At 36.3% G+C, this 72,089-nt stretch overlaps 4 protein-coding genes and 1 long non-coding RNA gene across 8 annotated transcripts; 2 read left to right on the plus strand and 3 right to left on the minus strand.

Annotated features, from left to right (window-relative positions):
* Nucleotides 1-20,649: 20,649 nt before the first annotated feature.
* LOC145156313 (two-component response regulator-like APRR1) lies at nucleotides 20,650-24,793 on the plus strand. Its single transcript, XM_079075764.1, has 6 exons — nucleotides 20,650-21,327; nucleotides 22,531-22,692; nucleotides 22,779-22,912; nucleotides 23,417-23,584; nucleotides 23,661-23,760; nucleotides 23,851-24,793. Exons 1-6 carry the CDS (start codon nucleotides 21,150-21,152, stop codon nucleotides 24,642-24,644), a joined length of 1,536 nt encoding a protein of 511 aa, XP_078931890.1. The 5' UTR covers nucleotides 20,650-21,149; the 3' UTR covers nucleotides 24,645-24,793.
* On the minus strand, nucleotides 24,785-26,982 carry LOC145156420 (vesicle transport v-SNARE 13-like). 3 transcript variants are annotated; one of them, XM_079075823.1, is made up of 7 exons: nucleotides 26,794-26,982; nucleotides 26,498-26,608; nucleotides 26,177-26,281; nucleotides 25,634-25,692; nucleotides 25,357-25,548; nucleotides 25,100-25,270; nucleotides 24,785-25,021 (listed from the first exon to the last, which is right to left on the minus strand). In XM_079075823.1, exons 2-7 carry the CDS (start codon nucleotides 26,589-26,591, stop codon nucleotides 24,869-24,871), a joined length of 774 nt encoding a protein of 257 aa, XP_078931949.1. In that variant the 5' UTR covers nucleotides 26,592-26,608; nucleotides 26,794-26,982; the 3' UTR covers nucleotides 24,785-24,868. The 3 variants fall into 3 exon arrangements, with proteins under 3 accessions (XP_078931949.1, XP_078931986.1, XP_078932026.1); XM_079075860.1 differs by lacking the exon at nucleotides 26,177-26,281; XM_079075900.1 differs by lacking the exons at nucleotides 26,498-26,608; nucleotides 26,794-26,982 and having other exon boundaries at nucleotides 26,191-26,210.
* Nucleotides 26,983-34,421: 7,439 nt separating this feature from the next.
* LOC145156670 (uncharacterized) lies at nucleotides 34,422-35,642 on the minus strand. Its single transcript, XR_013736867.1, has 2 exons — nucleotides 35,020-35,642; nucleotides 34,422-34,855 (listed from the first exon to the last, which is right to left on the minus strand). It is a non-coding gene; the product is annotated as an uncharacterized LOC145156670 (long non-coding RNA).
* A 1,342-nt stretch (nucleotides 35,643-36,984) lies between these two features.
* On the minus strand, nucleotides 36,985-41,041 carry LOC145156740 (uncharacterized). 2 transcript variants are annotated; one of them, XM_079076026.1, is made up of 18 exons: nucleotides 40,697-41,033; nucleotides 40,204-40,308; nucleotides 40,035-40,117; nucleotides 39,843-39,927; nucleotides 39,650-39,736; nucleotides 39,500-39,561; nucleotides 39,228-39,409; nucleotides 39,090-39,150; nucleotides 38,814-38,991; nucleotides 38,636-38,674; nucleotides 38,486-38,547; nucleotides 38,363-38,399; nucleotides 38,189-38,238; nucleotides 38,030-38,099; nucleotides 37,786-37,861; nucleotides 37,510-37,589; nucleotides 37,352-37,420; nucleotides 36,985-37,283 (listed from the first exon to the last, which is right to left on the minus strand). In XM_079076026.1, exons 1-18 carry the CDS (start codon nucleotides 40,772-40,774, stop codon nucleotides 37,233-37,235), a joined length of 1,455 nt encoding a protein of 484 aa, XP_078932152.1. In that variant the 5' UTR covers nucleotides 40,775-41,033; the 3' UTR covers nucleotides 36,985-37,232. The 2 variants fall into 2 exon arrangements, with proteins under 2 accessions (XP_078932152.1, XP_078932199.1); XM_079076073.1 differs by lacking the exon at nucleotides 38,636-38,674 and having other exon boundaries at nucleotides 40,697-41,041.
* Nucleotides 41,042-45,358: 4,317 nt separating this feature from the next.
* On the plus strand, nucleotides 45,359-48,046 carry LOC145112218 (uncharacterized). The gene is made up of 5 exons (XM_079048416.1): nucleotides 45,359-45,384; nucleotides 45,500-46,180; nucleotides 46,258-46,795; nucleotides 47,763-47,773; nucleotides 47,932-48,046. The coding sequence occupies exons 1-5, from the start codon at nucleotides 45,359-45,361 to the stop codon at nucleotides 48,044-48,046; spliced, it is 1,371 nt and encodes a 456-aa protein (XP_078904542.1).
* Nucleotides 48,047-72,089: the final 24,043 nt, after the last annotated feature.

Consider the following 72,089-nt stretch of genomic DNA (forward strand, 5'->3'; position numbering starts at 1 on the left):
TATTTATAAAACCATAGTAACTCAAATCATCTCAGAAAACATAAGTGATAATATCTCAAAACATCATATCAAAACAATGTATCAAAATCACATGTCCAAATATCAGAGTGAATCATCCCAGGCTAAACGATGTGGTGTGTGCAATGCAGTCATCCCGAGCTCTTCCCCTTGCTAGCGGAAGTACCTGAAACCAAAATTGTAAACTGTAAGCACGAAGCTTAGTGAGTCTCCCCAAACTACCACATACCATACACATAACACGCAACTAGGAGATACGGGCCCCGCCCACACTCAATGAGATATGGGCCTCGCCCACACTCAGCTACTATGAGATACGGGCCCCGCCCACACTCAGCTACTATGAGATACGAGCCCCACCCACACTCAGTGACTATGAGATACGGGCCCACACTCAGCTACTATGAGATACGGGCCCCGCCCACACTCCGCTACTATGAAAATACATACAAGTATCACATAGACAACAAGTATAACTAAGCATATAAATCTGTACCATATCAACTACTATGAGATACGGGCCCCGCCCACACTCAGCTACTAATCATATCACATATTGGTGTCGTAGACCCGTTCCTACTGAAGGAAACTCACCTCGATGTCGTGAATAGCTGAAAGTCCCTGCTCTGCAAACGGCTCTACTCATACCCTATACAAAACAACCTCTTAGATAACATTCCATACTCAAAACCCCTTCATGGGTCAACCTTGGTCAAAGTCAAAGTCAACATCCTGGGTTGACTCAACTCGTCGAGTTGGTCCATCAACTCGTCGAGTTCCATGAATCATAATCCATGAAATCGCAATCCCACTTGACGAGTTCTTTCACAACTCGTCGAGTTCCTCCTATCTACAGAATCGGGACTACTCCAGTCAACTCGTCGAGTCATCCTTGAATTCGTCGAGTTTTGCCTTTAACTAAAATGGGACACTTCATCCCAATTCGTCGTGTTCCTCTATGGACTCGACGAGTTCTTCAGTTTGATAAGCCATCTTAATAGATTAAGCCCCTAATCTTCAGATCTAAGCCCTATACTCCACCTATACACTGAAATTGTCCTTTCAAGGGTAAAGTTTCCAACTTTACCCGTTAATACCCTTATTTGATGAATCTAACTAAAACCCTAATTCTTTAGAACCTAGATCTTGGTCCACAAGCCATCCATACTCTAAACTAAAGGATACAAACAGAGATCTAGACCCTAAACACTACATGAACACGTAAAGCTTCCACTTTTTTCTCCATGCATGGCCTTTTGGGGCTTAAAAGGCCAAAATGACATCCTCTAGCTTGCATGGGGCTTCAATGGCCATAAAGTTTTCACCTTTATGCCGTGAAAACCCTCCATGCTTCCAGATCTTATGGTAAACTCTCTTGGGACGTCCTTAACCCAAAGATCAAGCTCCTTGGACCCAAAACCCCATAAATTGATAATAAAGATATCTAAGAAGTTACTAAGCAAGTTTGAGACTTGCTTACCAGAAAATGATGAGAACAAAATGGAGTCTCTGGATCTACTAGCTTCCTCTTGAATCTTGTAGCTTCTTCTTCTTCCACAAGCTTCAAACACACAAAGTTTCACACAAAAATGGCTCATAAGCTCACAATTGCATTAGGATTTCTGGATCTAGGGTTTGGGACTGGGAGGTTGTAAATGAGGCTGGTATAAAGGGATTAAGATGCTTAAATAAGGTGAAAAAACCCGAAATTAGGGTTTCATTTTGGCAGCCCTACTCATCGAATTGAGGCTTCCAACTCGTCGAGTAGACATCAAAACCCGCGTCCAAATCAGATCCCTACTCGACGAGTTTGGAGCCTCCAACTCGTCGAGTTCCTACATAAAAATGAATAAATTAATAAATTAAATGCGTACCAGGAACCAGGCGTTACATAGATATTGTAACGCCACGACTCTCAGGTATTAATTTTCAACTTTACTCTTTCATATTGAAAAGTCTACTCGACGAGTTGGAGGCCCTGACTCGTCGAGTAGGAACGCGTTTGGGGTTTTGCACCCTATTTAAAGGATCCTTTGCCCCCTTAGCCTCACCTTACAGTCCCTTGTGAGTCTAGAAACCCTAAATCGCCGTTTTCTCTCCATACTTGTGTGTTTTAAGCATTTTAAGGTGGATCCTGGTGAGAGGAACTTGAAGATCAAGAAGTTTGAGGCAATGAACGTGTGTGGATCTGAAGTTTACCCCAATTTAGAATCATTTGAAGGTATCAAGTCGTTACCTTGATCTTCTTCTAGCTAGATCCTTCTATATTTGAGTTTTGGGGCCATTTTGGCATTTGGTGCTTCATTTTGAGTGATGAACCAAGATCTGAAGTTGCAACTTCAGACCTAGGCTCATCTTGGCCCTTACAATCATAAAGTCTCAGTCTTTAGCATGCTAGTGTAATTCCCTTGCCTAGAACCTCTTCTTTAGCTTGATTTAAGTCATTAGCACCTTGCATGTACTTGAAGTTTGCAACTTTACAAAAGAAGTATGCCTTAGGAGCTTAGATCTACGTTATGAAGCTTTGGAATGGATTAAAAAGCATTTGAATGGAGAAAGACTGAAGGGACTCGACGAGTTGCATGGTCAACTCGACAAGTCCGGTGAAGATTGTCGTGCAAGGACTTTTGCTTGGACTCGACGAGTCAGTAGGGTGACTCGACGAGTCAGCTAGGGTTTTCCTGACTTTTGGACATGCATGAACTCAGCGAGTTGCGGGGAAACTCGACAAGTCAACCAGGGATTGCATGACTTCTCGAGTTCAGGAAGGACTCGACGAGTCGGTGAACTACACTCGACGAGTCGGGTCAACATGGACTGTTGACCTTGACCGTTGACCTTGACTTTGACCAATGATTGACTAGTTGACTTCTGGGGTATTTGGTAATTTGGATATTTATGGAAATGGTCTTATGGTAAATATAGGTAGTGGAGTTCATGTCGGTGATTAGAGAGTTTGAGCTTATCACTTCGGTGCGACAGTTGTGAGGTGAGTTATCCTCACTATACTAAGGGGTCTAAGGCACCAAGGCCGGCCCATTGGATTTGATATCCTAGTAGTTGATTACGTGTTGAGTATGAGATGATTATGCATGCTAGTTTGCTATGCCAGTTAGGTAGATCTGTAGGACTACCTATGTTATTGTTTGATTTTCCGTATGTGCAATTAGCTGTATATGTAGACATGTTGTGAGAGCAGGGTTGAGGTTGCACTGTCTCATGTAGTGACCAACAACCCTAGAGTATGCCAGATATGAGCTGAGGGCCGGGAAGGCATACCAGACTCATACTAAGGACTCATTAGCATACCAGATACGAAATGAGGACCAAGTGGTATGCAAGACTCGTACTGAGGGCAAGTCAGTTATGTTTCAGTTGTAGGATTGAAAGGGGCAAGCCACATGTGAGTTGTGGGCCCGAAAGGCAAGCCATACTCACACTGTGGGCGGAGGGGTTAATCCAGTCTGTAGAGATGTGGACCCATTACATGTTGTTATTATGTGTATTGTTTGTTATGTATCGGTATATTGGGGGAACTCACTAAGCTTCGGACTTACAGTTTCAGTTTTGGTTTCAGGTACCTCAGATGATCGAATGGCAAAGGCGTGATCGTACAGCTCCTCACATTTTATGACTATGTTTCTGGGATACTTTGATATGGAACTATTTTGAAAACAAATTTGTAATAACTGTTGGTTTCTAAATGTTTTAAAAAGTTTAAATTTGGCTTTATTTTTATGGGTGTTACAAGTTGGTATCAGAGCCTTGGCTTGAGTGAATTGGAGGAACACTCGTGTGAATCCAGTCTCAAACTAAGGAAAATATTTTCAAAACGATTTTTTTTAAAAAATGGTTTTCAAAATAAGAAAAAGAGGATGCAGAGGGTACGATCAACCGGAGCCAGAAAGTAGACCCCAAAATACCATGCAGTTATTTGATTATGTGATATGATAGAACAACATGCTAGTACTAGGCTAGGGATCTTCAGGAATTGCATGATTGAATTGCCTGATTGTATGATGCCTGATAGCCTAGGGTTTTCCTTATATGAAATTGACATCATTACTGTAGTTGCTTAGTGTATGTATCACGTGTTGGATAAGGTGTCTAAGTCCATAACTATATTTGGTATGTACTTGACCCGGCTTAGCATGGTCCATTTTGGTTGCATGACATCTCAACAATTGGATAGACAAAAATGAGAATAAGGACACTTATGATTTGTTAATATATTCTAATATATCAATATGAAATCGTATTATTTAATTAGTATTGATCAAGAATTAATTTGGAATTAATTTTGTGATCAAAAGAGACTAATTAAATATATGAGGATTGATTATGTAAATCTTTCATTCTTATATAGTGGGCTTATGGTTCATGATTCACTAGATTGGGCTAGGACCCATTGGGTGCTCCATGGATACTCCATGGAGGTTAAAACCCATGGATCATGGGGGAAATGAAAAGCCATGCACATTAGGGTTTACATGGTGTAACCCTACATGTGACACACTATAAAAGGAACCTCATATGGAGCAAAATCGACCACTAAGACAAGAACAAGAGGGCTAGCCGATTTTTGAGTGAAAAGTGTTCTACTCTCAAGTTATTCCAAGAGTTGTGGTGTTGTGTGAAACATTTGAGGCATCACATTTTGGGGTGCTAGGCTCACAAGGTCTTAAGGAATCCAAGCTACAAGAAAGGTATGTCATTCTACTAGTTTTTATATTACAAGAACCCCATGCCATGCTAGTTAGGATGAGAACCTTGGAAAATTCTTATTTGCATGTATATTAGAGAAAACATAGATCCAAGGTTTCTAGGGTTGCATGTACACCATAGGGGTGTTAGAATGCTCAAAACCCATCATCACAGTCATACATAATTAAGATCTTATAGCCTGAGAATGTCTGGTTTGGCCTTATTTCCTCTTATTGTTTAATGAAGGGATTAGGGTAGGATCAGGTATTCGAAAGTCTATAGGGTCCAACGTTATGTATGACTAGCATGCACTAGTGCTGTAGGGTTGGTGAAAGTTTCATGGATGGGTGGGTTGTGTGAGGTCAGTAGACCAGTCATGAGAGAGTTGGCTTTCCTCTAGGAGTGAGGATTGAGCGATCACCATGCTTATGTATATTGTTAAGGTGTTGTGATGATACTTGAGACAAATATGGATAGGTGTGGAAGGTAGTATGGGCCCGTACTACTGAAAGCACGGGACCCATACGCGTAGCAAGGAAGTTACAATCCCTAGGGTTTAGTTGGGAGTTGATTCCCTGTTATTTATGCGGATTATCTGATATCTTCCTAGTGTATTTTCAGTATGGTGGTTATGAGGCGTTTTGTGACCGGGTCCGGATCGGGATCAGGGCAGGGTGATCAGGGTGCTCAGACGGAGCCCGAGGTTATCGGCCAGGGTGGGCCAGCGTTGACAGATGATCGTGTCAGGGAGATCGTCCGCGAGGAGGTGGTCGGGATTGTTCGGGGTCAGAATCCGGAGATGTTTGGGTCTATTAAGACCGCTATGATGGAGTATTTTGACGACAGATATGCAGCCCTAGCTGAGACAGCTGTCACAGCAGCTACAACGGCTGTAACAACGGCAGGGGGAGAAGCTGGCAGGGCTTTTCAGTACCGAGACTTCGATAACACGAAGCCCCCGACATTTGATGGTACTCAGGATCCGATAAGAGCCATGAGGTGGCTGTCTGACGTGGAGGTCGGTTTCTTCACGTGCTCATGTCCTACTGACCAGAAGGTCATATGTGCCCTGAACCTGCTGAGGTCCGGGGCAAAGGACTGGTGGATACTGATGACTGGGTCTTATTCAGATTATTAGAGAGCTGTTATTACTTGGGAGCAGTTCAGGGATATGTTCTGAGCTCGCTACATCCCACGGGTGGAGCGGGAGCGGCTGGCACAGGAGTTATTAGACTTGAGACAGGATGGCGAGGCAGTGACGGAGATTACCCGCATGTTTACTGAGATGGCGATGTTCTGCCTGGAGTTTTCTTCTGAGCAGGCTTAGATGACACGTTATCTGAGCATGCTCAAGACGGATATACGACAGTTTGTGGCGACCCAACACTGTGATACGCTTCTGGATCTACAGGAGGCCACCAGGCGGCGTGAGATGGAGACTGAGTTACAGTTACGAGAGCAGAGGCGGGCCCCGACGCAGTCACAGCCTGCGCCGAAGCAGTCCAAGACCGATGATACTAGGACCGGAGGTCAGCGTGGCCGCACTTGTGGAAAGTGCGGAAAGGGTCATTCTGGAGTTTGTCAATCAGGTAGCGGGTGCTACAAGTGTGGCAAGGATGGGCATTACGCGAAGGATTGTCGCCAGCCCTCCCCAGTTCTGAGTGTGAGGTTATGTTACCACTGTGAGCAGATTGGCCATGTGAAGGCCAACTGCCCGTTGCTCACCGCCAAGCCGGCGCAGGCCTCCGCACCTGCTACACTGAGGATCACTGACGGGGGTCAGGGTCGACCAGCGCCCCCGAGGGCCCAGGGACACGCCTTCCAGCTTACAACCGAGGAGACCAGAGCAGCATCGGATGTGGTTGCTGGTATGTTTCTATCCCTTATCTTACTGATTATATTTGTTTACTGCTTATATGTTTGTACCTATGATTAGGTACGTTTTTAGTGAACTTCTCACCTGCTTTGGTATTATTTGACTCGGGGGCGAGTCGATCGTTTGTTTCTCAGACTTTCAGTAGGGAGTTCGGGTTGCCAGTAGGAGAGTTAGAGTGTCCGTTGTGAGTCTCCATCGCCAACGAACACGGGGTTTCTGCTTCTTCGGTCTATCGGGGTTGCGTATTGGAGATTTTCGGAGTATCTTTTCCGATAGACCTAATTCCGATTCCCATGGGGGATGCATGTGTGATCGTATGTATGGACTGACTTACTCGCTTTGGAGCTATGATTGATTGCGAGGGTCAGCGAGTGGTGGTTCGAACCCCAAGTGGGGGAGAACTGATTGTCTATGGCGAGGGTACCAGATTGGGATCAAGGTTTTGTTCAGCTACCAGGGCTCGGCAGTACATTCAGCACGGGTGTGCGGGTTATCTAGCGTACGTGGTTGATACGCGGGCCAAAGACCAGGTTTCAGTTTCAGAGGTTCCGGTGGTCAGGGAGTTTGCTGATGTGTTTTCGGAGGAGTTACCCGGAGTGCCTCCGGAGAGGCAGGTCGAGTTTAAGATCGACCTAGTGCCAGGTGCGGCCCCTATTACCAAGGCGCCATACCGGTTGGCACCACTAGAGATGCAGGATCTGTCATCGCAGCTGCAGGAACTGCTGGGGAAGCAGTTCATTCGTCCGAGCTGTTCCCCGTGGGGAGCACCGATACTCTTCGTCACGAAGAAGGATGGTTCACATCGGATGTGCATCGACTACCGGGAGTTGAACAAGTTGACGGTGAAGAACCGTTATCCGCTCCCGAGGATAGATGATTTATTTGATCAGTTGCAGGGTGCATCTTGGTTTTCCAAGATAGACTTGAGGTCTGGGTATCATCAGGTCAGGGTCAGAGAGGAGGACGTGGAGAAGACCGCGTTCCGAACTTGTTATGGACATTACGAGTTCGTGGTGATGCCGTTTGGGCTCACCAACGCACCAACAGTGTTTATGGACCTAATGAATCGGGTCTGCATACCGATGCTCAATCGCTCAGTCATAATATTCATCGACGATATCTTGGTGTATTCCAAGACCCGAGAGCAGCATAAGGAGCATCTGCGGGAGTTATTGGGAGTTCTGAGGTGAGAACGACTTTATGCCAAGTTCTCGAAATGCGAGTTTTGGTTACGAGAGGTCCAGTTCCTGGGACACCTCGTTAACCAAGAGGGGATTTTGGTCGATCCGGCCAAAATCGAGGCAGTTATGCAGTGGGAGGTTCCGAAATCTCCCTCGGACATCAGGAGCTTTTTGGGATTGGCGGGGTACTACCGGAGATTCATACATGATTTCTCCAAGATTGTAGTACCTCTCACTCGTCTGACGAGGAAGGGGGTGGATTTCCGGTGGGGCCCCGAGTAGCAGAGGGCGTTTGAGACCCTCCGACAGCGACTATGCGAGGCTCCAGTCTTGACTCTCCCAGAGGGAATGGAGGATTTTGTGGTGTTCTGTGATGCATCCATCACGGGACTGGGAGCGGTCCTCATGCAGAGAGGACGGGTGATAGCTTATGCATCGCGGCAGTTGAAGCCGCATGAGACGAGATACCCTACTCATGATCTGGTGTTGGGAGCGGTGGTATTCGCTCTCAAGATTTGGAGGCATTACCTCTATGGGGTCCGCTGTACTATCTACACGGACCACAAGAGCCTGAGACACATCATAGATAAGCCGAACCTGAACATGAGACAACGCAGATGGCTAGATGTAGTCAAGGACTACGACTGCGAGATCCTTTACCACCCACGTAAAGCGAATGTGGTAGCGGACGCTCTGAGCCGCAAGTCAGTTGGATCTTCTACACCAATGACTTGCATGAGGATTTTAGTGGATTCTCCACTTGTGGGCTTGATCAGAGAAGCCCATGCTGAGGGTATGCGTCAGGAGAACTGGAAACTTGAGAGGATCAGGGGTGAGAACACCCCGTTTGTGCAGGACAGCCGAGGATTATTGACCCGTAGCGGTCGGGTCTGGGTTCCGATGTCTGGTGGGGTTAGACAGACTATATTGGAGGAGGCTCATAAGTCTCGCTTCTCTATTCACCCGGGGGCCACCAAGATGTATCGGGACTTGCGATTGAGTTACTGGTGGCCATGCATGAAGCGAGAAATCGCTTGGTACGTTGAGAGGTGCTTGACCTACAGGATGGTCAAGGCCGAGCACCAGAGGCCGCATGGAAAGTTGCAGCCTCTGGAGATTCCCATATGGAAATGGGAGCAGATCACGATGGACTTCATCACCAAGCTACCGAGGACGGCGAAGGGGTTCGACGCTATCTGGGTCATCGTGGATCGATTGACCAATAATGCTCATTTTCTGCCCATTCGGGAGAGCTCATCGGCCGAGAAGCTGGCCGATGTGTATATACGCGAGATTGTCGCTCGCCATGGGGTTCCGGTCTCTATCATCTCAGACCGTGATGTTCGGTTTACCTCCCGATTTTGGCAGAAGTTCCACGAGGAACTGGGCACACGGCTGCACTTCAGTACAACCTATCATCCGCAGACGGACGACCAAAGTGAGCAGACGATACAAACTCTTGAGGATATGTTGAGAGCCTGCGTTATTGACTTCGGTTGGAGCTAGGAATCCTACCTACCACTTGCATAGTTCTCATACAACAACAACTTTCACTCCAGCATTGGTGTTCCACTATATGAGTTGTTGTATGGGCGGAGGTGCCGCACCCCAGTCTGTTGGGGTGAGATGGGTCACAGGGTGATGGGTCGGACTGAGGTAGTCCTGAAGACTAGCGATATGATTCAGCAGATTAGACAGGAGCTGCAGACCGCACAGAGTTGGCAGAAGAGCTACGCCGACCGCCAATCTGAGCTGGAGTTTCAGGTCGGTGACATGGTACTTCTGAAGGTCTCACCCTGGAAGGGTGTGATCCGCTTCAAAAAAAGGGGGAAATTGGGTCCCCGATACATTGGGCCGTTTCGGATCATTGCCAGGGTTGGCAAAGTGGCATATAGACTCGAGTTACCAAAGGAGCTTAGTCAGATTCACAGTACCTTCCACGTTTCGCAATTGTGGAAGTGTGTTCTGGACGAGGAGGCGGTGGTGTCATTAGATGATATACATGTCGATGAGCGCCTGAATTATGTAGAGAGGTCGGTAGCCGTTCTGGAAAGGAAAGTGAAGGTTCTACGGAACAAGGAAGTACCTTTGGTAAAGGTACAATGGGAGCACCAGAGAGGATCTGAGTGGACTTGGGAGCTAAAGGCTGAGATGCGGGAGCATTATCCAGAGTTGTTCACCGCAGCAGACTTCGAGGACGAAGTCTAATTCAAGTGGGGGAGAATTGTAACGCCCCGACTCTCAGGTATTAATTTTCAACTTTACTCTTTCATATTGAAAAGTCTACTCGACGAGTTGGAGGCCCTGACTCGTCGAGTAGGAATGCGTTTGGACCGCAAACTTAAGTGACCAACTCGCTGAGTCGGAGGACATGACTCGATGAGTTAGAGCTGGAGGATGAAACCCTAATTTCCGGGGTTTTGCACCCTATTTAAAGGATCCTTTGCCCCTTAGCCTCACCTTACAGTCCCTTGTGAGTCTAGAAACTCTAAATCGCCGTTTTCTCTCCATACTTGTGTGTTTTAAGCATTTGAAGGTGGATCTTGGTGAGAGGAACTTGAAGATCAAGAAGTTTGAGGCAAGGAACGTGCGTGGATCTGAAGTTTACCCCAGTTTAGCATCATTTGAAGGTATCAAGTCGTTACCTTGATCTTCTTCTAGCTAGATCCTTCTATATTTGAGTTTTGGGGCCATTTTGGCATTTGGTGCTTCATTTCGAGTGATGAACCAAGATCGGAAGTTGCAACTTCAGACCTAGGCTCATCTTGGCCCTTACAATCATAAAGTCTCAGTCTTTAGCATGCTAGTGTAATTCCCTTGCCTAGAACCTCTTCTTTAGCTTGATTTAAGTCATTAGCACCTTGCATGTACGTAAAGTTTGCAACTTTACGAAAGAAGTATGCCTTAGGAGCTTAGATCTACGTTATGGAGCTTTGGAATGGCTTAAAAAGCATCTGAATGGAGAAAGACTGAAGGGACTCAACGAGTTGCATGGTCAACTCGACGAGTCCGGTGAAGATTGTCATGCAAGGACTTCTGCTTGGACTCGGCGAGTCAGCTAGGGTTTTCCCGACTTTTGGACATGCATGAACTCGGCGAGTTGTGGGGAAACTCGACGAGTCAACCGGGGATTTCACGACTTCTCGAGTTCAGGAAGGACTCGACCAGTTGGTGAACTGCACTTGACGAGTCGGGTCAACATGGACTGTTGACCTTAACCGTTGACCTTGACTTTGACCAAGGATTGACTAGTTGACTTATGGGGTATTTGGTAATTTGGAAATTTATGGAAATGGTCTTATGGTAAATATAGGTGGTGGAGTTCGTGTCAATGATTCGAGAGTTTGAGCTTATCACTTCAGTGCGATAGTTGTGAGGTGAGTTATCCTCACTATACTAAGGGGTCTAAGGCACCGAGGCCGGCCCATTGGATTTGATATCCTAGTAGTTGATTACGTGTTGAGTATGAGATGATTATGCATGCTAGTTTGCTATGCCAGTTAGGTAGATCTGTAGGACTACCTGTGTTATTGTTTGATTATCCGTATGTGCAATTAGCTGTATATGTAGACATGTTGTGTGAGTAGGGTTGAGGTTGCACTGTCTCATGTAGTGACCATCAACCCTGGAGTATGCCAGATATGAGCTGAGGACCGGGAAGGCATACCAGACTAGGGATGAGCAAAAGGACCGAACCGGCCAGAACCGGCCGGAACCGGACCCGACCCGGGAACCGGCTTCGGCCAAAATCAAGAACCAAACCGGCCCGACGGTTCTACCGGTTCCCGGTTCCTACCGGTTCTTGTCGTGTCTTCAAATGTTGGAACCGGTCCTCGAAAAATAACATCATACGTTCCGGTTTTTGCCAGTTCTACCGGTTTTTTGCCGATTCTACCGGTTCCGGTTATATCGGTTCCGGTTCCCGGTTCCAAAAATCCATAAAAATAACGTCCCGGTCCCGGCCCGACCGGTTCCATCGGGTTCCGGTTCCGGTGCCGGTTCCGGTTCCGGTACCGGTTCCGGCCGGTTCCCCGGTCCATATGCTCATCCCTATACCAGACTCATACTGAGGACTCATTAGCATACCATATACGAGCTGAGGACCAAGTGGTATGCCAGACTTGTACTAAGGGCAAGTCAGTTATGTTTCAGTTGTAGGACTGAAGGGGGCAAGCCAGATGTGAGTTGTGGGCCCGAAAGGAAAGCAAGACTCACCCTGTGGGCGGAGGGGGTAATCCAGTCTGTAGAGCTGTGGACCCATTACATGCTGCTATTATGTGTATTGTTTGTTATGTATCGGTATATTGGGGGAAATCACTAAGCTTCGGGCTTACAGTTTCGGTTTTGGTTTCAGGTAGCGGGAAGGCAAAGGTGTGATCGTACAGCTCCTCACATTTTATGACTATGTTTATGGGATACTCTGATATGGAACTATTTTGAAAATAAATTTGTAATAACTGTTGGTTTCTAAAGGTTTTAAAAAGTTTAAATTTGGCTTGATTTTATGGGTGTTACAGATATTCCACTTTTACTGTATATTGTATTAAGATTGAAGCCATTGTTGATCTTCTAGACAATATTGATGTAATTATTCCTAAAAATAACCTTGTGACGTACATGATCAATAGGTTAACACCCAAATTCGAATACATTGTAAGTCTGATTCATCACATAAATTCTCTTCTCAAGTTTTTAGAGGCACAATTTATGTTTCTACTTGAAGAACAACGGATGTCACAAGTATCTCACCAATTGTCGTACCCCAACCACTCATCCTTACCATATATTTTGGTCACAGAATTAGGCAATTCCAACTGCGAACAAAACCATTATCAAAGTGGAAATGGAGCAGTAGTCAGGAATTTCGTGAAGGCAACAGACGTCGACAACCGCCGAATAAAATCCATGCGCCACCGCCCACCTAGTTTCGTCGACTATTAGCCTTGGGTTACGCGTCCTGTCGCCTTACATCAAGATTGGGACACAAAATTATCTTAGGTCTCCTCCTCCTGGCACGTATCCTTTTTACAACAGCATGAGACCAGTCCCAACAACAAAATCAACCACTTCTACCGACTTATCAACAACTTGTTTTCTACAGCCCAAAGCAACAACAAATGCTAGCAACCTTAGTTGACTGCTCAGGAGCATCTTGCGCCTTCCATTCCTATGTGGACTTGATTTCAAGATGCCCAATCTGATTAGCCTACTACTATAAAATTTGAACCTTTGAGGTATGAATTTTAATGTAAATTATGAGTTTATGGATAGCCACGACGTGGTGGAAGTATCACCACAACATGGCATGGCCCGCATGAGATGTGTATCTCATTTAAGACGTCATGACGTGACACTATAGTTGTCCCGACGTGGTATCTGGACTTGAGCAAAACCCTAAGTTTCTGGGCTAAGCTCTATTTAAAAGAAGTGGTGGCTAGGGTTTCCTTCACCCTCATTCTCCATCACCTCCTAAATACACCTTTAAGCAAACCCTAGCCTCGTTGAAGATTTTGGAGCTCATTTTGCAAGTTTTGGTAATCTTGAAGGAAGAAGAAAGAAGTTTAGTTCATAGATCCAATAAGCAATCCATCTCCACCCTTGTGTGTATCTTTTGGACCATTTGTGAGTTCTCGAGTTCCCTTCTTGGCGATGTCCTATTGTTAGATCTAGGTTATTTGGTATGTTTTGGTCCATATTTGATTTGTGGATGGATGAAAATGATAAATTTTGCAACTTTATGGCTTACCTTAGTCCACTGGTCATTATATCTTCTAGATATAGGATTTAGTATAGTCTTGGTAAGCATGTATGAGCTTTAGGTCCGTTTTCTCATATTTTTGACCTAGTTTGGGGAAGGACATGCATGGGGAATGCATGTCCATAAAGTTTGAATTTTTATGAGCCCTTTGAGTCCCTAGAATCCTTCTAGAAAGTATGGGTTAATGACTTAACTGATTAAGAGCTTGAGCAAATAAGTTGTTTTCAGCTTGTTGCCACGACGTGGCGAGTTGGGTGCCACGACGTGGTGAAACCAGAAATCACGATTGTTTTGTCGAGGAGATCCCACGACATGACCAAAGGATGACCACGATGTGGGGGTCAACTGAAGTTAACTTCGACCGCTGACTTTTGATAAGGTTTGACTTTTAGTCAAATTGCTAATTTTAGAAGGTAGACTAAGGGTTTACCTTGTGTGATTCGGTAGGTGGCGTGTAGTAACCATTTCTTGGTTGTGTGAGTTGCTTAGTTGTTGACTATGACGTGAGGTGAGTTTTCTCACTATACTATGTAGGATGCTAGTTGTGTTTGTGACATTTGCATGAAAGACCAGGGTTTGGCCCCTAACATTTGTATGAAAGAGCAAGGTTTGACCCTTGGCATTTGTATGGAAGACCAAGGTTTGACCCCTAACATTTGCATAAAAGACGAGGGTTTGGCCCCTGACAATTGTATGGAAGACCAGCATCTGGCCACTGGCACTTGTATAAGTAAGGACCATGACTTGGCCCACGACAGGGTTAAGACTATGATTTGGCCCATAGCTCCTTCTTGGGGTTGAAATAGATCCGTTATGTGTGGTATATGGTATTTTGGGGAACTCGGTAAGCTTTGTGGTTACGGTTGTGGTTTAAATATTTCAGGTACTTCTGGTTCCAAGGGGAAGAGTATGACATGATTGCATTGCATTCGCAAGAGATTTTATACTTATGATTTTGTTGCCACTATGATGTTATTGGAAATACTTTTGATACTATCCCTATTTTTTATAGTAATGAATGAATATTTTGGGTTGATTAAAAGACAAAAAATTATTGGTTTATTTAATTAATACTTAATCATAGATAACATGACAAACACGATAAACATATGCAAAATCGTGTCAATTTTGTGTCAAAATTTTAACACAAACACGTTACGACACAACATCGTGTTTTTTATACTCGACACGAACATGTGTAATACTCAGGGCACGCCTCATGAGAGTTCTGCACCAATGACAGCTAACCACTGGTGGAGCACAATCCACCAATGAGACGTATGCACGTCCTGTCGGCCCAACAGGGACCAAAAGGTATTGTCAAGATCTTGTCACCGCCATGACAGGTATAAATAAAACCCTTCTCCTTCAGGAGAAGGGGGACCTCTCACTCACTCTTATGCTAAACCCATACTCTCTCCCAACTACTCATTAACTTGACCGTCGGAGCTTCGTTCTGGGAGCCCATCCCGAACGACGACTGACGACCTTTTTCTATGTGTGCTGTGATTTTCAGGGTTAACTCCATTGGGACAACAAGAGGCGACGTTAAGTCTAGGGAACATATCACAACAACAACAACGTATCAAGGGATCTATGCAGTGTATTACTCCATACTACATATGATTTGGTGTAGATATAAGCAATGATATCAACTATACATGCTGAGTCCATCAATATGTTATCAAAAGATACTCAGAAACTACCAAAAACAATATTGATTGACTTCTTTCGAGCAACAATGGTTGTGTCAACGACGTAATGTTGGAGTTACCTTATATAAATTAGGGAGAATTTCGTATATGCCATTCTTAAACATCAAAATATCATATTTGCCCAATCTAATTTCTAAATATCATATTTACCCTTCATAAGCTTTCAAAATATCAAATTTATCCAAATCCTAATTTTTAACATTTTATAATCATTTTAATTTCTTATTTTTATTAATTGACTATTCTACCCTTCTATAAATCTAATTTAAAATATCATATATATACCTCTTATAAACTTCCCAAATATCATATTTACCCAAATCTAAATTATTTTTTTTCCCTAAAAATTGTTATTATTATGTATATTCGTTAATTCAACGTTGATGAAATTTTGACTCAATCATTTTTATTCACCAGAAATAAAAAAATGGTAACATTTTTCAAACGAGTATAAAAGAAGTCAATGGAAAGCTTTGAGAAAAATACAAAGAAGTATAAAAGAAGAAATTGAAAAGAAGCTAGCATGATAGATCCCAACATCAATTAAAAATCTATGAGATAAATTCGACAGTATTTATCAACTTGATTGGAGCTTGAAGAAACTGCAACATGCCATGAGAAGTACACCAAAATATACAGGGAATGCTTGACCTTGGAAGAGCAGCGCTAGGGCTCAACCGAAGAAAAATCAGAATATGTAGTAAGCACCAGGAATACCAGCATCACATCATGAAAACGACATGAATGAGTGCATCAAAGCTCAATTAATGCAGCTTGACAACTACAATTTGAATGATGATTGAGCTTGAAAAAGATTGTATTAGCAACAATTTGAACGACACAAAAGTCGTTGACAAGCCAACAATAACCAAGTAACCACGAATTCCAGAAAGCATCAAGAAACCACAAGTCTGAACATTCAATACTGCTTTTAGTGAAGAACAATCATTTTGAAGAGCCCCAAAAATAAGAATTTACTTAAGCCCAAGCCAACCACATCTCTCTAAACATTCATCTTCCATATTCCATAGTTTCCACACGGAGTCCAAAAAGCATCACGAACCCATAGCTCGACCTGATTTGTGAAACCTCGTTTGTGATTACGATACGAGAAAGATGATTTTATATGATTTAGGGACAATATTGTCTTTTTAATTTTATTTTTTAATTATAATAATTTTAAAATATTAAAATGATTATAAAATGTTTAATAAATGTTAAAAATAAGGTTTGGACAAATTTAATATTTTAAAAGCTTATAAAGGATAAATATGATATTTAGAAATTATGTTGGGCAAATACGATATTTCGATGTTTAAGAAGGGCGTATACGAAATTCTCCCTATAAATTATAGTAATTTCAAATTATTTTACCATAATTTACTATGCATGACAATATGTTTCTATTATTTATAGATCAAAGTGAAAAACATGTTACTAGGTAAGCTGAGAAGGTTATCGAAAGAAGGATCAACAAATCCTCCAGTTTTTGGGTATACCAGATTGATCCAAGCAGATATGAAGTAACAAAGCAAATGAAAAATGGTATAGTGAACTTGGAATCTCGGTTTTATACATGTGGGAAATGACAATTATCTGGTACACCCTGTTATCATGCTATGACGGTATTCAAGGAACTGACATATCAACATTGCAACGGATGGGTGTCACCGTACTTCACCATGGAAACATATCGAACAATATATATTGAGGTTGTGTTTCATGTGTCAGTTCCAACTGAATATGAACAATTAGATCAAGTCATGGTTGTATTACCACCGTTGGTGGACAAACGACAAGTCGAACGTCCACGAAACCATAAACATATCTGATCCCAACGTGAAGGTCTGATTTAGAAAAAATGCATTCGTTGTCAAAGGATCAGTCACACAAGCATAAATTGTGACGCTAAGTTTTTCCGCAGATTCAACAAAAACTGAATCTTCAACTAGGATAAAGTCAAGTGTCAAAACGTAGGGTAAGTCTTAGAGTATATCTAATGTTAAATTTAGTCAAATAAGTAGTCAAGAGTATGATATTGTTGATCTAAATTACCCGTAGTCACGTTTGTACCAATTTAGAAATTTCAATAAAATTTTGTTGTTCGTTCAGCTAAACTTATTTTTGCTACATCATCATATGGAAATTATTTAAAACATACACAAACACCACAACTCAAATGTCAGGGTAATTTACAGTCTCTATACATGGGAAACTCTCAAACCACCACAAAGCAGCACACTCCTGTGGAGTAGGCTGCAACACCTCGTTAGGGGAAAACTACATAAAACAATATATATACATATATATATATATATATATATATATATATATATATATATATATATATAAAGGTTAATGATATCTTATTCTCTCATACACCCACAATCATCAACTAGTAAACACCTCATCATGGGGTATGTAACTGCCCAAGGGTATCCATGTCACACAATTGCATTTAATAACTATAAATTAAAAGAAGAGAACCATTTGATATAATATAAAAAACTCTTTATACATGTTAAACTCGTCCAAATCAGAGATGAGTGCAAGATATTCATCCTAAACTGCTTTTGAGGGCAACTTTTATAAAATCCATGTTCTAACATATACAATAGGGAGACTCGCATAGCGTATGTATCTGATAATAGATGAAGTGGAAGATATTCATCCTAAACTGCTTTTGAGGGCAACTTTTATAAAATCCATGTTCTAACATATACAATAGGGAGACTCGCATAGCGTATGTATCTGATAATAGATGAAGTGGATTTTTGAACACCTGCATAATGTCAACAACTTTCACCGACTCTGAAAGCAAGACAATCAGAAATACACAATGTCTAAATTGTATCAAAGAAGAAGTAGCCCGGGAATACTCCTCGAACCGTAAGTTGGTAACAAGACAGAAATCTCTCTTGTCAAAGCAAACCCGGTAGTCATGTATCAGAAATAGAAATTTCTAAAGGTCAACCCGAGGATAAGTAGTAGCTTCCTTGCACATAAAGTAGTGAGAAAGTAAAGGGTGACATTCTATATCCATTGACATGTTCACATAAGCACTAAAACAGGATGCCCTAAACGTGGCAGCACGTTCTGGTGTGTGTAAACGGGCCATGATTTACTGACCAAGTTCAGGTTTATAGGTTGTAGTGACAACCGCTTCATATGTTTTGTCATGCTACAAGGAAAGAATTTTAATTACGCATTTGCTGGATGTTCCAGATTGAAATGACAACATTTCGGACTATGGTTGTGTTACGGACAACATTCTGAAACACCATTCCGAAACAGTTCTACGTATTCCGGAAATGCTCTTCGCATTTCAGAGATGTTCTTCGTATTCCGGAGTTGTTCCGGACAATTTCAAAACTATATAATCATACAAACCTAACAATAACTAAAATTCGAAGGAAAACGATGTATAGCTATGTAATCACATCAATTCATAAAAAACGAAAATATCTTATTTTTAACATATATTCATAAATAAAAACATATAACTACAAAAAGATTCGACACATACCTGCACAAAATGAATCTATTTACTGGTAGAAGAAGACATTATTTGAATTTGATGTAGTCCGGAAAAGTGATCGTCCTTGAAATGAAATCTGAAACAGTGTGTTGAACTTGGGGTCCGACATGTTATTTATAGGAGACCACATTTTCAGGTCGGATCATTTGTCCGTTTATCATTTCGGAATTTGGGTCCAGGATAAGCATTCGGACCGAAATGTCATTTTTCAAAAAAAAAATATATATATTTTTAAAGTGGTTATTTCTGTAAAAAAAATTACTAAAAAGTGGCAGTTTTCCCATCTTTCAATTCTTCCTATAGACTTTCGATTTTATAATTTCTTTATCATTAAAAGAACTTTAACAACAATGGTCTAATTATCTTGATTAATTTATTCTAAATTGTATCAAAGAAGAAGTAGCCCGGGAATACTCCTCGAACCGTAAGTTGGTAACAAGACATAAATCTCTCTTGTCAAAGCAAACCCGGTAGTCATGTATCAGAAATAGAAATTTCTAAAGGTCAACCCGAGGATAAGTAGTAGCTTCCTTGCACATAAAGTAGTGAGAAAGTAAAGGGTGACATTCTACATCCATTGACATGTTCACATAAGCACTAAAACAGGATGCCCTAAACGTGGCAGCACGTTCTGGTGTGTGTAAACGGGCCATGATTTACTGACCAAGTTCAGGTTTATAGGTTGTAGTGACAACCGCTTCATATGTTTTGTCATGCTACAAGGAAAGAATTTTAATTACGCATTTGCTGGATGTTCCAGATTGAAATGACAACATTTCGGACTATGGTTGTGTTACGGACAACATTCTGAAACACCATTCCGAAACAGTTCTACGTATTCCGGAAATGCTCTTCGCATTTCAGAGATGTTCTTCGTATTCCGGAGTTGTTCCGGACAATTTCAAAACTATATAATCATACAAACCTAACAATAACTAAAATTCGAAGGAAAACGATGTATAGCTATGTAATCACATCAATTCATAAAAAACGAAAATATCTTATTTTTAACATATATTCATAAATAAAAACATATAACTACAAAAAGATTCGACACATACCTGTACAAAATGAATCTATTTACTGGTAGAAGAAGACATTATTTGAATTTGATGTAGTCCGGAAAAGTGATCGTCCTTGAAATGAAATCTGAAACAGTGTGTTGAACTTGGGGTCCGACATGTTATTTATAGGAGACCACATTTTCAGGTCGGATCATTTGTCCGTTTATCATTTCGGAATTTGGGTCCAGGATAAGCATTCGGACCGAAATGTCATTTTTCAAAAAAAAAAAAATATATATTTTTAAAGTGGTTATTTCTGTAAAAAAAATTACTAAAAAGTGGCGGTTTTCCCATCTTTCAATTCTTCCTATAGACTTTCGATTTTATAATTTCTTTATCATTAAAAGAACTTTAACAACAATGGTCTAATTATCTTGATTAATTTATTCTATAAAATTGTGGTTCTTATTATATTTTCTTGGAAGATTGGACGATTCGAACTTTAGGTTGAGAAAGCACTTCAGAATTTGATTCACCATTTCTTCAATTGATGGGGTCGAAGAATGATTAATGAAGATATTTTGTTGTTTTTTTCCATATGGGCCAAAGTGTGGGCCTGCCCACGTATCCTCTCAGATACATATCTTATTCTCAAAATATCTACGGCCTTTCCTCTTTCGGAGAGACCTTTTGGTGACGTGGCCTACTCTCTATCCCTAATTCTTTATCTTCTCAAAGTCTCACGCGCTTTTTTTGCACTTTTTCCTCCACGTCTGCCCTTCTTCTAACGTACGCTCCACAGCCAACGGCCCAGATTAAACTTCCATTCCCCAGCGCATATTAGTATCAGCGGCCACAAAAAAAGCAACAGATTTTTACCAACATAACAAATGAAGCAGACGACTTCGTTTCCTCACACACTCGCCCCTCGAATTACTGGCAGTGACGGAATATGTTCGATCGACGGGAGCCGAAGGTTCAAGTTGAGTAGATGAATTTGATTTGTTATGGATCGTATCGAACTTTCCGTTTTTGGTTCAGTTGAGTTTTCCGATCATCAAGTGTGATTGATTTCTCCGTTTCCGTTTGAAGTGTGTTGTGTTGTTATGATATTGAAACTGTAAGCCTTTGTGTTTGTTTTTCGTTTTTATGTTCTGAAAACTCTACTGATTTGTTCTGTATGGAGTTCGTAGAATCAGAAACCCTAATCCTAGATCCTTTGTATATAATTACTATCTAAAATCGTGCTTTGATGGAAGTTCTCTAATGTTGGCTCTGTGTTAGTAGTAGGATTGAGGGTGTTTTGGTGATTTTTTTTTTTGAAAGTATAGAGTATAGACGAGTTGATTTGATTGATGTGGAAGATGGATCCAAATGAAATTATGTTGAGCAGAGGTGGCGGTGGAGGAAATACTAATGGGACAACAGGGGATGGTTTTATTGATCGAAGTAAAGTGAGAATTCTACTATGTGACAATGATACGAAGAGCTCTGAAGAGGTTTTTAAACTTCTTTGTAAATGCTCCTATCAAGGTATAATAAGCATAATCTCTTTACCTTCTCATTACTCTTGATTAATAAGTGATTTGATTGATAATGATTGATGTGGTTACTCTATGATCACTTTGATCTAATTATCCATCGAGGTTCTTGATTAATAAGTGTCTTTATTGATAACTGAATGATGTGATTATTCTATGTTAATCTTTATGATTTTAATATGATTGAGTTTGATCTAATTATCCATTGAGATTCCTGATTAATAAGTGCTTTGTTCGATAATGCAATGTTTTGATTATTCTTGGTAGATTTTTACGAGCTCACTTTTGTCAGTTTGATCTGATTATACATTGTGATAATATTCAATGATCACCAACGAATAAAGCTTATGCAAAATTTGTGGGTAGTGATGATTCTATATGTTTTTGGTTTTGATTAAAACTTCTTGACCAATTCTGTATGATCTTGAAAGAAGAGTATTGTAATGGTATTGTATCTCTGTTTCAGCCGTCTTGCAGGACATGTCATTGATCTTTAGTGTGAGATGAAAAGTTAGCCTAAAAAATATTACTAGAAAAGTTGTCTTCTTATACTTTTTAGTTTTGGCAAAATACAGAAAAGCACATTATACTTTCTCCATTTTATTGATTTAGTCACTTAACTCTTATATGGTCAAAAATGGAATTTGATTCCATTCCAAACCCCTCTTTGGTTGCAAAAGACTACAGAATTGAATTCCATTGGAACTCACAAATACTTTGACTGACAGATGGATTCTAACATTCCATCCTAAAACCCACGGAATTCATTTCCTAGCATTTCCTCCCTGTTGGAAGTACTCAAATACCCTCTCAACCCTACATTTTCACAAGTAAATGCCTCCAGCATCTCCATCTTCTTTCCCTCAAACATACTCACAAATTCCATTTCAATACGTTTGACAGACTTCAATTCCTCCGGATTCCAATCCTTTCAAATTCCAAGTCCATTGACAGGTTTTAATTCTTTGCAAAATATTCTGGGAACCAAATGCAAATATCCCCATAGTATGGTCATATGTTTCATGTGGTGGTGGGGACTTGAAAAGGCTTTTACGTCTTCCATTGCTGTACATTTCAGCAACTATAGAGATGAAAACCTCTGATTTTGAATAGATATAGGATGAATTACAATGATGTAACGAATATGAGTGACATAGGATACATAATCATGGCAAGTATGATTGGTGTTTTACAGTGACTTCAGTAAGATCACCCAGGCAAGTGATTGACGCCCTGAATGCCGAGGGACCCGACATTGATATTATTCTTTCTGAAGTTGATCTTCCCATGCCCAAAGGCTTCAAGATGTTGAAACACATCATGAGAGACAATGCTCTGCGACGAATTCCTGTCATCAGTAAGTCTGTTGACATTTTATTTATTTATTTATTATGAATTATAAATTTCATCTTTTTCTTGTTCTCAATTTGTCATTTTTTGCAGTGATGTCTGCTCAGGATGAGGTTGCTCTTGTTGTGAAATGCTTGAGGCTTGGTGCAGCTGATTATCTTGTGAAGCCCTTGCGCACAAATGAGCTCTTGAATTTGTGGACCCACATGTGGAGGAGACGACGAATGGTATTTCCTTCAATCCAAGGACATATGTTTGGTTTCTTGATTCTGAAGGAATCGGATAGAATTGGAATCCAAGATTCCATTCCATTTCATGGCTTGTTTGGTTACCTAGTTCACCAAATTCAAGCCCGTTGAAATCCTTCCAACTTCCATATTTGATGGAGGTTGCAAGGAATTCAATTCCGTTCTTCCGCTTTTAGTTTAAAGACCAAAACACCCTTGTTATATATATATATATATATATATATATATATATATATATATATATATAATATTGAGCAATAAATAAAAACAGAAATTTAGTTACATGTTTTCTACAATAAACAAAAAATATATTTAAACATCAATAAAGTTATAATTTGTTTTAGTTTTCAACCAAACATGTGACAGATTATAGGTGTTCAAAGATTCTTTTTGAAAAGAACAGAATCTATAAAAGGAATATGAATATGAAAAATCATAATCTGTTTTGCTTATTTGTCTCTTTAAATCTCTACTTATCTACAGCTTGGGCTGGCTGAGAAGAACATCATGAACTGTGAATTCGACATAGTGGCTTCAGATCCTAGTGATGCAAATACAAACAGCACCACTCTGTTTTCAGATGACACAGACGACAAGTCACACAAGAACTCCAATCCAGAGATCTCTCTTTCCATTCCTCCGGAATCCGAGGTCAGAATCTTGTTCACTGGAATTGGAATTACTCAGCTACTAAATTGCTATTAACTAACTCTTAATTCTTTTTCAGAATAACATGATAACACCTCCTCCTAGTTTTTTCAACACACAACCATTCAACTTATCAGACAACCCCCCTAATGTCCCGGAAATTAACGAACAACACCGAGGTTGTTAACATCTCTCAATCCAAATTCTATTTAATTTTAGTTTTTTAAATATTTCCATGATTTAACATATCTTGTAAGCTTTATATTCAGGGAAAGTTACATTCGGTCCAAAAAAGAGCGAACTCAGAATCGGTCAATCATCCGCCTTCTTTACATATGTCAAATCAAACACATGTAGAAGTTCCATAACAATCAATGAACCCATTCCTCCACAATTAGACAACAAACTAACCCCGGTCAACGTTAGCGATACTCAAGGGCATCATGATTTAATCTCGGGTCCCTCCGACCCAATGAACTCAAGGACATTTGATCTGCCCGAGGCACAAATCCACCAACCGGGCAGCAACTATCAACATCCGGATGTTTCGGGTTATAACGCGTATTCCCCTTATCCGTATTACCTTCCGGGCCCGATGAATTTACCGAACCATTACAATCATGCTATGCATTGCCCGCCACCCCCCCATCTGCCCGGAATGGGAATGGGAATGGGATCATTCCCTTACTACCCGGTTAACCTTTGCCTGCCCGGGGGAATGCAGCAGCCATGGATGGGATACGGGAGTCCATCGAATAATGTAAAGGTACATAATAATAAACTTGACCATAGAGAAGCGGCCCTGATGAAGTTTAGACAGAAGAGAAAAGAACGTTGCTTTGATAAGAAAATCAGATATGTGAATAGGAAAAAGTTAGCAGAGAGGCGACCACGTGTAAGAGGGCAGTTTGTGAGGAAGATTAATGGGATTAATGTCGATCTTAATGGCCAACCTACTTCTACTGATTTTGATGATGAAGATGATGATAATGATATTGATGATGAAGAAGAAGAGGGTAGAGATTCATCTCCTGAAAACAATTTTTCAGTTTTCCATAACTGAAAATTTGTTACCTATTTTGCCAGTATTTTCTAATCATATATTTTTGGACGACTGTTTTGCCTTTTTTCAAGTATCTAAACTGAAAAATGACAGTCGTGTAATTTTTGTCAAGTATAAATGACAACTTTCTTGTACCTGTTTGTAAAGAATTTATCAAAGGAATGTGACATGATAGTTTTGTTATTGAAAAAAAAATGTTTAAATGTTATATGAGATTGTGAGAGCTAACAAGTGAGCTTGGAGTAAAGGATGAGAATGACTGCAAGAACTAGGATTGTAACAATGGAAGCTAGGATCCATTTGTTCCTGTTCATTCTCCTTGACATATTTGTCAGAAGTTTCTTGCTCCTTCCAATAGTATCATCCACCCCATGGAGCTGCAATTTGCAAAACAAGAATTTGAAGTTTTTAATTTTTTTTTTTGTAGCATGAAAAAGAAAGTGAAAGAAACATACCGTGGTGTTTGCATGGAGGAGAGACTGGCGTTGCTGGTGTAAGTCATGGAGGATTGAAACACCGAGCTCTTCGGTGTCCATCATTGTTCTTCTACTTTCCTTGACTCTGTCGGTTGACTTGTTTAACCTCTCAGTTGACATCATCAGTCTTCCTCTCTGATCAGCTGACACCTGTCCATAATTAGCTCCATTAACATATAAATTGTATACATACAATAATGTGCCAGCTCAGAGGTTGTTGTTTGAAGGATAGCTACCTGCATTGCATCTGGTCTTCCTGATTCAAGTAGCTCACCTCGAGCAGCATTAGCATTAGGGTTGCTGGGCTGGAGTCTTTTCAATTCAGTTTTGAGGCTGTTGAGGTCGTTTTTGTATTCACGAATCTTGGCAAGAAGCGATGCCTTGGTGCCAGCTGGTGTGCTCCTTGCTTCAAGGTCCATTTTGCGTAACTTTGAATGGATATTTTACATTAGAGCAGAAGTTGATGTAAAAAAAGGCTATAGAAGAAGAAGGTTGAATATGCAGGAAGGATACCAGAGTGTCGGCCTCTTCTATTCCTCCTGCTATTTCTGAAACCCTCTGTTTCTTCTGCTCTGAATGCAGTAAATAATATATTAAGCATTTGAAAGACAGTTTGACAAAAGATGAACACATGCAAAAATGGTTACACAGAGATGAGAATTTTCACAAAATCTATTGCAAAACGTTCTTTTGAGATGTTACAACAAGATAAAGCGGACAATTTTACAGTTCAACCAAAACCACAAAAAAAATATGTAAATATGAACCTTCGCATTTTCTTTGAGCTCGAATAATAACACTAGAAATATTTTGAATACCATTGACGAAATTTTCCACACCTCCTAACTTGTACCATATCGTAGTTTAAATCCTATTTAGCACTGTGTTAATTCCAATTATACTAATTGCATGCATGTGACACTAAAACCATAAAATATTATTAAAACTTAAAAGTATGAAAATCAACTTCCTACATGCTTTTGCCTATTCAACCTTCTACAACAGAACATATCAAACCCTAACCATATCATATCACCCAAATAAAACCATCCCTACCATGCTGCACAAACCTGCAACTATTCCAGAGTTTCCTTATACCCAAAAAGATCGATATCCAGTAGATAAGAGAATCCATTTCCTTGCACCTATATATTGCCATACCTACAATACCCAACTTTTGGTACTCATAATCATAATTAAATCTTTCCAATCGATTTTGTAAATTCAATTTTACATTAACATTTTGGTTACAGAAAGAGTATCATTAATCATACATGGCTCGTTGCAAATAGTTGAAGAGTTCAATTATGTAATCATGAACAATAAATATCGGCAGATATGTAATTACGGAAAAAGGCCATTAATTAACTCACTCACCTCCATCAAGAACACTGGCCGACGCACATATATGTGATAAATTGGCTGAAATCTCGCAGTATTGACGCTCATATCCTTCGAATACCTGACTCATCGTGCCTGTCGTCGATCCTGCCATTAAAATTACGTTCAATTCGATCAAAGCATCACAGGAAGATCCAACAAATCAAGCATAAATTGAAATCAAACAAATATGCAATTAGCTTATTGCATTATACCAGGAAACGATCGATTTCAAAAATCAGATTACTATACAATCTATTGAGTAAAGTAAAGTTAAACGGATCGGAGTTTACCGGATCAGCAACCGGAGAATGACAGGAAAGTATGGCCGGTGGCGGTGGCGGTGATCGTATGCTTGTTAAAGTAACAAACTTCTGACAAAAACGGTGTCATAACGACTACGGAGGGAGAACGAATGACACGTAATGAGCAACGAAAGTTATTATTTACGTCGTTGTCACCGAAAATACGATCAAAACGGTCCTCCGGGATTCATACACAGACACACATCAATTGCAAAATTGCTTTTTAATCATGATAATTATTTATGACTTTTTTTGTAATTTATAAATGTATTACTTAATAGTATATGAATGTATATTTTCATATTTTTGTAATATATCAGGATGTTGTATAATATTTTAGTCATTTATTGATATTTTTATTTTTCGGATTTGGGTTTTTTTATGGTGGAAACAACCAGTCAACCATCCAAAAAATATTTTTGCAATCTAAATTGGAGTTGGTGATTATTTTTTGATAAATATTAAAAATGGTTATTTTATTTTATTTGGGTCCCTTTCCCATTTTTTTTTCAAAATGCTATGCTATATTTTAGATTTAAAATCTTAAATGAGAATCTCACAACTCAAAATGAAATTTAAAACTATACATTACAAAAAATTTAATATGCAACTTTTTTTTCTTTATCTATGTTATTTCCGTTTTTTTATCGTGACATCTATAAATCTGTTTCAGATTAAGAAGTTTATTTCATTGTCAAGTATATCCTGTATGTTATTTCCGTTTTTTCGTTTTTACCATTGTGTTATATACTGTCTAACTAATGTTATTAATTTTTTTTATGAAACACATCAAAGTTTTACATGTAAGGACTGGACCCTATGCCTATTGTAGGAGAGAAAAAAGATGCATTAAAATGGAGTAGTAGTTTGTGCCTTTGTGGGATGGTTCCATTCCATCCGTTTTCATATGTCTAAAAGGGAGGGATAATGACTCGGGAGATTAACATATTTAATTAACATATATAATCTTTTTCCGTATAAATTTTACTATTAACCTTATATAATTTGTTCAAAAGATACTATTGTTATCGTCATTTACAGGTTGAATGTGTTGAAATCTAAGCTCGACTTAGGTAATTTGATAATTATACAAGATAATTATAGGTTGGTAGTGATAACAGTTAATTCTTTGTAGCTTGGTTAGTTATATCCAACCGACATTCTTCATGTTGGTTATTTATAAATGTTGCAACTGTCAGAAAAATTGTGTCAGGTGGAATTTAGTGGAGGAGGCAGTAGCACAAACAAAATCGCATAATATACAATACTAAAAAAAAACCACAATTTTATTAAGGGATAATGACTTGATAGGGTAAGATACTTTTTGAAATGTACACATTTAGTCCTTATTCTTTTTTTTTGTAAAATAAACCCTTATACTTTATTAATATGTACACATTAGGTCCTTTTCACCGGATTCTACAGGTTTTGCTGACGTGGAAGGGTTTATTTTACAAAAAAAAAAAAGAATAATGACTAAATGTGTACATTTCAAAAAGTATCTTACTCTATCAAGTCATTTTCCCTTTCTTTTATTTTGTTGAAATGAAATACCCAGGTGACATCCACATATCCACAACGAGATTTTTCCAACTTTTATTCCTAATAAAAAAGAGGGAGAACCCCGATCTCCGGCGATTCCTTTGTGTGTTCCTACACATCACTGGTAGCAAGGAGGAATGATGGCAAAAACAACAAGGTCGAAGGGGGAGGCAGGAGGAAGTAGAGACGATAGTTGGCGGCGAGGAGCTGCTCTGGTAGCCCCCTCGTCGATTCTTTCTTCTTTTTCTGGCAACATATCTCAAAGATGGAGGCAAAGAGAGACAGATCGGAGAAACACAACAGGTAAAGGGTGTTTGGCTGTTGCTGTTCGACCGGGAGGAAGAGAGACGAGAAAGAGAAGGGTCGCCGCCCTTTTCTTGTTGCTGGAGGATCACCCACCTCCGGTGACTAAGCTAATTAATTGCTATTTAGTGCTACTTGTGCTTCCACATCAGCAAAACCTGTAGAATCCGGTGAAAAGGACCTAATATGTACATATTAATAAAGTATAAGAGTTTATTTTACAAAAAAAAGAATAAGGACTAAATGTGTACAATTCAAAAAGTATCTTACCCTATCAAGTCATTTTCCCTAAAAGAAAATTCGTATATGACCGGTATACCGGGTATAGCCGGTCACAAGGATTGCATTGTTACAAAAAATAAAGTATAAGGGTTTATTTTACAAAAAAAAAAGAATAAGGACTAAATGTGTATATTTCAAAAAGTATCTTACCTATGAAGTCATTATCCCTTTTATTAAACATAACAATGCTACATTTTAAAACATTTTAAAGTTCACATCTTCCCTCTCTTATTCTCTTATTTAATTAAAATATTGGGCTTAAACTTTTTGGACTTTTTTAAAAGAGTTGGATTTATAATATAGGGTAGCCCATATCTTTTTTACTAAGGTAGCACCGCAGAATATAAAAAAATTTAGCCTTCTAGACGAAATTTGAGGGGTACCCCGTGCTACCCCAGACACCTATGTGGATCCGCCAGTGTTGGAATTATGTCTATATATGTATGTATGTAATTTGTAAAATTCATGAAGTTAATAATCAAAGATCGTTGGTTCTTAGTGAAAACAATATCGTTCTTCTTCCATTCGTTCTTACAAATGTTCCTACAAGTTTTGCTATTTTAGTATTAACTCTGACAAAGTGATATCAGAGCTAAGGTTCATGGTTCAAGAGGGTTGATGGCATGGTTCTAGATTGGTTGATGGCTTTAACTATGGATGATACTCTCCATAGTAAAGTATGGACCGGTGACCAAGTTTAAAAGGTCTTGGTAAATTTGAAGTTGTTTATGATGTTGGAGTTTGTGTATTTATAGATCTAGATGAAAAGATTATGAATAGTGATAATGATAATTTTGAGGGTTTTGTAATAAAGTCGGTATAAATATAATGATGCGTGTGAGGGTATTGTAATGAAACCTAACAAACAAAATGATGACTTTGAGGATTCTATAATGAGACCTATAAAGATCGTGATGAGTTTAAGTACTACTATTATTTAAAGGATTCATATATTTAAATAAAAGGGGAACAAAATCGACCATTAACCAAAAGGGTAACCGATGAAGAAACACACGCGAAAGAGAACTTGATGTTAAGCGGGAAGTTAGATGAAAAGTCAAAAATATACATATTCATTAGGTTTAGTAAAGATGTGTTATTCTTCGAGAATAAAGCATGTGAATGTTCTTTCAATTAAGGATGGAGCATCAATACTATTATAGAGGTGTATAAGCGATGTTTATGCAAGAACTGAAAGTTTGAATCATGATGAATTGGTTTACTTTGAATGGTTTTGATGATTTCAAGAACTTGAATACAAAACTTGAAGTGTTTGAAGTCTAGATTAGCGGAATGTTGATATGTAAGCTAGACTTATGTTAATTTGGAAATTATAAAAGGCAGTTATGACAATTAGTTCTAGGTAATTTAGTTAGTTTATCCTAAGTGCCATTATTGAACAATGTGTCAGTTATTTATGAAGAATTATAATGGTTATAAGGGTTGTGTCGGTTGGACTTATTCCTTTCATTCTTGCAAAATGTTCCTGTAAATTTTGTTATTTTAGGATTAACTCCAATAGAATGTTGATGTTGCATATATTTGATGAGGTGAACATCCCATCAACATCCTTTAACCTTGTCAACTCAAATATGTCATTTAGGGCAAAACATTGTTAAAAAATAACAGAAGTTAGAAGCAAGATATCAAAATCGATCGTCAACTTCCTCAACCCTCTCCAACTCCAACTCATACATCTCCAAGTCAAATACACCACTGGAAGATGGATACCCTTGTCATTATGGCTTCCCTTCTCGAATTTGGACATCATGGATGAAGGATAACCATGACAGAAGGTTTAGGGTTTGCCTTAACTCTTGGTAAGTGGGTTTTTCATCATGAACTAATTCTTTCATCATATAAATTTTTTTATCAATGAAAAATCCAAAGAAAAAATGTCATTATTGGGAATTGGTTGAAAATAAACCAACAAAGAAGAAGAAGAAAGATGAAATGGAAGCAGGTCCTTTGGAACTCAAACTTCCAATATTGGAAATGAGATAAACATGTACAAGATGAAGACAAATCATGAATCATTGATTGTTAGGAAAATGTTGATCCAAATGAACATGAAGATGTTACTCAGAAATGTATACTGATTTTGTTATTTATTTTGTTGCTATTTGATCTATTTTATTGACATTTTTTAATTTTGTTGCTAGTTAATCTACTTTATTGACAATTTTGCAATAGTTTAATTTTTTTGTAATGAAGCATGATGCCTTATTAAATGTGAAATGGTTGAATGTCTAATTGTTTATTTTGGTTGTTGAGTACAATACCATGTTCACATACTTACAAATATAAAGAAAAATAGTTAAATTTTACTTTGGTTACACAAAAGATTTAAAAATTCAGGATGCAGATACACATAAAAGTTCAAAAAATAGTCATATTGTGTGAAAAAGAATCATAATTCCATTAGTTTGAGAGTCGTGACATCCACAATCCAAGGCTGGATTTTTTTTTTCTGAAAATGGCAAACTAACATGAAAGTTAAGGTTAAATGAGATTTGAAGTGTAGCATTTAAGCAATGAATGTTTAGATGTGAGAACTTGGGTTATTTATGATGATTAACGCTCATTAATAGCAAATTGATTCCAAGGGATTAAAATGTATTTAGTAAGAAGTACAGGCCATGTGCAATATCAGATAATAGTTTTCTCACGTTTGGGCCTATTTGGGTATTAGACTTACATACGTATATTAGGCATATCGAGTGCATTGGACTCATTAAATATATTAAACCAGTAAACCTGATTATTGTAAAAGGGATTAAAGAACACCTACACATGAATAACTTCGTATATAATCGATCATCATTGGTGAAGTGGTCCACCTAGATAAAAAGTCCGGATGATTTGGGGTGATATCTGAATGTATCGAGCATTTGAACAACAATATTTTTTGTCTTCACAATAATAACCACCTACGATGGTATTAAAGGAGATTACGACTAATTTCCCTTTTTCAAAGTTCTTAGATGGTCTAACAGACACTTATAAGTTATAACATTTGTAATAAAAACTTCTTAAATAGAAAGATATAGGAAAATGATAACGAGTTTGTTAAACATACACTTAAAGTTATAAACCATATTTCATTATTGAAAATTCATTTGTGTTTTTCAAACGGGAATACACATAGGAGGGTAGTTATCTTCTCTAATAAATGAGAGTTTTTTTTGTTACTTGCCTCATTCTCATTCAAATTGACAAATGTCATTTTGTGGTTATTTTGAATTAATTTTTTCCACATGTTATTTTATGAGTTTTTTTATTTTATTAAATATCATATAATATTTTAATGTAATAATTGTAATAAATATAGTAATAAATTGATATCAATTTCATCAATGAATTTACCTTTTAATTTCAAAATTCTCAAAATTAAAGTTCATTAGTTTCTTTTATTTATTTAAATTATTTGATTAAATTTAAAAGATACAAAAATATTTCCATTATAATAATTCATTATTTAACTTTTTTTTTTAAATTAACTCATGTAATATATGAGTCTCTCACAACTAGTTAGTTAATATAATAATTGCATGGATATTAGTATACTACCCAAATCATCCGGACTTTTTTTTTGTAAATACATATCTGTGAGATTTTTTTTTTGTTGTGTGTGTGTGTCAAAAATAACTAAATTAAATTTAAATTGTTGCTAACTCGTGATAATTGTTCGCAATCATCGTGATCATTTGTTGATATTTTAAATGTTAATGTTGATATTTTCTAAAAAGAAAGTTGATGGATTATATATGATAGGGTAAATTACACAAATCGTCCCTCGTGCATATGCCAGAAAGCGTGTTTAGTCCCTATTTTCAAAAATTAACTCGGATTGTCCCTCGTTTCTTTTAGACTTGCACGCTTCATCCCTATTGACATAAAATGACTATTTTGCCCTTAATAATTTCTTTTTTTTCATTTTCTTTTATTTATATATAATTTTTTTATTAAAAAATAAGAATAAACAAAAAAATACGCCCACCCTTCCCCCTTCCATTTCTTCCTCGATCTGAAGGTCGAATAAAACATATAATTTCTTCTACCTTCGTCTCCTTCTTTCTCACTCGATCCCTACGCCAACGAAAACCCTATCACTGCCACCTTCACCAACTCTGCCATCATCACTATCATCTCTAAACCTTAAAACCTGCAACAAGATTCGACTATGGCCACCATATTCTCCATATATTACCTACCCTACGAAGAATCCATCGAAACAAAATCGATCGGGACATCCATAATGGTGATTTTTCCAGATTTGTCAATGTCGTACATGTCGGGGTTGCTCTCTTCATAGAGCTTGAACAAAAGAATATACCCAACTGACCATAGCTTTATTTGATTTGCCAAATTGCTTGACAGGAAATTGAGTTTCGAGAATTCGTATGTACCAAGCCGTAATTTATTCTCGATATCATGTGATGAACCATCATAGTTCTTTAACAGGAGAGGGAAATCCATGGTGGTGATTTTTCTAGATTTGGTAAATTCATATCTGCTTGAGGGTTGAAATAATACAAGTGTGTGTTTCCAGAAGAATCCATCGAAACCAAATCAAACCAAATCAACCAGAAACACAAAATCAAAATCGATTTAGGAAGGATGGAGAAGGGGAAACGAAGAAATGGGGATAAGCTGCTCGATGAAACAATTGGGAAGGGCATCTTTCGGAGACTAAACCTTCACCCATTTCCTCCGATCTCCTCTTTGCCTCTCATCGGAAACATAAATTTGTGATGGGGTGTTCTTGGTGTTGCTAGAAGGGTGTTCATCAGATGGAGTGTGGAGGTGGGAAAAGATGATCTAGACAACAGAACCTTCCTCCTTCCCATCGACCCGATCGTCGGAAACTACCTCCATATATGTCGGAAATTGTTGAACTGAACGTTGCCGGAATGTTGGAGGCTGAGGGTTTGATGGCTCGTCAGAATCCTAGAATGTGAGGGTGAGGTTTAATGAGAGAAAAGATAAATAAGGGGAAGGACCGTTATTTTTTTTCTTCTAAATATAATTTATAATTTATAATACTAAATAAATCAAAAATAAATAAATAAAGGGCATTATGGTCATTTCAGATCTAGTATGGACTAGATTTGCAACAAAATCACGTATCAGGGACGGAGTGTGCAACTTTTAAATAAACGAGGGACGACCCGAGTTAATTTTTAAAAATAGGGACTAAACACGCTTTCTGACATGTGTACGAGGGACGATTGGTGTAATTTACCCTATATGATACTTAAATATGGTTATTTTAGTGAAAAACTATTAATTACACGATATTGATTCAATATTGTGTTAAGTATATGTATTTTTGCAAGTAAAATTTTACTTTGTAAATTCTTTTAGGTGCACTTATGCTTCAGATTCAATTAAAAGTGTTTTTATTTTAATTTTAATAAAACAAAACAAATGTATTTACAATAGATAATATATATCGTAAAATAAATAAAAGAAAATAAATTTAAAACTTTAAAGAATAATTGGAGATATGATATATGATATGGTAAAAGAACATATAATTAAAAGTGGTGCATATTGGGCGACTTTGGTAACTGAGCCATCATTGAAGAGCCTTATCATACCCTGTTGGAGATCCCTTTATAGAGACCGACCCACACACAAAATAGGAAGGAAATTCAAGAACGAGTTTCAAACTAATACTACACTACAATACCATTTGTGTGATAACCGATAAGCTAGCAAACGTTGAATCTTGTACAGAAGAAATCAGCATCAACTCTGAGTCTCTGAAGATCTCCAGCTTTGATGCCCAGATAAACCATTGATCTGCTGCCCAATTGAATCAGGAAGAAACAGCTTTGGATATCAAGGGGACTCCATGATGGGTGGCAAGCAATAGTTCATTCATTCGGGCGATCTGATGCAGTAATTGATTTATTTTCTGGAAAACCGAAGAGTTAAATCGTTAAGATTTGGAAGAATTTTGGTTAAATTCAGATGCAATGATGCAGTGAGATCTTGATAGTTCTCTTCGGCATTTTAACAAACACCTGGTGACACAAAATTAAGAAGTCTATGGGATGCAGAAGATACAAAAAGACGAACCTCATCTTTCTCCTTAATAACACTGATCAATTGAATGATACTCTCTTGCCTCAACCTTCGCCGGCGCCGGGACCTCAAATAAAGTAGCAACAGCAACACTATTGAACCCGCCAGCGGGAAGTGTGACCGAAGTAACCCTCCTCTGCTCGTAGAAAAACTTCGAAGGAACGAGAGGACGCTGGCAAACTTGAAACGTAAAACCTGCAGTCCACCATCCCACCACCTTACTCCGACGGATTCCCCCATCGCCGCTGGTCTCGAGATAGGGGACGGTGATCTGGTTCGTTCGATATCGATTTCTCGTACATCTTGGTGATGGTGAAGGTGAAGGTGAATGCCTTCGTGGTTCACTGGAGGGAATACGACGGGTGGTTGGTTGTCTTCATGTATCGTTGACCATACTTCTCTACCTCCAAGTGGATCTGATAAAGACGGAGATTGAGACTGAGAATGAAATTGAAATTGATCGGAAATCGGACGCAATTGGAGTCGTTCCCATTCAATTAAAGCAGCAGGAGGCCCAAATACGGTGCTTTCTACATCTTCATCTTCGTCAGCCATTTGTGTGCTGAGGACAGTTTGCTTCATCCTTGACAAGTTTCCAACCAGGCAACGATGATGAAATGTGTTGCGCAAATAGACGATGTTTCATTAATGGTCCCTATACTATTGCTAAATATCTGAATCAGTCCTTAAAGGCTTAAACTTCAATGTGAATAATATTTATTTCCAAACATTATAATCTTTAACCAAAAAGTCAAATTCTAAAATTTACTCCGATTAATTAGTTTCAAATACAATTTTATTTAATATAACTAATTGTTTTTAGAGGATCTTCAATAAGGGTTGTATGGGGTTTTATGAATTTTGTATACATTAGAGAATGATGATGTGGAGTGGAGGGGGTATTATGAATTTTGTATATATTAGAGAATGATGTGGAGTGGAGTGAGGTGGGGTGATATGAGAATTGTATGTATTAATAGGTGTAAAATGAAAGTTGCAACTGAAATGGTGAGGATGGAGTGGTAATATACACCTAATACAAAATTAATAATATAGAATCAATTGTATTTGTAATGAAAGAGTTCACATAAATGGCGTTAATATGGATGATGTGCCAATTAATGTAATAGATTGTAAACACTATATTGTCGTTGCAAATGGGTATATGTCAATAGAGATATCTTAAAACATTCAGAGTGTCGATGTTCTTGAACAAACCAAGTATATTGGTAGCTCGACCCATCCAATGAGGCTGCATGCAAAACCCAAAATTAGGGCTAGAATTAAAAAGTAGAATCCTCTCTAAGGATTCAATGAAGTCCACAATGTGCGCACCACAACTAGATTCCCACAGCAGCAGAGCACCAACATGATTTTTGGGAGCTTTGTAAAAGATTCAGTGGGTAAAAAGACATGGTTAAAGGAAAACTCTATACTGCAATTTTGGCCCCTCACCAAGGAAAGATGGAAATGCCTTCTTATAAGGGGCACAATGGTGGAAAAACAAAAGCCATTTGACTGCTGTTATAAATAGGGACCAAATCCACAATGCAACTTTGAGATAAGGACCATTTTTGTAAATTGGAACTATTTTGTACTCTAGTCAAAGAAAAGTACAAACACATGGACCATTTTTGCATTTTTCTTAAATAAGATATTAGAGACTTCTAATAACAAAATTAAGTGATTTGATACAAACACAGCTATTATACTTGCCCCTTACTAACAAAAAATATCATAAGGTAGATACAGTCAACTCCACATATAAAATTACCTCGCATAAAAATGTCAAACATAAAGGATACCTCCAATAAGCAATTTATTGGAAAGTACGTATAGAATTAACCAAATAAAACTGTTGTATATACTATAAAAGGGTCACCATTTTTCATTAAAGGTAGCTGATAAACATAATCAAATTTATTATAATCGGCAACTCAAATAAGAAAGACATCAACATTTGTGAAAAAAAATATTGTATGTTTACCACCGTATAATATAGGATTCAGCCTGTTCTTTACAACATAAACTTAAAAATGAATAAAAAAACAAAAATGATTCTGCATTTTTCTTTACCGTTTGTGTGTGTATTGTTTGATCACCTTGGAACCTCTCTATATCATGAGGAATAAAGAATTTTGAATTGGCTATATATTAAAAAAAAAAAAAAAAAAAAAAACTATACTTCATGAATTAAATGAATGTAATTATGTCTCTTCTGCTGCTGCTTTCATGTAAAAATATCCTCTTCTTAACCTCTGCAAACCAATAATTCTTAATTAGTTGCAATAAACAAATTGATAAGAGGTTAGTTTAGTATTAGTACCTCTTTTGTATCTCTAAGGCGAAGCAGAGACAACCTTTCAAGTGGTCTCTGATTTGTTAGGGTAGCAAGCTGCAATAATAAAATTGTTCGTTAAATTAAAAACATATTTTTTTAATAAACTAAAAGCAAAAAGATGTCATTATGCATAAAAATCATACCCAAAAACTGAAGGATTCAGGATCACTTGTTGAAGGCATCAAACCCTCTGCTCTATGCAGTTCCGTGAGTCTTGCTTGGTCTGTATCATGGGGACAAGACTTAATCTTGTAAGCTATATATCAGTGTTTCTTTTTTACTTAATACAAAAAGAACATTAAGTCCTAACTTTTTTCCTTCTATTTTCCAAAGTGTAGTCATTTTCCAAATATTTTTTTAAATATCATTTATTTAGACGCTACAAAAAAAATATAAAAAAATCTGTATGGAATAATTACCTCTTCGGCCTGCCTCTTGAGCCACTCTTATCCATGATCTAGCATATGCTGCTACTTTATTTGTTGTTTGCTGCAACTGTCCGCATTGCCAATTCATTAGAATTAAATAGTATTTTCAACTAATTATCAATGATGAAATACTTTTTTTTTTTTAAATCAGAAAAGAAACAAGAAGCAACTGAAAATTGAAGAATGGCATTGTTTTCATCAATAACTAATTATGAACATAATAATAAATACTTACATCATATTTCTCTCTTGTTCCTTCAGCTGGAAATAAATCTTGCACCCACTCAACTTCTGCAACACGGTACCTTCATACACAAAAAACAAAAACCCAAATCTTAAAAAATTAATTATTTGAAAAAGTCAAATGGTCAACAAGAGCAATCATGATACTCACCCATCTTGATCCCAGTTTCGAAGAATGCGAAATCTTCTTCGACTCTCAACCTGCATGCATTTTGAAATGTTAAAATGAGTATAATTAACCAAAAAAACTGTAACTATACATAACATGAATTTGATAAAAAAAAAAAAAAAGGAGGTAATTCATTTTTATAATCTAACTATTTACCTCCAGGAAAAAACGCCCATCAGGAAGAGGCTCACAACTACATGAAAAGAAAAGGGTGATTAAATTTATATAAATTATTAGCAGGTTAACATAGACAAACTTGTGGATGACATCTACACTTACTCTGTGATTTCCACTTCACAAGCATAATCAGCTACAGATCCTGTTGTGGGGTCCAGTATAACCTACACACGACACCCAAGTACAGTGAGTCAGTTTCTTTACCAATCTACATTATTCAAAGGGGTAGAAATGGAACATTATTATATCTACCATTCCCATTCTACGGTTTCCTTCCATAATCCTCCTCACCTGTTAGTTACCACAAAAGTTCAAATTACATAGGACACGACAAAACAAAACATGTTGTACAGCTGTATTTTGATTTTTGAATGCATTGGATTTAGAGTGATGATAATAGGACAAAAATATAGAATCTGTTAAAACTCACCATAAGTCTGTAACGAGCTTCAAAAATGTTTAGGTGTAACTTCTGACAAGGCAACACAACATCCATGACAAAAAGAGGCATCAAATCAGGACCCATGTTTGTCAAACTCTCATGCTCCAACTTCCTTTCTGCAAATTCCTGTGGGAAGTTCCTCTCTATTATGCTATTCAGTGTCACACTGAAAAAACCAACAACCAATTCACTTTATTAAATCAATCAATGTAACTAATATAAAACCATTAATGAACTTACTATTAAACAAAGAAACATACTCACCTTATTGCACATGTTCTAGGACTAATAAACAAAACTGTTCTGCACAAAGGACATCTGTTACCTAATTAAGGGACCAAAAAAGTATTAGTGACTCAAAATAAGGATATAAATATGGAAAAGAACAGAAAGAATACAAACCTCGGTCCATTGATTGGAAGAGGCAAGATCGACAGAAAGTGTGTCCACATGGAGTTGTAATTGGTTCATATAGTAATTTCAAGCAAAGCATGCAATCAAAATCATCTGTACGTGCTGGTCTCCCATGGAGTCTCCTCCCAAGTATATTGGTTGCTATTCTTTCTAAATTTCTTAGAGCATTGCTGTGTAACAAATTTTAACAAAGTGAAAAAAAGAATAGAAGAAGTAAAAGTTCAAAAGAATGTAAAACAGGTATGGTACTATATTATTACCTTGAAGCATCAACCTGAAGACCAGAATGAATTGCATCACGAGCTAGCTCGAATCTCTCTAACTGCCATCAACTTATTATATTTCAATTTTGATCTAATTTTGGTAGGAGTTGGGTAAACGGTGATTAAAAGTAAAGAAAGGGGTCTCACTAAAATGAGTGCATTTGCCTTCAATATGTATGGAGTTGCAGATTGGCTTCGCAAGTTGATAAGGTGATCAGCATCTTTCAATGCAAGCTAAAAATTGAAGTTGAGATATGAAAAGGTGTCCCTCAAGATTTATTAATTTAGAAAGCAACAAAAGGATGAGCTCGATCATACAAAATAAACAAAGATCACGTACGCCAGCATGGATTGTAGGATCAAGCCCGCTCAATGGTCTATGTTCAGATGTAGAAGGTGGCCTGTTTTTCAGGAACTGACTAATCCTGGATGGAATTCCACAAAAGATATAAATTGTTCATGTTTTCAGAAACTTCACACAAAAGTTTTATTCAAGTAATTGAATAGTAAACAGTGATACTGAGAAATTTACCTGAGATAAGCAGCGCATCGGTTGTTAAGAACGACAGGATCAGCTGGTTGAATATTATGCGCTCTTGAGTAACAATTGACAGCCTGATTGACATAAATTATGTTGGGAAAGAAGAAGAAGAAGAAAGAATGCAAACACTTTGAGAAAAGTAACGATTCCAATTATTTACCTCCTCAAAACGTTTCTCTCTGAATGCTTTGTTGCCCATATCCATGAGATCATACAGATGACTAAACCGCCCTAATGACACGGATGCCGACTCTCCTTGATTCCCCTGCATTATTCCCAACAAGGCAACAACACGATGTTTTATTTCAACAAGTAATATGTAAAACCTCAATCTTCGCAGTAACCAATTTGCTTTTGGATTTGGTACTTATCATTTATCAAATGCAATAACTGTTCGAAGCTTGTTACCAATTAACATCAACATATTCCTATGAATCTGATCAGAATTAGTTGTTTTTTCACAAAGTAAACTCAAAATTCATATTGATTATCAAGTTGACATCGAAACTGAAATTGTTGCCGGCTCGTGCCATATTGAACTCATCGTATGCCAAAATTAGTGACAATTACAACATTTCTTCTGCGATTAATCATAATCTAGGTAATAACCAGAGCAATAAACTCAAATACTTCCAAAAAAGAATGAAACTCACCCAAACGAAATCCTCGACATCGTTAATCCCTTCCAAGCTCAATCCAGACGACGATGATGATTCTTCTCCGGTAGCCATTCGGAAACAAAGCAAATTCGAAAGAGATTTTAACAATATTTGCTTGGCGGATCAAAAGAGAAAAGTAGAGACTGCAACAGTGTTACTAAGAGGTGACGAGACGGTGGTGAAAAAGAGTATCGTGTTCTTCAGTGCGTCCTTATTCCATACACGGACCATATTCATCTACGTGTTCTCTCTGACTACACTTGTTGTATGAATATCTTATACACGCACTTACTGTGTATGTACAAATGTCAAAGCACAGGGTACAATTGAACGTTTCAGAAATCAGAAGTTACCCTTCAATCCCAGTTTTAGAGCTTTCGTTCTCAGAAAGTTCGATTCGGCGGAAAGAAAAAAGTACGAAATTTACGGTGACGAGCAGAGTATTTATTATGTGTGGTATGGTGTACCGTAGTTAATCTGTGCATAGCTGGTTTTGTCTCATCGGATGGATACTGATGCCGATATGTAGGTATTTGACTTTGGTGAGTACTACATTCGGTCACTTTAATCGGCTTTGATTTTATATGCTTTGTTTTAATTAGTTATTAACATGTTTGCATTTTTTATAATCAAATAATTATAGAGAAACTAAATATCCTATTGAAATCCTGTTCAAACCGGTGCGTCAAACATGTTAACTAGAAACCGGGAAATGAAGCAGTTTAACTATTACTAATTTTATATTTATTTTTGAATCGGAACACACCTGCTGATTTTTACAAAATCCTCGTGGAACCGATCAAATTAAACCGTTAAAACTCGGTTGAATATGTTAAATTGAATAAATACGCATAGCAATGAGACATTTTGCATAACAAACTTTGACTTGTGGACACCAAATTCTTGGTTATATAAAATAGAAATAAAACATGAAAGTTATGAAAACCAGGTTGACTGACGGTTGAACCGGTTGAACTGTGAACCGGTCATTGACCGGTTCAACTAAAAAACCGGTTTTTAAAATGTTGGTTCCAACTCATCTTATTGCTCATATAAAATAGGGAAAATGACATATATGCCCTATTATGTTTCTAGGGTTTACCCATTTAGCCACTTAACTTATTTTGTGGCTTTATAAGGGAACGAATTACACTTTGTCGGGTCGATTAGGTCCTTTTGGGCAAAATGAAGGGGTTATCCGGTTACCCCTTTGCCACATCAGATGTTTGTTGACCAATTATTCCTTAACCCAGTACTATTCATCTTCTTCCCCATCTGATATTCCTACCTGATACACATTCATATATCTAGTTTGATAAATAGTACCCGATAAACCTTTATCTAACAATGAGTTGAAATGTTATGTCCACTTGCTACTTTGGTATTTGGGTTTTCCATGTTTGAAATCGTTTGTATTCCATTTAAGCAAAACATTCCTTTTCTTCTCTTCTTCAAAAATATGGAATTGAAACTCGTAATAAGGCTTCGCTAGGGTTCCTCTTTTCCTCGACGGGAGGGTGTTTTCTATAATCGAGAAACAACTGGAATCGAATGGCGGTGGTAGAAATAACAAAAATCAGGGGAATATGCAAGTTTTTCGAATGTGTGTTTTGAATCCGAAAGAACCTGATAATGAAGATACCAAATAACAGCAAATGACAACAAATAGCAGCACGATGTGTGTTTTCAACCGATTGCATCAAACACGATACAGACCATCTCATCGGCGGATCCCACCATCATTGTCGTCACCGGCAGAGCTTTGGTCCTCACCTATCTCCTACTGTCGCCTGTCTTCTCCGCCCTATCTTTCAACTTTCGTGGATACAAAGATAAATTAAAACCCTATATATGATCAAAATTGCTGCTACTCACGAAACGATTCTGATTTGGAATCATACTTTCCAATCCAGGTGATCTCACTGTTGCTCAAGTTCTTGATCTTGTATCTTCACAGAACTACACTTTGATTGATATCCGATCGGAAAAGGACAAGGGTAAATCTGGTGTTCCCTGTCTTCCTTCTAGCACCAAGAACAAAATGATTGCCATTCCGTAAGTACCAATTTCTTCCAAAAATAAAACCGGTTGTGGACTCATTTCGCAATTCAAAACTTTCAGATTGAAAGAACTCCCAAGCAAATTGAAATAGAAGTCGACGTCGTTTGGGTTTTGGGTTGTTGGGACGCTTATGTGGCAATGGAAACTGGCTACAATAGGTTAAAGGGATTAGATTGCTAGGTTACAAATAATTTGTTCCCTCATAAAGCCACAAAATAAGTTAAGTGGCTAAATGGGTAAACCCTAGAAACATAATAGGGCATATATGTCATTTTCCCTATAAAATAATGACATATGAAATTCATTAATTCTTTCTCTTAATCCATCTTTTGATTTTGACATTTGTTTTGATATGATGAGTACAAATATGAATATGAACAAAATGTAGGAATATATTTAGGAATATATTTGATTTCTCATCAAATAAAGTTACATTTTAACTATGTTAAGTTGAAAAGATGGTTTTTATTTATAAGTTAATTTATCAACAAATTATGTCAAATGATTTATTAAAAAGTTAGTTTAATTATAATTTATTATAGAGCTAATATTTATTTAAAATAACTCCAAGATCACGGATCTAAGCCATATATTTATATGTTACAAGATGAGTTATTTATGGTTAGACATGTAACACGGTATTAAGAACATGCAAAAAATAATCATATGATGAATTTTTTTTTTCAAAAGTTAAAGCTTTTTTATGAGTTGGGAAAACATAGGGACGTCCTATGAACCAATCCAAGATTTTAGGGGTATGAAAGGGAGCCGTCTAGAAATTAGATTCGATGAAAACGGCGCACCGATAAAATTTAAGCAAACCACAACAAACAAACAAGAGTTTTTTACAAAAACATAGTAGTTTTCAAAAGTATTTATCAAAAAAGGGTAGTTTAAAACTTATTTACAAAATAATTGTAGTTTTATTTAAAAAAAAAAAAAGAACCCTATTAGCCTAGGAAACAGTCTCCAACATCCCAACGCGTTCTTTGCCTTATCGTTCATCTTCCATGTGCCGCCGGTCATTGGAAACATTGATTATCATCATCTTCTTCAATTTTCCCTATGGTAAACTTTTATTCACATTGACTTTCTTGTTTATGTTTGAGTCAAATTTTCCTACGTTGATTTTGACCGGCTAAAAGGACTAAACGACTCCTTCACCAATATACTTGTTGTTTGTATATTAATTTTAGGACTCCTAAATTTATTGTTTTTATTCTCTTTCAACAATATGTGGCATCAATTGAATCAATAAGATTGTTGACTTCACTGTTTATTTTTAATCATGATGCTATGAATTTCTTTCAAAATTTTCTTTTTTATATTTTATGGGCTTTGTAGTAAATGTAGTTATGTATAAATTAATGTGTTACATTATTTTAAAATTTGTTTTTGTTTCTCGATAGATTTTTATCAACATGACATCAAAATTTGTTACTTTCTTATGCTATCGGGACGGAAAAATTTGTGATGGGAAAGAAGGTATAACTTACGACAAGTCTCCAAGTAAAGCTATCAAGGTTCAACGTGGAATAAAATTCAATGACATGGTCAACCAAATCCATTCTGCAACGTCGATTGACAAGAAACAATATCATATTAAAGTAATTTGTAGATACCCATCGGTTGTTGGAAAGGTAATGAAATATATTCCTCTTCCGATCAAGGACGATAATGACGTTGAAATTATGTTTGATGTGCTTAGTCTTCATCAAGAACTAAGCAACATTGATCTATACTTAGAGTTTGACGTCAATCGAAATAAAAATCACATGGATATAACACCCAGGTATTAAAACTCATATTATACATCAATTTTCATAATTTTACCTTATATTGTTTTGTTGATGAACTTTTGTGAAGAATGTGGGCATTGTATAATAAGTTTGGGGCTATTTCTGCCATTGAGGAAAAGTTTATAATCTTGCCTACAGAAAAGTTTCATCTTGCTTACATATAGAATAGGACAGTACAGACCTACATGAAATTAAAAATATTCAATTTATTTTAGTTTTCCCATTTGTTTTAGTTTCTATCTCAGTATGCATTCATACAAAATGAGCAATCCATTTTAGTACATTCTTATTATTTTTTCCATCTCAATTTCGTAATTATAATTTGTTATTGTTTTCACCCACACATTTTTTTGTTACATTACTCGCAGAACACAAGAATCGGATTTGATAGAAGAAGAAAGGAACACTATTTTATCACCTACTGTGAACCTATTGATGTTGTGTCAGGCATGATTCACAACGAGGACTTCAACATAATTTCTCAATTTACCGTTGTGAACAATGGAATGAGCAGCGGATTTGACACAGACAATGAAGGATATGAAAGTGGGGATGAAATTGAAACTGAAAACCGAGGAGATTTAACTGTAGATGGAGTTGAGATACCTTCTAGTTTTAATAGTTTAGAAGGAATAGATGTGGCTAATGTTGACAATTGGACGGTGTCACACTCCGAGAGTAAAAATCATTTAACTCAAGAATTGAGTGAAAATTCTTTTAAGAATAAGGACGAACTTATTAGAGCTATCAAACTTTACACGATTAGGAAGCATCGATAATATGAAGTGGTTGAAACATGTCCAACAATTTGGAAGATAAGATGTAAGTTGTGTTCACAAACTGGTTGTAAGTGGCAATTACGTGCATGTAAACGTAAACGAAGTGGGTATTTTGAGATAACACGATACATTGGTCCACACACTTGTTTCCAGTATAGGATTACTCAAGATCATCCAAATCTGGATGCTAGCTTGATCGCTCAAGAAACTGAACACCTTATTAAGGAACAACCATCTATTAGCATTCCTACCTTGAGAGCTGAAATAATTGAGAAATTAGGATATACTCCTTCGTACAGGAAGGTCTGGGTAGGAAAACAGAAGGCGATTGAACATATATTTGGAAACTGGGAGGAATCTTATATTGTTTTACCAAAATTTATGGTTGCACTTCAATTTTACAATCTAGGGACTATAGTTGAATGGTGTACTGCTAGATTAAGTAATGTGGATCACATAGATAGTAATATGAACCAAAGGGAGAGTAGTGTGGATCAAGTGGAGTTCAGACGTGTGTTTTGGGTTTTTGCTCCTTCTATCAACGGGTTTGCACATTGTCGACCTGTTGTTAGCATTGATGCGACACATTTATATGGTAAGTATAAGGGAAAAATGATGATTGTAATGGGAGTTGATGGTAACAATCAGATTTTTCCACTTGCATTTGCTATTGTTGAGAATGAATCATATAGTAGTTGGTATTGGTTTCTTAATCATGTCAAGAAACATGTGGTGAAAGAACGTGACGACATTTGTTTAATATCTGATCGTCATAGTGGAATCCTAAAGGTAGTTAATGAGCAAGGATCACCATGGTTGGAGCCCCATACTTTTCACAGGTATTTATTATTTAATTTCGTTAACCACTTTTATGGTACATTTAATTTATTTCTCACATTTGAAAGGATTTGTACAGGTATTGTTTGCGACATTTTGTCAATAACTTTCATGACAAGTTTCGCAATTCACATTTAAAAGTTTTAGCTTACCGTGCTGGAAGTCAAAATCAAGTTCGTAAGTTCAACTCTATCATGGATGAAATTGGAAAACTAAATGCACAAGCTCGTCAATGGCTCGAGGGACATTCACTTTGTAGATGGACACTAGCACATGATGGTGGAAAACGCTATGGGTTGCTCACTACAAATATGTCAGAGATTTTTAATAGTGTACTTAAAGGTGCTCGTTTTTTACCAATCACTCCATGTGTCCAACTTACATTTTATAGATTGGTTCACTACTTTGATGTGAGACGTTCTTTGGGACCTACTGCTCAAGCTAACGGAGATGTTTTTACTCCTCATGTTGTTGTAAAACAAGCGGCATCAATCTCAAAAGCTAGTGCACACACCCTGAAATCTTTCAACCGAGAAAAAGGAATAATTGAGGTGGTAACTCAAAAAGGAAAAAATGTGCAAGTAGTTGATTTGGAGAAAAAAAAACTTGCACATGTGGTAAGTGGGAGATATATAAGTATCCGTGTTCTCATGTCTTGAGTGCATGTGCCTATCTTTCTTTAAACACTAGTCAATATATTCAACAATATTACTCAATTTTTGAATATTCTGCTACATGGGCATCTGACTTTTCCCCAATCCCTCATGAAGTATATTGGCCCGAGACGTCTATTCAAGGAATGCTTCCAAATTCAGAGTTAAAACGAAAGAAAAAAGGTCGCCCTCGCTCCACAAGGCTACGAAATGGAATGGACATTAAAGAAGGAAAGAAAGCTAATCTTTGTGGATTGTGTAGACAAAGTGGTCATAATAAAAAAAACGTGTCATTCTAAGCCTAGGAAACGACCTATGGATATGTGAAGGTGTTTGATTGAGTAGTATTTTTTCTAGATTTTTCGTTATATATGTTAAAAATTACTCATTTTATATTAGTAGTGTTTGATTATATAAGATTTATCTGAGTTATATTTATATTTATATCATTTGTTGGTATTTTGTTATATTTCTATTTAAAATGGTTATAAAATAAAAAACCAGACGTTTATAAAAAAATAAACTATGTACAATAAAACAAGACAAAGAATTACTTCTTACTCTTTGTAATTTAATGTAGTTTAATTTTTTTAAACCGTTCAAGAAAACATATAAATTAAGAGTGAGTCAATCCAATAATTTTGAATATAATGAATTGGTAAAAAAAATAAGGTTACGTGGTCTTTTGATTATTGTAAAACAATTTATATTGTCAAACTATAAAAATAATGTAATATCTAAATTATATTTTATTAAATTTAAACGGTTAGAATCTATCTACTAAAAACCAATATAAACCAATATACTATATTTTGGTAAATAAGTTTGAAACAACAACCATTCGGTAAATACTTTTTAAAATTACTATCCTCAGGTACAAAACTCCAACAAACAAATACAATAATACAAACACTTTTTTTTTTTCTTTTAGGTTTTTGACAAGTAAGAAAACGAGCATTTCGAAACGCGAGTTGGATTTGTTATCTTGTTTTTATGGAAAATTATTTTTCGTATATGTCCATGGAGGCATGGAGCCATTAAGGATTTATTATTCTTTAAAAAACATGTATAACTTTTAGTAATTATCTTGTGTGTTGTAGTTTCCTTTTTCTCAAACGAGAAACACTGGTTATAGAAACAAAGAACGTATTTGGCCTCGACCACGCGTCTTTATGTGGCATAGTTTATGGCATGTTTCGTAAATTACATCCATAAAAATTTGTAGCATAACTCATCTAAGTTGTTGATGATTAATAAGTCATTGTACTCTCACAAAGTAAACTCATTAATATTTATTGTGTAACAAACATAAACAAATGATAATAACATCTCATAATTTTGTATCTCATAATTCTGTAAAGAGAAATTAAATTGTTTCCTACTTTTTATTTTCCAATAAATAAAAAATCAATTGACAAATAGAAACTAATTTAATCGACTTCGATGTTGTATTTATTTATATATAAATAATATTGGTCATCATACATACATTATAAAAGGACACTATTCGATACACGAAAAGAAATCATATGAAACATAGAACTTAAAATTAGAAACAAACTTTAAAATATTAATAATGCAAATGTCAAATTCTAGTAACATCAAATAACATTTTGTTTGTAACATTAAAAGAATGTAAGAAAATACCAAAAAGGGATATAAGGAAGGCCGCAATACAGATTGGGCCACATGGATGAACCAATTTCGAAATTAAATAAAAAAAAATATTGTGATTTTGACTTGGCAAAGTCAACGTCAAGATGCTATTTGGAGTAGATGCCGTTCGTTTGATACACAAATATATGCTGGGAATATAATTTAACATTTGAATTTTCTGCCGGGATTGGAATCTTTCAAAGGCCGACGTACAATCCTCCAAGCATGTGTGTGATGAATGAGTAAAAGTAGGAAACACGTCGAGCGGGACCCTCTTCATATTCTACTAATCAACTTTCAATCGATTGTTTAATATTAAGATATAAGTAGCTTGTGTTTAGTAATTAGTAGTGCCGTAGGATGCTATTATTTTGTAAGTGATCTTAGTCCGAAATCAAATTTAATTTTTTAAGAGTTGGTGTATTTAAACTTTTTAAAAAACTGAGTGAATGAAACATCAAAATATGTATATTTGATGAAAGAAAGTCTTGAGAAAAACGAATGAGATAGAAATCGAACAAACTGGGTGAACAAGAGAGGCTCGTTGTACAGACCCAGTCAGCCAATCGTGGTCCTGGCCACCAATCCAGTTTGCGATTGGTTTTGTAAAAAGTAAGGATCATTCAATCTGAGGTGCAGATCAGGCTTCATGGGCTCGTGTTTTTGAAGACTTTTAGACCAAAATGAGTTGTGTCATTTTCACAAAAAACAGGGTTTTTTGTTTACTAAATTCTCATATTTAACTGTTAAATAGTTTCCTAATTTTGTACGAGTCTTTAGGGTTTAATTTTATTATAAATATGTGTTAACCGTCTTTGAATTATGAAGTGAAGAGTTTACGAGTTTGAGAAAATTATATAAAATAGAGACTAGTTCATGAAAGAATATAGATTGTTCTTAGTGAATTTTGAGTGTTTCATAATCGTTTGGGCTTTCTCCTCTCATAGTTAATTACACATCCTTTGGTATTGGAGCCTATATGAACCGAACTTATTGTAGCATCGGGTGTGACAATAGTGTGCTCTACGTTCGAGACACACTTGATATTATAATTAAAAGGTTGAAACAAGTGACAAAAAAGATGATGCGACAAATGCATAAGTGTTGGCTCTATTTATCTCTAACCACCAACAAAGTTGCATGTAAACCACACATTCGAGACACAAAGGTGAATTACGTCAATACGTTTCAGACGTAGGAAAATTATTGGTTTAACAGACGGTTGAACCACCAATTGGTCACCAGAACGGTTCAACTAAAAAACCAATTTTTAAAACATTGTACAAAATGCATGTTTAGGTACGAAGTTGCAAAGGTTACTATAATTTCTTAGAATGATTTAGATATTATGATTTCTTAACATAGTTGTATGATAATAAGGTCCTTTTAAGATGTATTTAGTTGGAAAGTTTCTTTTTAGAGCGTGATAAAAATATTAATATGCGAAAAATATTTTTCTTAGGTCGAAAGCTATGAAATATGTTTGTAACAATGGTGACCGAAAATATAACAAAATTGAACAAACAGTTTTTTTTAGTGGAACTAGAATCTTCAATTTAGTTCAAAGATTGCAATCACATGTAATTCCCGAAACCAAATTGGAATTACATTAAAGAAGAACACATTTCATACTACAAAATCTAATAACTCTTTAATAATTACAACATGTGAATTCTCTAGAATCTCACAAAATTGGCATACAAAACATTATTAGACCGATAGGTAGTTGATAATTATATATCGTACTTTGTAGATCATGTGAGAGGTTGGGAGAATCTCATAGGAGTGGGAAGTTATAATTGCTTTGTCACGAGAGAATTTTATTCTTTTGGGAGTTAAGAGCATCCTCACTGGCAAGGTCTTCAGTCTCTTTATTATGTTAATTAGCTTAGCTAGATCTATTTTGATGACAACCTTGAGTGTTGAATCGGATATATCCTCTTTTGAATTGAATCTAACTGGTGACTACGATTGACTTAATAACAATTTAATTCTGACTGACAAGACACATGTCTTTCTTTTACATTGCAAAATATAGTCTTAGTTGAAATTGACCGATGACTATTGTTTATGAAAGTGATTATTGAGTCAACTTCAAACACTTATAAAAACTAGTATATTTTTCATCGGTTTGAAATGTAATAATATCATCAAATTTATACAAATTTGATATGGGAGTAACAACCATTATATAAAAAAGATTAATAATTTAATGATTTAAGTAACACTCATGTGTTTTAGACATTAAAAAAAAGTATTTATATGTGCATGTTTTAGCTCATTTATTATATTTCAAATGGTTTCCACATGTTTGACCAAACAATAAGAAAATATGAATTGATCTCATGTGTAATCAAGCTTGTACGTCAACTTCTTTGCTTTGAGAATGCTATGAAATTAGTCAAATTAAATTTCTTTTCCATTTTTGTAATATTAGGTACTTTGTTAAGATTTTTACGTATATATAAATAAAAAAGCATGTTAAGAATTAACCAAAACTTGTTTCATCTCAGTTGATAATGATCTTTGTATTATTTTGAAAGCTGTCATGTATAAAACTGTTTGTTTAAATTGAAGTCATACAAATTTATTATATAACTAGGTTAATACCGTGGAAACCATTGTTGAATTGATAATTTAAAATTGAAATGACTAATCAAATATTTGTAAATATTTATTAATTTATAAAGATAAAAGTTTTGTCTATAAATTTATAATGATTAGTTAAAATTAATATATACATTATTATGAATATCCGATCTATGTTCTATATGTGTAAATATTTAATAAAATTATGATTTTGCACAATGCAATATAAATTTGAATAAAATGAAAAAAAAACATAATCTTGACTCAATATTTAATTTCAAGAAAATTTAATTGTCATCGTACAATGAGTGAGATGGCAAACGGGCAACAATGAGGGATTTAGAACATAATCAATCATGAAATTGATATTGTCATCTAATGAGGGATTTAGGTATTTTAAAATTTAAATCAATTTCTAAAATTAAGATGGCAAAATTAAAGAAAATTTATGAATTCCCTATTTATTGTTAATTATAGAATTTATATTAATAAGAATGAAGGGTAAAATGATATTTTAACTTTCATAGAAAACGAGGATCGAAAGGCTAGCGGCACAACTTGTTGCCCGTTTGCCATAAATCGATATGTATTGAACCTTTAAAATATTTATAATTTTATTTTTTATTTTATTTTATTTTATTATTATTAGTATTATTTTATATGAGAGACATGAGATGTGTTAAATCAAAAGAAACACAAATAGTATTTAGCCCATCTACTGAGCACACATGGTTTCGACTTGGGCTTGGAGTTTTTAATTGAAGTCACATAAAAACTATTAATAACGCTTAAGGCTTAAGCAGTAAGCTGATTAATACTTTTTTATGCCAAATTGGTTTTTCCTTATTCTTTTTGCTAGATTTAGCATTCGTGTTAAGTAATTATTAATTAAAAGTAATTGAAAAAAACCAATATTAGTGTAAAAGGTATTAATATACAACTGATTATGTTTAAATAAGTAATTATAGAAATAGCAAAAACAATTGTTTAGTTTTATTAAAAGTAAAAACGAAATTTATAATTACCTAATTCTTTTAAATATTATAATTCTTTTAAATGAAATATAGCAAAATAAAAATATTTACACTGAGAAATAAACAAGGAGACAAATGGGCAATAGGTATAAAAACGCATAAGTGGACCGTGTTATTTAAAAGCTGAAGCATCCCATTAAATGTAAAAAACTTAAGCCCATGTATGACTGATATCAATATCCAAATAGAAGTAAAACACGATAATTTCAATTTTCAACATTATTTTTTCACAATTAAATCAACAATAGTATACCCTAGTCTAAGAACATCGATAATACGTAGTTTTTTTTTTTTTTTAATTAATAAAATCTAAAGTTATTGTACGAACTTTTCCAAACAAAGTTTTTTTATATAGATTCTTAATTAACAAGCTTTACCGTTAAGAGATTTTTTTTTAAAAATTAATCTTATTTTATTTATTTATCTATTACATATACTTATATAACTGTTATTATGGGAAACTCACATATAGTAAGATTTGTAAAGCTTTTTGAGTTGGTAATATAACAAAAATGTGACACCAAAAATCATATGAAAAAAAAAAACTCTAATATAATGGATGTCTATAAACCTTTTTGAGTTGGTGGGCGATAATACGGCACCAAAAAGGTTTTGCAAGAAAACTCTTTAATGATTAACATCTTAAAAACTTATTGTTTTTTATTTAATTAAACTTTATTTATCAAAAAAATAATATTGTTATAAACTCTCTTCAAATGTTAGTATTGTAGAGGTTCTTTTAGAAATTGATAAGTTTATCTTTATCTTTCTTTATAACCACTCATCATATATATTTTTTTAATTTTTAAGTCAGTGTCATATTTTTGAAAAATAACATTAGTTTATATTAATATTTTAATAAATAAAAATAATAAAACAGCATGATGCAATAGTTTTTTTTCAATCGTTGGTGTTTGTGTAATTTTGATTTTTTTTTTCGAAAAACAAATTTTATTGGAAAACCAAATAGCTAATGGGAACAAACCAAACACCAAAAGTTCAATAAAAAAAAAAGCAAAACAAATCAAAAGACAAACATAGGATTGAAAAGTCAACCTACATAACTAATCTTCTTTTTTCTAGTTATGTTCAAAACCCAAACATAGGATTGAAAATTTTGACAATTACTTTTTCTAATATAAATTTCTATAAAAAATATTCAAATCTATTAAGAATATTTAATTAAATAGATTAAATAATCAAAAAATAATAATAAATTAATATCCAAAAATATCTAGGATGCAAAATAAAATTATATGAAATGTAAGTGTAAGTGGACAAACCTTATAATAAATTAAATTTATTTTAGGCTTTATATTTACTTAATTAATTGATTTCATAAGCAAAATAAAAATAAACATATGTTATGAAAAGTTATATAATATTAAAATAGTTGTCAAAATTTTCAAAATTCCAAAATATCAAATACAATAAAACATTTCGGGTACATAATCTTTTATCGGTTTTTTTGTTATATCAAGTAATGTTTTCATTTATTTAGATTATAAAGTCAAGTAATGTTTTTTTCTCCGAAAATATGTCATATGTTAGTAAAATATATAATTAATAAATTATATGAGTAAGCTTAATAAAACATTTAAGATAAATAAAGTATAATTACTTAATTTTAGAAGAAGAAAAAAACTTTTAAATAGGGTAACCATTGAAAAAAGTATTTGATAAAAGTTTTTTTTCAATTAAAAGTTAGTGGACAAATAATACAATAAAATTTTTTTAAAAAATAAAAAATAAAAACTTTTGAAATGTTAACCTCTAAAAACATCTTCAATGAGATGCTAACATACGTGTCAGGGTGGATAAAGGGAGGAAGGGAGGGGTAATTGTTAACATCGTTGGCAATCATGGAAAGAGGCATAAGTGTGTCACTGGAAAATCGAGATTTAGATTCGAGAGGACCGATTTAGGTTGATATCATGTTGGCATTGATAAAATGCACCAAACTTGTGGTGGATATGTCATTCGTAATTTATATTACAAGAATATACATAAAATAAAATAACGAAAAGACTAATACAAATAGCATCTTTCTTAGTTTGTAGTCTTCATAATATTTCTAAGATATTTTGTGAGATATACCTTAATACAGTGACACTCATCGCTGAAAAACAACGTACATCATGTCGTGCTACTTGTCTCGATTCTCGACGCTGAAAGTCAGGTTTTTTTGTAGTGGCAAATGATACTATATTTGAAAAATTATATATGAAACAAAAAATATGAGTGTTCTTAGTTTATTATATAGTAACAGAAACTAATAATCAATTAATTGAGTTAATTAGAAATCTGATCAAGACTGTCGGTAGAAGAACACTATTTAGATATGTTTATTAATTTATTCCATCATAATTCACACAATTATTTAAATCGCACTTCAACTTCAGCAATAGGATTTCCGATATCCTATTATTTTTCCGTGATATTATATTTCAGTTATCTAGATAAAAAAACAAAACATTATTTCATATATATATATATATATATATATATATATATATATATATATATATATATATATATATATAGTCCGGTTCCGGTGAGGACCCATTTTTCGGTGAGGACTGCGAGGACTAACCGTGACCAAGCAAGCTCATTAAGGGTATTTAGGTCCAAAAAAAATATGGGCAGCTAATGCTGGACAACATAGCGTTGGGCCTTATAACTTCCGACGACGACGTCATTTACTTTCAGGTCGTCATTAACCTCTGATCATCAAGCTAGTTCGAAGAACAACGACGAAATCAAGATTCTTTCTACTAAAATCTTCAATATTCGATATAAATCATACGAAATCAAGTTACATTGAGATCAAAATCTTATCTTTTACTGATAATCATGAATTTATGTTTCAAAAAACGAAAAAATTTGCTTCGATCATCATTCAAGTTGTTTTAGAATTTGAAATCAGGTTAAATTGAAATTGTCATCGATTTCTACTGAAACTCTACAATTTAGATTCACATAACACAAAATTAGCTTAGATTCGAACTCAAAAATGATAGATTACTGCCGATTCGTAATGCTTTGTATCAAAACACGATAATTCAGTTACGATTCTAACGAAATCATGTTTGAAATTGACATGATTAAATCTAATTTATTGTAAAAACTTCAATTTAAAACTCCATTCGTCGATAGTTAAATACATTACAATTGAAAAGACATGATTTATAACAACATTTGTTCATATACGGAACTGTTTTATGATTAGGTTAAAAACCGAATTTTTATTCATAAAAAACTTTAGATCATTGTAATTAATGTACAAAAAACATTTGTTTTCAATTTTTTATTGATAATATGGTGAGTGATATCGAAATTGACTAATACAAAAGGCTAATCAAATATAAACAATCATATATATATATATATATATATATATATATATATATATATATATATATATATATATATATATATATATAAGAATCGTGTTAATATCACGTTCTATGTTAATATTAGGTCAAAAACAAGTTATGGATCAACATTCGAAAAATATAGAATGTACAATGCATATTGATGATGCAGAAAACGGAAAAAATAAAACAACAAATTCAGAAAGTAATGATCAAGGTAATTTTGTTATTAAAAAATATTGTTTTTTTTTTAAAAATATGATTTAATATACAATATTTTATGAATTATTAACAATGGTTTTATCATAGCAAATATTGGATCTTCATCAGAGAATGTTGAATCTTCATCATATTGTATACGTGATCCAATTGTGAGAATAATTAATGGAAAAACATATTGGATCCCAGATGTAGATATGAGACCTTATAAGGGACAAAATTTTCCTACATTTGAAGAAGGTTTAACATTTTATAAAGAATATGCTAGGAAAAGTGGTTTTGAAACAAGAATAGGATCTACAAAGACAATGAAAGGAGTAGAAGGTTATGGAAGAAGATACATAGTATGTAATAGACAAGGATTAAAAAAGAAATCTGCATATGATACTCTAACAGATTCAAACAACAAAAAACGCAGAAGACCTTCTATTAGAGTAAACTGTGAAGCATATGTGAGAATGAAGGTCAACAATAATAACGTATGGCATATATATGAGCTTAAAGAAGAACATACACATATGTTTGTTTATGTATGTAACATCCATAAAATTTAAACTTTTCAAAACAACCATTTTTCTATAGAAGTGTTTACAGAAACCGTTGTTCCCAAAACATTATTTAAAAATCAGAATCTCTTTCAACATAGTTTTCAAAACATTCACATATCAGAGTTTCCTAGAAATCATAAGTCCAAAACGCGAGGATGTGTATGGTCATGCCTTCACCTTGCCACGATCCACTGAAGTACCTGAAACCATAAACCAAAACTATAAGCACGAAGCTTAGTGAGTTCCCCTAAAATACCAACACCCAAACAGATAACATATACAAATAACAACATACTATGGGTCCAATCAACCATCGGGTTGGAATACCCCAGACCCTCAACCATCGGGTTGGAATACCCCAGGCCCTCAACCATTGAGTTGGAATGCCAACATACTATGGGTCCAGTCAACCATCGGGTTGGAATACCCCCAGGCACTCAACCATCAGGTTGGAATGCCAACATACTATGGGTCCAATCATCCTCGAGATGGAATACCCTCGGGCCCATTCAACCATCAGGTTGGAATGCCCTGACATGTTGGCTTACGCACAAAGCAGTGAAGCCTCAGCCACCGACCAAACATGTGCACATATAACGAATAATCATATGACAGTCTACAGCAGGACAAACAGATTTACAAATCACTAAGAATAGCAACATCCTATCTACCAGGATACCGATCTAACAGATCATAACAACATAGCAACATCCTATCTATCAGGATATCGATCTAACAGATCATAATCGCATAGCAACATCCTATCTACAAGGATACCGATCTAACAAATCATAACCGCATAGCAACATCCTATCTACAAGGATACCGATCTAACAGATCATAACCGTACTTAATCATAAAATAAACCGGGATAACAGACCCATAAGTACAGTGGGGAAAACTCACCTCGAATGCAGAAGCTCCCCGAAAGAAAATCCTTAGCTGCTGCCCTGCCGACTTCTGAGCTATCAAAACCAACAACACACCCAGTTAGTAATTGGGTCCCATTCTATAATCCATAATCCATACTTGGGGTAAAATGACCATTTTACCCCTGACCCAACATACACCAAAACTGAGGCCCAAAACCAAAAGATCCACAAAGGCCCACTAATGGCCCAATGTTCCAAATTGGGCCCAACCCCATATGGGTCTTATCCTAAGCTCATACTTCTCCTTATTACAATTCAGATTACTTCAAGCACCCCTTGGGACAAACTTGGTCAAAGACATAAATCGAAAGTCAAAGTCAAGGGTCCAAGTTGACCCAACTTGTCAAGTTGTCCTTCAACTCGTCGAGTTTCTCCATCAATCTGCACAGATCGAGAAAAACCAAGTCAAATCGCTGAGTTGACCCACCAACTTGCCGAGTTCCTCTATCAATCTGAAAATGTCGGGGAAAACCGAGCCAACTCGCCGTGTTTATCCAACAAACTCGTCGAGTTCGCCAGAAACCCACCTCTTAACACATTAAGCACTTAATCCATTGGGACATGACTCCAAAACGTAGATTTCACTTCCTTGAGCTGGAAAACCACAAAAAGTTGCCAAATTTACGTTCATGCATGTCTAAATGAAGCTCTTAAGCTTGGAATGGACTTAATAATTGACTTAATGCATGCATGACACCAAAATCCTCATAAAGCTTGCACCTTTAAGCTCAAGGGTACCAAAACCAACCCAAATCTGGAAGAACAACCCCTAAAATGACTTTACTCCATCATCATCCCCAAAAAGAGGCCAAAACACCACAAAACCCAAAATAAGGAGATCTAATCAAATATTAAGCAAGGTTAGGACTCTATACCCAAAATGTGCTGGAAATGGAGTAAAGAACCTAGATCTGAAATCTCCTATTCGAACCACCACTTTGCACCAAGCTTTTCTTCCTTCAATGATCTTCAAACACACCCACAATGAGCTCACAACACTCAAGGAGGCTCTTGGGTTTCGAGATTAGGGTTACGGATATGGAGGCTGGAAATGAGGCCAACACCTGGGACTTAAGGTGTTTAAATAGGGTGCAACACCCTAAAATTAGGGTTTCCTTCTGAGTGGCCAACTCGCCGATTTGAGGCTCCTCAACTCGTCGAGTTGCCTCATTAAACTTCGCGGTCAAGCCAGCAAGCTTCTACTCGCCGAGTTGAGGCTCCTCAACTCGTCGAGTAGACCCATTAAATCCCCATGATTCTTCATCTTCAACTCGCCGAGTTGGCTCCTCCAACTCGCCGAGTTCAACTTCAAATTGGCATAATTCCACAATTAACCTTCTAGATTCTGGGTGTTACAATGTAGAAGATAGAAATTTTTTAAATTCTGAAAGAAGACTCACATTTTCTCAAAAGAAAATCATATATGATATGTCAAATGTGAACATGGGACCAAGTGTTGCATATAAATACATGAAAGATCTAAAGGTGGTTTTGAGAATACTGGAGTTACAGGAACAGATAAAAAAAATTTCAAAAGGGATTGGATTGAATTTATTGGAAAAAGAGATGCAGATTTTGTGATAAACAAGTTGAAGAAGAAAAAGGATTATTTACAGAATTTTTCATTTGACTATAGTGTTGGAAGTAATGGAGAATTGACTGGATTGTTTTGGGCGGATGAAGAAGCAAAACGAAACTATTATGCCTTTGGAGATGTTCTTAGTTTTGATGCAACTTACCAAACAAACAAGTAAGTGACTCCATAATTTACTTATATTTTCGAATTATTTAATTTACAAATATTAGAATAGTGGATCATTATTTTTAATTATAAAATTTTTGTATCAATAGATTTTTTGAATATAAATTTTAAAATAAAGGATTCAAAAATCAATTGAATCTTCAATGTAATTATAATTTGAATCATCATATTTATAATCATTATTAATAGAGAATCATTTAGGAAAATTTTGAATATTAATAATTTTTTTATTGAATCATTTAATGATTATCTTAAATTAGGTCAAATTTAAATACATAGTATCTAAGTCATTAAATTATATTTTTGAATCATTGTATTTAGAATCATTAATTTTATGAAATATTAATCTATCAACAATAATAATGAAATATTTTTGAAACTATTCTGCCTTTGGAGATGTTCTTGGTTTTTGTGACAACCGTCAATTTTGGTCAAACAAAGTCAAAAAAAGTCAACCAGGTCAACTCAACTCGTATTATAATGTTAGGAGAAATGTGATATTCCCTAATGTTTCTAAAGTACCATTGGCAAGTCATAATACAAAGTACCTCTTTTGTTACCAATTATTGAATATAAACCCTAATTAGGGTTACTAACATAAAAATTCGATAATTCAATTATATATTATTTAGGTATAAATAATATTCATAACACAATGTACTTGAGTTCATAAACTTTATACTACATGACAAAATTCATGACAAAGGTTACATATTCAGATTTTTGGTGAATTCGTCACCAAATGCGACAAATTCTTTACCCGGCTTAAACGCTCAAACTTTAACAAAAAGAATTAGGAATCATCCTAACTTTCGTGTAATGTGTTATTATTTTTGATGATGTGACATCCCCATTTTCACGGACGGAAAAAACCGATTTGTCTATGCTTTGTTTGAAAATCAGAGTATGTTTTTAAAGAATATGTTGCGGAATTTATTCCCAGAAAAACATGATAAATATATTATCAAAGCATTCCGAAGAAATGTATTTTGTTTTGAGTAAAACTTTGGGATGTCATCGTCAATACATAAACATAAGCATAAACATACCTTACATTCATTTACACTAGTGATCTATATCTCCTTTAATCTCTCAGTGTAATGTAGCTTCGTATCGACACCTGTGATACATATAAACTGAGTGGGTCAGGTTGGGAAATCTGGTGAGTACATAGGGATTTCAATCCCACAATGTTATACCATATATATATATATATATATATATATATATATATATATATATATATATATATATGTATATATATAATTTAGAACTTACAATATATACAATTTCACATCATATAAGCAATTTCATCCCACCTCGACGATCCTCACAACGACACGATCTATACTCTCGGATCTAAAATTAAGCTTTTTACCTGATCCATACTCCCGGATCTAAATTTAAACTTTTTACCTGATCCATACTCCCAGATCTAAATTTAAACTTTTTACCTGATAACATAACTAAGGTTTTTATTACTTCTCGAAACGATTACATGGGTATTCAATTTCGCATTACACTTTGCCTCTTATAATAGGCTACACCACATGATCCTATCTATATGGCTACTTTGTATCCCGATATGTGGATATATATGGATCCTCACTCCTGATCCCTTGCATCCTCGCCTGCTTCATTAAGGATCATCGGGAATGCTCTTACCTTTGGCTTTGGTGGTATGTTTGGCTTCGTAGCTCCTTCCCTATTTGGGCAGTCTTGCTTGAAGTGTCCTTCTTCACCACACTTAAAGCAGACTTCTCTCTTAGTCGTGCATTCGCCGGCATAGTGACCAGTCTTCCCACATTTGAAGCAGGTCACCTCTTTAGAGCATCTCCTAATGTGTTTCCTTCTACACTTGTCACATCACTTTTCTTCATTGTTATCCCCATAACTCTTGTTGTTGGGGTCCGACCTTGGGAACCTATTTTTGTTTTCGGATCTTGAAGACCCATAAAACTTCATTTTCTTGCCAACTTCAACCTTATTGGCGGTTCTTCCTTTGATCATTTCCTCAACAGACCTTGCAGTCCAGATGGCCGCCTCGAGAGTAGGTGCCTGGCGCACTGGCATAGAGTACTCCCATGGTATTCCCTTTGTATACTTATCGATTTTTGTCAACTCGTCAGGGACGATGCGCAAAGCAAACTCCATTATGTCTGTGAAGGCATTGGTATACTCATCAATGGACATGTTGCCCTTTTTCAACGTCAGAAACTGATTCTCCAGTTCTAGCATGTTTTGAGCTCAGCAGAACTTGCGTTTAAACTGTACCAAAAAAATTTCCCATGTCAGTTGTAGTGGCTCATTGGGGCTTATGATTTTTCCTAATGTGTTCCACCAGTGAACAACGACACCTCTAAACTAACGCACTGCATAAGTGATTTGTAGCTTGCCCTTGCAACCACACGTTATGAAAGCTAGTTCCATCTCAGAGATCCAGTCCATAACTCTGATTTGATCTTCTTTCCCAGTGAATGTTGATGGTTTACAAGTCATGAAGTCTTTATACTTGCATCTATTTCTTTCAATCCCTTCATCTTGGTTATTTCTTCTAACCATTGGCTGTTTAGCTTGGCCAACGGTTCTACTATAGTTTCCTTCTTCTGACTAACCCTCATTCAGTTCAGTCTGCTCAACAGGCATAGTAGGTTCATCCCAATTGTTTTGTAACATCTGCCTCATCTCTTCCCTTTGTTTGACCATCATAGCCTGAATCATTTCTTGGACTCCTACCATCATGATTGGCTCGGGAGTAGCTACTACCTCTGATGCATGCTCAATCACTCGTGGCTCAGGTTTCAGGTTACCCTTTCCCAATCCGCTTCGAGTTCTCACATGTCGATCTATACACCAAATCAGACATTCGGTGTGCAGTGACGAGAATTTAGATAGGAAAGCTTTATTTACGATAGACGTATAAATCTCCTTATCTTTTCGAAAAGTTACATGCCAGTTCTAATACCGTAATTAAACGTTTAGAAATCTGAACACATAAAGTTTCCAGATCCGGTCGGCAACAGACCATAAATCCGATCAAACGATAACATAAAGCATCACAAATCATTTAGCACATAAAGCATTTCAGGCATCTTCCCTAATTATGCTAAGTGTTTGTATCTATGCAGGTGTACTTCCTAAAATATATTAGACACACTCCTCACGATCATCGCTTAGCATTCTAAGTTTAAGTCTACAAATAAATCCTTATTCCTAGTTCGCTTAAACTAATGCTCTGATACCAACTGTGACATCCCCATTTTCATGGACGGAAAAGACCGATTTGTTTATGCTTTGTTTGAAAATCAGAGTATGTTTTTAAAGAAATATGTTGCGGAATTTATTCCCATAAAAACATGATAAATATATTATCAAAGCATTCTGAAGAAATGTATTTTGTTTTGAGTAAAACTTTGGGATGTCATCGTCAATACAGAAACATCAGCATAAACAAACATTACATTCATTTACACTAGTGGTCTATATTTCCTTTAATCTCTCAGTGTAATGTAGCTTCGTATCGACACCTGTGATACAAATAAACTGAGTGGGTCAGGTTGGGAAACCTGGTGAGTACATAGGGATTTCAATCCCACAATGTTATACCATATATATATATATATATATATATATATATATATATATATATATATATATAATTTAGAACTCACAATATATACAATTTCACATCATATAAGCAATTTCATCCCACCCCGACGATCCTCACAATGACACGATCTATACTCTCGAATCGAAAATTAAGCTTTTTACGTGATCCATACTCCCGGATCTAAAATTAAACTTTTTACCTGATCCATACTCCCAGATCTGAAATTAACCTCCTTACCAAATCCATACTCCCGGATCGGGTATGTTTGATCCATACTCCTGGATCAATAATTATGCCCATTCCATATTCTCGGACTAGGGACAATTGACAATGTTTAATCCATGCTCTCGGATCAATGACAAATTTAAAGTTCGACTCTCTTTGTACATCTCACTTGTTCTCATAAAGAGATACTACCCAATATTCCTCTTGATTAATTTAGGTTTACTTTGTATCCTAAATTATCGTATATTATCAGATATGCTCTTAACACGTATTTCAGGCAATATCAAATATTTCACATACCAACAAACATTTAATACATTATTCAATACTTGTATTAAAATCATGTTCATGAAAGGGACTATGCACTCACTTGTTAAAGTGATGATTCCAAACTCGGGCAACGCTTCGCTTCTAACGATTCTATTTTCGTTCGACGAAACCTAGCATTATTTTCGCTAAGTTTTAGTCTAATCTTTATTGCGACTAATTATTAGTCCAGATTCATCATTAACTCTAAGTCTACTTTCATGATCTATCAAGTAAGGAACAACCGGGTAGGATCATATCGGAGGTAGGGTCCGTTTGGTATACGAAGTATACTGTTTGGAAATCCCACTTTAAACACCTCACTAAATCACAGCCTAGACATCATCCCCGTAAGTAGATCAATCAGTATAACGACTTGGAATCACTGATAAATATTGTTTATAGGTTCATAATAACAATAATGAACTTAAACATAAGTTATACTTAAAGTAGGGTAAGCATAACTCACTTACAAGGGGGTTTTGCTAAAAAACCGGGCTCCGCTGGAGCAAAGCTTCTGAGCCGAAAAGCGATTTTTCTCGGAGCCTTCGGGCGCTCTGGGGCTTTCCTCTAGCACCTTGAGGTTACTAGGGATTTACAGGGGTTTTGGGAGCCTAGAGAGAAAGAAAGGCTAATGGTGTGAAGAAAATATGAAGAATCCATCCTTTATTTATATGGGTTTGATCATAGAGTAGGCCCTAAGTTTCGTCTGTATCTTCTGCGTACAAGATCCGTTTTCTATGTTCTTTATATCCACACGTTGGTATTTACGAGTACTACAACTTTCATTTAGACCCCGTTGGCTAATTCTCATTATATCTCCGATTTACAAGACTGTATCGAATTTATTGCGCTCGAAGAGTAGGGACTAAGTTTAGTCCATATCTTTAACATACGAGCTCTATTATCGACATTCTTTATATCCACGAGTTGGTATTTACGAGTACTACAACTTTCATTTAGACCCTGTCGGCTAATTCTCATTCTATCTCAGATTTACAAAATTGTATCGAATTCGCCGCGCTCGAAGAGTAGGGACTAAGTTTCGTCCATATCTTTCGCATACGAGCTCCGTTTTGGACTGTTTTTTTATTGTTGAACTCCTATTAACGATATCTTCATTTCTCGTTTAGATTATTTTGGATAAAAGCGACCAATTTAAAATTCGAATTCCGGGCTATGCATTGCTATGCTAAATCTTAGTAAAATCGTAACTTCCTCATACGAAGTCAGATTTGGACGTTCTTTTTATAAAAAATTCACTTTTTACGTTACGCGGTGCTGTGCCGGTTTAGCCGTAAAACTTCGACGGACCATAACTTCTTTTTATAACTCGTATTTCAACGTTCTTATATGTACGGAACCCTTGTGACATATACTATATCTTGTTTAAGATTATTTACTCTAAATAGTCTTCTATCAAAAAGTCATTTTTGACGTTCATTGTTTCTAAATTGACTAGCCCGAATCTGCGGACATTACAGATGATAATGATCTTTATAATAATTTGAATTTATATGATTCAAATTAAGTAATTATACATCATTTTTACCACACTTTTTATAAAAAATCACCAACTTTTATAAAAATTACCCATTTTTTTTATAAGAGTAAACTAATAAAACCACTTTTGTCTTATATGATTATTACACATTTATTAAAGTATTATTGTTTAATTAAGTGAGACAAACTTAAATATTAAATTCAAGAAAACCACTCTATGTCCCCCATACCTACCCCCATCCCATCTTCTTCAATTTTGTTTAATCTCCTTCCTCAAGAACAAGCTTTCTCTCTCAAGGCTAATTTTCATAAGTTGGTTCTTGATCTTTTGGTAAGTTTTCCCTTACTAATCTAGTGATTTTATACATATATACATATATATATATATATATATATATATATATATATATATATATATATATACTAGTTTTGTTACGATTACACACATTAATATGTGTTAATATCCATAGGATCTTCCAATGATCAACTATTCTTAACTTTAAATCTTTCATCTTCACCTCTTTATCCACCAAGAAACGCACTCAAGGTGAGTTCATACCCCTCATTTTCATCTTTATCCAAGTTTTAGGGGGAGAATACAAGTAAACTTGTATAATTGTACAAGTTGTTATACATGCTTTACTTTCATGTTGTGTAAAAATGTTATCTACATGAAATAATGTTATTACCTAGTATTAAGAACAATTATGTGTGGTATGTTGTTTAAAATACAAATTTATGAAAAATAAGTATAAACATGTTATATGTTCTTAAGAAAAAGTCATAAAAAAAACTATGGTTTTATGGACATAATATGACTTTTCTAGCAAATTTGGTTATAACCAAGTTATTACACCATTTTTGTGGGAGATAAATCAAAATATGTTAGTATGAAACTAGTTATAAATACCAAGGATTTGGTTTTACAAAAAGAAAACCTAAAAATCTATCATTTCATGTGAAAATTAGGGTTTTCTAACAAAAATGGTCATAACCAGGTTATGGTACCATTTTTTTGAGATGACTTAAACGTCACAAAAAGGTAATAACAAATTTTACAAAGTTTATAATTCAATATTTACCGTTTGGTGACGTAAAGAAAGTAAAAAACTAGAAAACTTACTTTATCATAGTAAAAGTTCATATACTTGTGTTAGCCGTATAATATATGTTATTTATGAACATCTAAACATGTTAACCTATGTACATGTGTATATATAGGTACGACGAAATATTTATAATAAACTATAATAGGTGTAGTATATGGGTCATTAACACTATTATAACATTTTGGGACAAGACGAATAATTATATAAAAGTATATAATTATTATACACTATATTAATACTATGGAAAAGTGATATTTACACATACAAGGGTTTTTATTACACAAAACGTAAACTTGTTGAAACAATTATATGAGACAAAGTCTTCACCGTACCTACTAGAGTACACACTAAAGTCCTGAATTATAACCAGAATCTCGGTAAGAGAGCGTGATACTTGTGTATAGATCTATACGGGACTGACAATCCCGCACCTAAGCTGCTAGCTACAGCTAGACCGGCAGGTCTGGGATGACAAATGTCTAACATTCCGACGTCTGAAGAACGTCGCAGCAGGCCAACTTTGGTTTTAGCATGGTTGTAATAACTCACATGGGGAATCAACGATACATTTAGTTTACGGGGTAACATGCGTTCAAATGGTTTTATATAAGAATAAACTACGTAATACTATTTTAAGTATAGAAATACTTATACATTTTTTGGTCTAAGGGTTTTTAAGACTATAATACATTTTTAAGGAAATATTGGATTTTCTGGGAACAAACACCATCCTTTTATTGTTGACGCTTTTCAAAACTACTTGTATTCTCAGGAAACCGTTAAACAGGTAGTCACATGACTTTTAAGGATGGGACGTTACGGCGTCGTACTATTCATTTTGTCATCATAATGTAATTGGTTTTGAAATATACAACACTTGGAAACAATGTAACATTTTCAATTGTATTTATGATGGCTGTGTTTGCTTTGATCACTATTGTACATTATGTTGTGATACTGTTCATGAAGTCATCCACCCCCAGACGTTTTCGCCATCCTGGTTTGGGGGTGTGACAGATTGGTATCAGAGCATTGTTTATAGTGAACTAAGTATATCAAACCATGTAAGATATACAACTATAAATACAATGGGACTAAAACTCTCTGACTAAAACATTTCGTACAAGTATACTTTTAAAATATAATGATATTTTTTTTCTAAAGTATAAGTACATACCTACATACTAGAAAGGTGTCATAACACGAACAATACAAAAGTAATAAGATAAGTTGAACACTACGAATAGGCCTAGGTAGTTATGTAATCAGATCTAGGATAGATAGAGCCTGATCAACTATATTTTTCCGAGATATGACTAACATGTTCTTGCGAATAGTCATAGTGAACAACAAGTCTAAAACTTACCAACACCCTATACAAAGAAACTCTAGAACCAAACATAAAGTTTAAAAATACTATAGGAGTATTTTATTATACTATAGAACCATACACCTAGACTCCTTATGTGCCCCTTATACCTCTATCTTTGCACAGTCGACATGGTCGGATTTCACCTACCAGAAGATCCTTACTTTCCCGATAATAGGAATGATGGATGGATTGAGGAGGAGCCCGAGGAGCAGGTCGAGGCTGACGCACCAGCCGCTGAGGAGGACCCGGAGGAGGGTCAAGATGATGATGAGTATAATGACGAGGACCTGATGGAGGAGGACTCCGATGCTGATTCTGAGGTCAGCGACCCACGCTTTGTCGTCTGCAACCTGCACGATCCTATACCCGAGCCGAGCTTTAAGGTATATCACCATCCAGGTGGTCCATTATGGATGCACACTCCCCGTAATAGGATACCTCCCTTTTGTAGACCCGAGATTTTTCTGACAGGTGTACCACTCCAGGATCCGACACCCCGTTGGGCAGAGGACCTACACAGATGGAGCCACGAGCATGGCCAACGTCCCCCATACGGTTGTGTCGAGAGTTCTACGACCTCCGTAACGGCGGTTCAGCCGACAGGGATCTCCCTGTCATGATTCGCCGCATTTCGCACCTTGACGAGCATGCTAGGGTGTCTACCAGCCAAATCCTAGATGTTGGTGCCACTGTTGAGGTCACCGCCGCCCGGTTTCGTCGTCTCGATTGTCTTCTGGAGGATGTCACGACTGCCCGAGCCGAGGTCAGGGAGCTCATGGACAGGCATGCCGACATGGAGCAGAGGATAATCGAGGCAGAGCGCCGAGCTGAGGAGGCCAGGGAGGAAACAAGGGAGATACGAGCATTCATAGCCACACTTCGAGGGCCGAAGGATGTCACTCGCCATGAGTAGTGTTTATGCTACTCAAATTTTGTTATAGACTAGGTCTTTTGAGTAAGCGTTGGTGCTACTCCCTCATGTATGTAGGTCCGACCCTGCGAATAAGTGATTGCACTATTCTAAGGGTCGTTATGCTGCCGATTTTATTTTGGGTTTCAGGTGTATTATAGACCTCCATAAAGGTCAATTTTCCAAAACTATGTACTACTATGAAACATTATCAATGAAATGGCTTGCATTTTATTTCATTGGGTATTACTATTAATTCATAAATTGTTATGCAATTGTTTACTTATTATAGTAAACAAAAATTATGAAATGTTTGCAAGTTACAATAAAGGCGAGACAAAACAAACATATAACTGAGATGTTCTGTTTCGATAATACCCAACTTATAACTACCATCGAGGACTTACCATCATTCCATCTCTAATCCATATGGCAAAAGAATGCCACCACGCAGAAGTGGACCTCGCTACATTCCAAGCCGCTGTGGTAACCGCCATTGCACAACTTAGCGCTAATGGCACAAATGGAAACGGAAACGGAAATGGAAACGGAAACGGAAATGGGAACGGGAATGGTGCCATCAGTTCCAATCATAGCGAAAGCCAAGGACACCAACGAGTATGCTCCTACAAGGATTTCATAAACTGCAAGCCCAAGACTTTTCATGACGACGGCGGTTTCATCACCTTAACGAGATGTTTTGAGAAAACCGAATCTGTGTTTGAAGTTTGTTCATGCCCAGATGAATGTAAAGTCAAGTACGCAGCTTGTAATTTCACTGATTCGACCTTATGCTGGTGGAATGACCATGTTAAAACCCTGGATCTCGTCGTGGCCAACTCTATGAGTTGGGAAGATCTGAAGGTCGTGATGCTGGAGCCTGGAGGAGTACTTCCCGAGGGGCGAAATTCAGAAATTAGAACAAGAGCTTTGGAACCATACAATGACAGGCTCTGATGTGACCGCCTATACTACCAGGTTTAACGACTTGGCAGTTTTGTGCCCCAAGATGGTCCCCGGAAGACAAGAAGGTGGAACGCTACATCTGTAACACCGTAAATTTTCAAACAAATTTTTTTCATTTTTAAATCACATAATTCTCATAACACATTTTATAAAAATCTCATTTATTTAATTTACAAAATGCAACTCAATGTTTGTTTGATTAATAATCCAGGATCCTCGAAACATAACTCTTTCTCTGGTGTGTACAATCAAGCCGGTGCCTTCCCGCGATTCTGAGAAAAACCTGAAACACATAACACATAACACGGTAAGCACGGAGCTTAGTGAGTTCCCCAAAATACCACATACAACTCTTTAGCCACTCGAGGCTATAACTCTGTATGACCCTCCGGTCAATGTGTCTCAGTGGGACCCTCCAGTCCCATAACTCTGGTGGACCCTCCGGTCCTAACTCTGTGGACCCTCCGATCCTAACTATGTAAACTCTGAGTAATACACAGCATAAATCACAAAGAAATAATGCAGGATATCACAATACATAGATAAGCACATAAGACATCTCAGTCACACGAAAATACCACTCATGGTAAAGTATAGTGAGAAGACTCACCTCGAATTATGAACAGCCCTTATAAATGTTGTTGCTACGCACCGGCCTCTAACTCTTAGCCAAAACCACATAACCTAATTAGGAACTAAGTCCAGACACTCACTCATTAGGTCTAAAGGAAGACCACTAACCAGCCCATTAATAGCCTAAAACCCATTGGGCCCACCAAGGCCCAATAATAAATGGACTCTCCCGAGGCCTAATTCTCAAATCCAAATGGCAAGCCCACTCAAGGGCCCAAAGCACATATATATATATATACATATTCCTCTGGTCCAAAACTCTATTGCAACCAGCCCAAACTCCAGGCCCAACACTCAAGGCCCAAAATGAGACTTAGCCAAAAAGTCCACAATGAGGTTACGCGGGGCGTACCTCCCTTGGTACGCTCAGCGTACTCACGAATTCAGATTGGCCATCGGGGACACTTGGTCAGTACGTAGGGCGTACTGGAATTACGCTCAGCGTACGTCCAGGATTGTTATCTCCACTCCCTTGGTCTTAATCCATTAAGACCATAGCTATACTCTTAGATATGGTCTCCATAAAGGCTCATACACAATAAAGCTCGTGACTTTAAGCCTTTGCATGGCAGATCAAGTCCCAAACACAAAAACTCTCACTCTTTATTCCAAAAAATGCTCATATCTTATGCATGAGGTGGTTCCAACGTCCAAGGCCTCATTTTTATGAATACTCTCCACTAGAAACACTTAAAGGGACATATATTAGGCTCTGGAGTTCAACAACTCATAAAGCTTCAAGCTTTGGGACCAAAAACCCTAAAAATGGACCCAAAACAAAAAATAGCACAACAATAAGCAAGTTTCAAACTTGATACCTCTGGAAGATGCACCAACAAGAGAAGAACATAGATCCAAAAGCTATATGCTCAAGCTATTCTCTTTTAAAGCTCATTCTTCTTCAAAAGCCAAACATAACAAGTCATCACCCCACTAGATCCACATGAGAAAGCCACCAAGATTCAAACTTTATGCTTTCTAGAGCTAGATCAACCTGATTAGGGCTTGGATCCACAAGCTCCAAGCCAAGCAATGCTTCCTTAAGGAACTCCTTCTTCCACAATATGCACCAAAAACTCACTAAATCACCAAAATGCTCAAGAATCACTCAAATGGATGCTTAGGGTCGATTTCTAGTGTTTAGAGGGATGGAGGCTGAAGATATTAGGGTTAGGTTATGAGATAAGGAGCTTAAATAGGGTCCAAGACCCTAAAATAGGGTTCAGGTCTGATTAGCGTACGCCCATCGTACATATGGTACGTCCAGCGTACTCCGAAGAACATTCGCGACCACCCCTGGTCAGTACGCCCAACGTACTTCCTTCTTCACTAGTACGCCAAGCTTACGCTTTGTGTACGCCCAGCATACTCGGCTAAGCATGAAACCACAAAACTTCTGAAGCCCATAACTTCTTTGTTATAAATCCGTTTCCGACGATCCTTATATCCACGAAAAGGTAACGAGAAGCCCTACACTTCTATCAACTTGATTCCTCCCGAAGCCCACTCGAACTCAGATCCAAAATTCATGAAAAGCCCGAACCAGCGCCTTTAACAATACATTTGGGCTCTAAAGCACAAACCGAACTCTTTTATCACACAACCTAGCTCACCCACATCCCTAAAGGGCCTAAACCTTTCTCCTTCAAAGCCTCGAAACCTTCTCATACTCGGATTGATGCCCACGACCTTAAATCACAAAATAATCCGGAATAGGATGTTACAACATCTAGGGACTATCCCCCTGATTTAAGGAATGGTTGTATCTGCTAACCTAACCACCTACGACAGTGCCAAACGTTTGGCACAAAGTCTTGTCGACCATGGAGTCCGCCAAGGCATTATGACACCCACACCTGATCAACCAAAAAAGGGAGATAACAATCGAAAGTTCTAGAACAAGAAAAAGGGCCAATCGACTCAAGAGTCTGTCAAAAGACCACAAACTGTGGCAGTCCATGCCACTACTGTCCCTACTGCCCCAGCGCCGACTAAACAATATGCTGGGAATCTGCCAAAATGCAACAAATGCAACTTCCATCACAATGGAGCTTGCTGGGAGATGCATTGCAACAACTGTAACAGGAAGGGGCATACCACTCGTTTCTGTAAGGCGCCAGCTCAACATACCACCCAAGCCACTAATGCTGTGGTGAGTCAGGCATGTTACGGATGTGGAGAGACGGGGAATTTCAAAAGGGAGTGCCTTAAGGCAAAGAACAAGAATGTCAGAGGTGTGGGAAGGGTCTTGAAAATGGGGCATGAGGAAGCGATGAAGGAACCCGTTGTGGTTACCGGTACGTTTCTCCTCAATAACTCATATGCATGCATACTTTTCGATAGCGGTGCAGAGAGGAGTTTCGTGAGCCACAAGTTTAAACACACACTCAAACAAAAACCTCAATCATTCAATGAAAGATTCACAGTAGAGATGGCTAATGGAAAAACTGAAAGCACCAAAGACACACACACACACACACATATATATATATATATATATATATATATAT

The sequence above is a fragment of the Lactuca virosa genome, chromosome 1 (assembly GCF_052849685.1).
Source record: "Lactuca virosa cultivar CGN04683 chromosome 1, Lactuca_virosa_CGN04683_v6, whole genome shotgun sequence".
In the NCBI taxonomy this organism is placed as follows: domain Eukaryota; kingdom Viridiplantae; phylum Streptophyta; class Magnoliopsida; order Asterales; family Asteraceae; genus Lactuca; species Lactuca virosa.

Excerpts from the sequence above, each read along its gene's own strand:
- LOC145156420 (XM_079075823.1), bottom strand. The coding sequence starts at position 26,591 with ATGAGTCAGGTATTCGAAGGATATGAGCGTCAATACTGCGAGATTTCA. Across the intron at positions 26,282-26,497 it reads GGCCAGTGTTCTTGATGGAG|GTATGGCAATATATAGGTGC; the intron begins GTGAGTGAGTTA and ends TGGGTATTGTAG. Across the intron at positions 25,022-25,099 it reads TCCTCCATGCAAACACCACG|CTCCATGGGGTGGATGATAC; the intron begins GTATGTTTCTTT and ends TGCAAATTGCAG.
- LOC145156740 (XM_079076026.1), bottom strand. The coding sequence starts at position 40,774 with ATGGCTACCGGAGAAGAATCATCATCGTCGTCTGGATTGAGCTTGGAA. Across the intron at positions 39,737-39,842 it reads ATCCTACAATCCATGCTGGC|CTTGCATTGAAAGATGCTGA; the intron begins GTACGTGATCTT and ends TTCAATTTTTAG. Across the intron at positions 38,992-39,089 it reads CCTAGAACATGTGCAATAAG|TGTGACACTGAATAGCATAA; the intron begins GTGAGTATGTTT and ends TGGTTTTTTCAG.
- LOC145112218 (XM_079048416.1), top strand. The coding sequence starts at position 45,359 with ATGTCCAACAATTTGGAAGATAAGAT. Across the intron at positions 45,385-45,499 it reads AACAATTTGGAAGATAAGAT|GATTACTCAAGATCATCCAA; the intron begins GTAAGTTGTGTT and ends TTTCCAGTATAG. Across the intron at positions 46,181-46,257 it reads GAGCCCCATACTTTTCACAG|GTATTGTTTGCGACATTTTG; the intron begins GTATTTATTATT and ends GGATTTGTACAG.
- LOC145156313 (XM_079075764.1), top strand. The coding sequence starts at position 21,150 with ATGTGGAAGATGGATCCAAATGAAATTATGTTGAGCAGAGGTGGCGGT. Across the intron at positions 23,585-23,660 it reads CCATTCCTCCGGAATCCGAG|AATAACATGATAACACCTCC; the intron begins GTCAGAATCTTG and ends ATTCTTTTTCAG. Across the intron at positions 23,761-23,850 it reads AATTAACGAACAACACCGAG|GGAAAGTTACATTCGGTCCA; the intron begins GTTGTTAACATC and ends CTTTATATTCAG.